The 60,551-nt window shown below is 53.8% G+C and overlaps 1 protein-coding gene and 4 non-coding genes across 5 annotated transcripts; all 5 read left to right on the forward strand.

The window, feature by feature from the left end:
• The first annotated feature begins 21,054 nt into the window (after positions 1 to 21,054).
• Positions 21,055 to 28,439, forward strand: RPL3 (ribosomal protein L3). The gene is made up of 11 exons (XM_014793220.2): positions 21,055 to 21,174; positions 21,511 to 21,699; positions 22,693 to 22,885; positions 23,686 to 23,854; positions 24,436 to 24,571; positions 25,391 to 25,577; positions 26,170 to 26,330; positions 26,869 to 26,970; positions 27,388 to 27,483; positions 27,954 to 28,073; positions 28,339 to 28,439. The coding sequence occupies exons 1-11, from the start codon at positions 21,055 to 21,057 to the stop codon at positions 28,381 to 28,383; spliced, it is 1,518 nt and encodes a 505-aa protein (XP_014648706.2). The 3' UTR covers positions 28,384 to 28,439.
• On the forward strand, positions 22,170 to 22,233 carry LOC147913722 (small nucleolar RNA SNORD43). Its single transcript, XR_015556421.1, has one exon. It is a non-coding gene; the product is annotated as a small nucleolar RNA SNORD43 (small nucleolar RNA).
• LOC147913723 (small nucleolar RNA U82P) lies at positions 24,383 to 24,435 on the forward strand. The gene has a single exon (XR_015556423.1). It is a non-coding gene; the product is annotated as a small nucleolar RNA U82P (small nucleolar RNA).
• Positions 25,641 to 25,734, forward strand: LOC147913724 (small nucleolar RNA U83B). The gene has a single exon (XR_015556425.1). It is a non-coding gene; the product is annotated as a small nucleolar RNA U83B (small nucleolar RNA).
• Positions 27,182 to 27,275, forward strand: LOC147913725 (small nucleolar RNA U83B). The gene has a single exon (XR_015556424.1). It is a non-coding gene; the product is annotated as a small nucleolar RNA U83B (small nucleolar RNA).
• Positions 28,440 to 60,551: the final 32,112 nt, after the last annotated feature.

Consider the following 60,551-nt stretch of genomic DNA (forward strand, 5'->3'; position numbering starts at 1 on the left):
AATAAATAAATAAAATCTTTAAAAAAAAAAAAAGTAAAACTGAAGGGGATCCCTGCCTGGGACTCTGACTTAGAGAAAGCGGTGGGTCCAGGGAGGGAGGACAAATATGTAGCTTGCCCACCGAATGCTGAAGCAAGCCTCTTGCTAGCCCCTCAACTGAGGCTGCAGTATCCCCAATATGTCCATAGGGAGGAGCCCTAAAATATCGCTGTGAGATCTGCTTCTGATACTGAACCTCTTAATGTCAAGATCGTGTGCCCGACGTGCAGTAAGCCAATCACTGAGACACTAGTGCTTGGAGATGGAGGAAGGTTTATTTGAATTGGCCAAAATGAGAAGGATGGAGGATAGGTTCTCTCAAATCTGCCTGAACAGGAGAAGAAAGCAGGGGGTTTTAAGAGCTACGGGTCTGGGGAGGAGGGGTTTTGGAGAAACAAAGGGGAAATCCGTGTTTCTTCACTCCAGATTAGCCCTTGGGCAATCCGATTTCTGGGCATCAAAGGCAGCTGGGGGCTGGTTATCCGGTGATCGTAACTTCCTTAAAGACATTCTTTTTCTTCTGCAAAACAAGATCATAAATCCTTGTGACCCTTGAGTCACCCCTCAGGTTAAACAAGCAAACAGCAAATTAACAAGATTAACTTCTTTTAATCTGTGTCTGTGTTGGGAACAAGGTCGAAGGGTAATCATGTTATTGTTGAATATTTACAGTAACCCTCAGGAACCTGGCTGCACTCCGGGACTGTGGGCCTGGAAGGCCTGGATGCATACAGGGAGAGAAAAAGGACAAGAAAAAGAAAAGCTAAACCTCCTGCTCCAAAAGAGGCTGCAAACCAGAAATCCACAAGCCTTGTTGAAATCCCACAGGCAACAAAGTCACCACTGACAACGACTGGAAAATGAAGTCACTGCTGATGAGATGGATTTTATAGGAAGATAGAAGATTTCCTCTTTAAAATAAGTGTTTGGAATCCTTAGAGAAAGAATCTTTATTAAGGAAAAAAAAAAGAACAAGACTGGAAATATGGAAGTCTAGATAGCCAAAAATTTAAAATGCGAGGGGAAAAAAACCATGAATGGACCACAAAAAGAACAAAAAAGAAGGAAGGCGTGAACCCAGAGAGAGGAGCAGGCCCTGAAATCAGAGCTTCCCTAACACAGCTGCTTCTCCTGGGGCCCTGAAGGGTTAACAGCCTTGAGGCGGAGGCCGGGAGAGGCAGTCTGGGCCCAGCCAAGTGGAGAGTTGATGCGGACCCCACATAAAGCTCTAATGCCCAGAGGGACATACTCGCGGCAGAGGAGTGAATGAGAAGGGCAGAGGGCGGGGAAATCTCGCTGTCTTGGGCTTCACGAAGGCTAGGAATTGGAGCTGGGACCCTGACTTTACCCAGCCAGCCCTCCTGCCCCGATTCACTCTTTCTGCCTTATCTGAAGAATCCCAAATTGAGAATTTAGTTTCAAATAGCGCTGGGTTGGTGGCACCCTCAGGCACCAGGAATATGCACATCTTTTCAATCCAAACCTCAGAGACTTCCTGCAGATAAAATTTCACCAAATAAGAGCTCAAAATAAAAAATCACAAAACACATGAGTAAACAAGATAAAGTCAGCAGAAATAATAAACAGCAGAATCAGACCAACAAAGGATTCAGATATCAGAACATTAAGTGATCATGATATAAAATGAGAATATTTAATGTATTTAAGAACTAAAGATGGGCTGGCCTGGTGGCATAGTGGTTAAGTTCTTGAGCTCCGCTTCCGTGGCCCAGGGTTCATGGGTTCAGATCCTGGGCGTGGACCTACACATTGCACATCAAGCTATGCTGTGGCTGCGTCCCATGTACAAAATAGAGGAAGATGGGCACAGATGTTAGCTCAGGGCCAATCTTCCTCACACACACACATACACACACACAAAAGAACTAAAGAAGGAACCAAAAGTATGAGAAAGGAACTGGAGACTATCAAAAACAATCAGGCAGATATGAAAAGGAACCGAATAGAATTTCTAAAGCCAAAAGGAAGGAAAAAGATACCAGGCAAATATTAGCTAAAAGATGGCTAATGTATCCATAGAATATTAGAAAAAATAGAATTTAAAGGAAAAAGTATTCCTAGTGACAAATAGCATCACTATATAACGTGATATAAAATTCAATTCACCAAGACAATAAGTAAAATCGTGTATAACACTCATATATATAAAGTAAAATAGATGCAAAATATATTCAATTAAACATTGAGGGCCGGCCTGGTGGCTTAGTGGTTAAGTGTGCGCGCTCCGCTACTGGTGACCCGGGTTCTGGTCCCGGTACACACCGACGCACTGCTTCCCTGGCCATGCTGAGGCCATGTCCCACATACAGCAACTAGAAGGATGTGCAACTATGACATACAAATATCTACTGGGGCTTTGGGGGAGGGGGGGAAGGAGGAGGATTGGCAATAGATGTTAGCTCAGAGCCGGTCTTCCTCAGCAAAAAGAGGAGGATTAGCATGGATGTTAGCTCAGGGCTGATCCTCCTCACAAAAAAAAAAAAAAAAAAAATTGAAAGAAACTTTAAGAGATATTACACATTCTGTATCGTAGTGAATGTACAAACCTCTTTCAAATTGGTAGATCAGGGGGCCAGCCCCATGGCCTAGCAGTTAAGTGGGTGCGCTCTGCAGCCGGAGGCCGGGGTTCGGATCCCTGGCTCGCACCGACGCACCGCTTGTCAGGCCGTGCTATGGCGGCGTCCCACATAAAGTGAAGGAAGATAGGCACAGATGTTAGGCCAGGGCCAGTCTTCCTCAGCAAAAAGAGGATGATTGGCATGGATGTTAGCTCAGGGCTGATCTTCCTCACAAAAAAAAAAAAATTGGTAGATCAAGGAGAAAAAAGATATAAACATACAATGAACAAGCTTTATATAATGGACATATATAGAACAGTGTACTAAACAATTGGAGAATAAAAATTATTTTATAGCAAAGTGACCTTCCAGCAGTTCTCATCAAATTTCCAAGAGTTAGTAACATACAGATCATTTTCCTGACCACAGTATAATTAAGATAGAAATAATTAACAACCAAAAAACACTTAAAAGCCCCATACATTAAAAATTTTCAACATACTACTAAATAACCCATAGATCAAAGAAAAAAATCATAGTGAAAATTAGAAAATACTTAAGACTGCAAAATAATTACAATTAAAATTTTTGAGGATGCAGCTAATGTAGTACGAAGAAGGAAATTATTTTTATCTTAAGTGCTTGCATTAGAAGGTTGAAAATTAATGAACTAGGCAACTGACTTCAGAAATCAGATAAAGGGGCTGGCCCGGTGGCATAGTGGTTAAGTTCACATGCTCTGCTTCGGCGGCCCAGGGTTCGTGGGTTCAGATCCTGGGTGTGGACCTACACACCGCTCATCAAGCCATGCTGAGGTGGCGTCCCATATAACAGAACTAGAAGGACCTGCAACTAGCATATACAACTATGTACTGGGGACTTTGGGGAGGAAAAAAGAGGAAGATTGGCAACAGATGTTAGCTCAGGGCCAATCTTCCTCAAAAAAAATAAATAATAATTAGATAGCAAGAGAATATTTTGAACAACTTTATGCCAATAAATCTGAAAATAGATAAAAATGGACAATTTCCTGTAAATTTATAGAAAAGTCTATATAGTCCTATGACCATTAAAGAAACTAAAACAGTGGCTAAAAATCTAGCCACAATAAAATACAAGGCTCAGGTGATTTTACCAGTGAATTTCACCAACCACCCAAAAAGGAGATAATTCCACTTTTACATAAATTCTTTTAGAGTAAAAAAGTAGGAGTACTTATCTTATTCTATGAGGTTAGACTACTTTGACATCAAAATCAGACAAAGATAGTACAAGAAAGGAAAAGTACAAGCCAGTCTTATTCATGAATATCATTGCAAACATTGCTGAGAAAATGTTAGCAAAACTCAATCCTGCAATGCATAAAAAGATAATACATAATGAACAAGTTGTGTTTATCCTAGGAATGCAAATTTGGTTCATTATTAGGAAATCTATAAGTGTAAATTCTCATATTAACAGATTAAAAGGTAAAAACTATGGGGCTGGCCTGGTGGTGTAGCAGGTTAAGTTCGAAGTTTCAGATCCCGGGCATGGACCGATGCGCCACTTGTCAAGCCATACTGTGGCAGCGTCCCATATAAAGTAGAGGAAGACAGGCACAGATGTTAGCCCCGGGCCAATCTTCCTCAGCAAAAAAAAAAAAAAAAAAAAAAGGTAAAAACTACATGATCATCTCAACAGACACAGTAAAATTATTCAGTGAAATTAACACTTATTCAATGTAAAATATTTTACTAAATTAAAAATAAAATGTCCTTAACTTAATAAAGATTATCTACAAAAATCCTACAGGATGAGTATACTTAACAGTTGAAACATTAAAAACATTCCTTTTAAAAATTAGAGAATAAACAAGAATGCCAGCCATCACTACATTCAATACTGCTCTGGAAGTCCTAGCCAGCACAGTGAGACAAGAGAAAAAAGTTATATAAGGTATGAAGATTAGAAGAGAAGAAATAAATATTTGTTACTTTCAGATGATATAATTGCTCTACATAGAAAACGCTAAAGAACGTGCAAATTATTAGAATTGATAAGAGTTTAGTAAATTTGCTTATCGGAATATATCAAAACTGATTGTATTTTTATATTCCCACAGCTAATAGTTAGAAAATGTAAATTTAGAAAGGGAGCTATTTATAATATATTTTTAAAAAACAACTAGGAATAATTTAAAAGGAGGGGAGTGGACAAGATCTTCGGAAAGAAAATTCTAAAACTTAAGGGCAATAAAGAACTCCTAAAAAATGGAGAGATATTGCAAAATAACCAGGTGTGAAGACTCAGTGTTGGGCTGGCGCCATGGCGTAGCAGTTAAGTGTGCGCGCTCCACTGCAGGTTGCCTGGGTTCTGATCCCGGGCGCGCACCGACGCACCGCTTGTCAGGCCATGCTGTGGCGGCGTCCCACATAAAATGGAGGAAGATGGGCACGGATGTTAGCCCAGGGCCAGTCTTCCTCAGCAAAACGAGGAGGATTGGCATGGATGTTAACTCAGGGCTGATCTTCCTCACACACACACAAACAATAATAAATAAATAAATAAATAAATAAATAAATAAATAAATAAATAAATAAATAAATAAAAAAGAAAAACAACTTATCAGTCTTTAAAAAAAAAAAGACTCAATATTGTAAAGATCTCAGTTCTTCCCAAATTGATCTATAGAGTCAATGCAGTTCCAATCCAAATATCAACAAGGTTTTTAGTGGAACGTGGTAAGCTGATTCTAAAATTCTTATGGAAAAACAGAGGACGAAGACTTGCCAATACAATTTTGAGGAAGAAGAACAAGTTCTATCAAATAGATACAGCAGATTTAAAGGTTTATTGTAAAGCTAGAGGAAATAAGATAGACAAAAAGAACAACGGAACAGAATACAGAGCCCAGAAACAGAACGATGAACATTTGGAAATGTGATGTACAGCAGAAGGCGCGCTGCGAACGGAAGGATGGGTCATTTAGTAAGGAAGCAGTGCTGGGAAAATTGGCTGTCCGTGTTGGGAAGGAAACGAGGCTGGGTTCCTGCCTCACACCATTCATGAAAATTAATTCCACGTGCTGGTTGGAAGTACATCAGTGCAAATCAAAAGTCCCCGTGGCGTGAGGAGTTGTTGAAAACCGTTGTGGACTGCTGACCAGCTGCCCTCAGGACTCATTCGCCCACCCCTCCTCCCCGGATCAGCAGGCTCAGGGGCGACAGCCGGGAGACAGCCCCTCCCCAGGCTGCTCCACTCTGAGGGTTTCAGGATGAACCCATGAGTACCTGGAGGGCAGTGTCTGCGAGAGGGAGTGCTCGCAGCCGTCTTGTGGATCCTTGGCTCATCCTCCCCTCTACTTACATTTCCTGGAACTAACACACCTCGGGAACTGGCCCTTTTCCTCTCAATACTCATTGCCAGATTGAATAGCTGAAATCCCTGTGGGCGAGTAGGCGGGGGACCTCAAGGGCTAAAATAACTAGATATCTGAGTAGTACAACTGCCTGAAAATAAAGACAATAAACTGCATGACCTATACCATTTGAAACAGGGGTATTAGGACAAAGAAACCAACAGTTAATTAATTAATTTATTTATTTTGTGAGGAAGATTAGCCCTGGACTAACATCTGTCACCAATCCTCCTCTTTTTGCTGAGGAAGACTGGCCCTGGGCTAACATCCATGCCCATCTTCCTCCGCTTTATATGGGACGCCGTCACAGCACAGCTTGATGAGTGGTGCATCGGTCTGTGCCTGGGATCCAAAGCTGCGAAACTTGGGCCGCTGAAGCGGAGTGCACGTACTTAACCACTCCACCAGGCCAGCCCCCAAGAATTTAAAATAGGCACAATATGGAGATAAGGGAATATATTAGCAATATAAAAGAGAAACAAGAAATAATAAAAGTGAACCAAACAGAAATGTTAGAAATGAAAAATATAAACATTGAAATAAAGAACACAATAGGTGGGGCTGAAGGGTGAATTAGTGAGGTGGATGATCAGAGCGGTTAAAGGCCTTGGTATAGTAATGGCTATGGTGTCCAGTTGTTGGTTCAAACACTAGTCTAGATGTTGCTGTGAAAGTATTTTGTGGCCGGCCCCGTGGCTTAGTGGTTAAGTGCGCGCGCTCCACTGCTGGCGGCCCGGGTTCGGATCCCGGGCGCGCACCGACGCACCACTTCTCCGGCCATGCTGAGGCCGCGTCCCACATACAGCAACTAGAAGGATGTGCAACTATGACATACAACTATCTACTGGGGTTTTGGGGGAAACATAAATAAATAAAATTAAAAAAAAAAAAAGAAAGTATTTTGTGATTAACATCTACAATCATTTGACCAAGTAAAGGAGATTATCCTCCATAATGTCTAATCAGTTGAAGGCATTGAAAGCCAAAACAGAGGCTTCCCAGAGTGGAAAGAATTCAGAGTCCAGACTCCCATGTCACCTCCTTTCTGAGTTTCCAGTCTGTCAGCCTGCCCTGCAGACTCTGGACTCAAAACTGCAACATCAACTGCTGCCTGAAATTCGGGTTTGCTGGCCTGCCCTACAGATTTCAGACCTGCCAGCCCCCACAATCACAGGAACTAATTCCTTAAAATAAATCATATGTACACTGATGATCGGTTCTGTTGGTTCTCTTTCTCTGGAGAGCCTTGACGGATACAAGTGGAATGTAAAAGTCTCACCGCCATGGAAGTGCCTTCACCGTCCCGAGTTATGTGGTAGTTGTCGTACGTGTTATATCTACACACACTGGAAACCCCAGCCGTGGGAGTTGCAATGAATTTAGAGGGGTGGAAAATGTGTGTTGATGAATAGTATTAGCATCAGGTGAGGAGGGACCGGGTGGAAGTGGAGGCCGAGAGGCTGGATTTGTCTGTGTCCTCTCGATCACACGTACGCTAAACATTTGGACATTAGTAGGTCACAGATGATGTCGCGAGCGTCACAGGGCACCCCATCATTGGGGACACGATGCCAGGCTGTCCCACTGTGAGTGGCGCTGCTCGCTTAAAGAGGGGACCCCCAGTCTCCCCACTGGTGAATTGCGCTTTTCTCTGGTAATTAATAAGTAACCTGTAGGCGATACTATAACCTCAGGCCCTCCAGACCAGTTCAACTGACCCCATCTTATCAACAGAGTGATTAAGAATTGTCTTTCAGAAAATTCGCAAAGTCACATAGTCAGAGCACACGAAGAGAAGAAATCGTGGCCTGAAATGACCGCAGAACCAAAGATCCTCCTCCCCGTAGAACCAAAGGAGCGGAACACGACCAGAACTTAAAAGTTGGACTCTTACCAGAAGTGAGGCGTCCATCATTCAGGAAGATCCGGTGTTAAAATCCCTTCCCCACCTCACCATAAATGTTTCAAACCTCATCATAAATGTTTAGAACCTTACCTAAATGCTTGAAGCCCACCAATCAAAACCTGTCTTGCCAGTGTTTCCGCGTGCCAGCGTGTTCTCCTAACCTCTTAAATTTCGCCCCAAATCCTGAATTGGAGAGACAGATCTGAGGGCACACGCCCCCTGCCTCCCTGCAGATTGATCTTGCAGGATAAAGCTGATTTCTCCCCCAAAAGCTGATGCCAGAATGAATTGGCTTGTTTATGTGCATCGGGTAGGAGAACCCCATTTTTAGGCAGTAACAATAGCCTGCACGACTATCATGTTTCCCAACTGCATTTCATCCGATGGTTTTAACATCTCTTGGAAGCCTTGCCTGACTCAATTAAAGATTACCAAGGGATGATTTTCTACTTTTACTCTGTATTTACTAGCAGGGCAGTTGCCTATTTTTGTTTTTTTTATTATAACATGGTAGTAGGTTTGAGTTGGTTGGATTAGAAACACAACCCACCTAGAATCCTAAAAGGTAAGTAGAAGGGACCTGGGACCATCCATTAGAGAGATTCTGGTCCAATCCCCTCATTTTCCAGGAGGGACTCAGACCCAGAGGCAGGGATGTGCTCCAAGGGTCCCAACATAAGCTTTGTGATGACCCAGAGGAGCTTTTTGTGCACAGAAAGGACTTTTACAATTACTTGGGTTTTAAGTTTAAATAATCTGCCCAAACTCTCCCCAGCTGAGAGGTGCTTAGTGGGGTGTGCCTGTCCGAGTTCCCTGGGGTTCTTTACCACATGGCTGTGCCTCTCCTTCCACCAGCTACTGATGCAGCAGGCTCTGGGGTGGTGCCTATATTTCGAAGAAGCCCAGATGATTCTTGTTTTGTTTCTTTTCAGAAGTTAACTTTGATTTTTATTTTTAAAAACTGCGCAAGCAATTAACAAGGAGTACATTCTTGTCGGGAAGAATACAGCAGGGTATTCAGAACCATCTGGGAAAGCCGCCTTCACACCACCCCTCATGCCCACCGTGCTCCTCAAAAGTAGCCAGTTTGATAAGCCAGCTTCCGGTGGGCTGTTTATGAACCTTCTCACTACGTGTGCATGGACACGTATCTAATTATTGAATGAACAGGATCGTAGCATCTGTGTGGTTCTGTGACTTGCTTTTTTTACTTAATGACGTCTTGAAAGTCTTTTCGCATCGCTATATATAGCTCTACCTAATTCTGGTTAACAGTCTGTGAACTATTTCACTGTACAGAAATATCATTGAACAAAACCAGAATATGTCACCCCAAAATATGCCTCTTTGACATAAGGCTTATTTTGAGCTGAAGACAGTTAAGAAGTAGCAAATGCAGGAAAATCTCTCTTTCCCTTCCCTCTTTCTAGGGTGTAAATTTTCCTTTACTGGAGACGATTCTAGACTCTTCTCATCAGCCTAGAGGCAGCACCGGAAGAACCTGAAGATAAACTGTATTCCGTTAGTTTCCTCCCATCTATTTACTTTCCAACGACCTGCCACCCTTGGAAGCCTAAAATCCTTTCCTTTGTCCCGGCATTTCTCTACAAATTTGTTCTGTGTTGAGGATGCTATAGAAGCCCGAGTTTTAGCCACTCCTTTGAGTTACTCATCTCTGGGTTTCTCCCATGTATGTATGAGATGCACACATTAATAAACTTCTGTTTGTTTTTCTCTTGTTAATCTGTCATTCGTTGCAGAGCCCCAGCCGAGAACCTAGAAGAGTAGAAGGAGAACCACTGTTTCCTCTCCTGTAGTCATCACGGCAATGATAGTAACTATTCATCTTTGTGCACCTCAAGAGCAAACGGCTGCATTAATGGGTCTCCTCAGTTCGCAACACGTTACAAACTCCAGACCGGGTCCAACACCCTCTCGTCTCCTTTTTCTTCTTCCCTTCCCCCCAACCCTCACTCCCAGGCCCCTCTTCACAGCAGTTTCTAAATCAGAGGGTCTCACACATTGCATCAGCCCCCCAGAGAGCTCAGAAGGAACACGAGGCCCAGCGTTGTTGACAGGTGGGGCCTGGGCCTTTGTGTCTCTACCTCCGTCTGGTACCCGTTGTCCTAATGTCGTTTACATAGGTCTCTCCGAACGTGCACCCGCTCTTGTAAATTAAGCATGTATGCATTTGTGTTGTGTTAAATAGCATCAACGGCATTGAGCTATAAAATTACTGTTTCTTACCTTTTTCAGCTCAACATTGTGGTTTTCAGGCTTATCCATGTTGCAGTAGGAATGTCTAACTTGTTCACTCCAAACGGTGCCCAGCAGCCCATAGTCTGCATCCCTGCCTCTTACGTACCCATCCCTAGGGGGGTGGACGCTGGGGCGGCCTCCAACTCCTGCTTCGTTTCCACTGTTCTCATTTGCTTCAAGAAACATTGAATTAAAATAAAGGGAAGATAGGGGTTTATATGCTCGCTTAATAAGGGGATAGGGATGAGGGAGAAAGAGCTTCAATGGAGGAACAAATGGAAGGTGTGACAGTTTCAGACCAAGTTTGTTGAAGCAATTATTCAGGTTATGATGGTTAGTCTTCTTTCCGACTGTGAACCTCCCAGACTGGGGTTATGGTGGCTGTCTCTTTCAGGAGGTCCTGCTTAAGGCAGCAAAGAAGTTTACATAAATTTTTCTGCTGTGGCTGCTGTTTGTTCAGATGCTTTATTTTTTTTAAAGATTTTATTTATTTATTTATTTTCCCCCCAAAGCCCCAGTTGATAGTCGTATGTCATAGCTGCACATCCTTCTAGTTGCTGTATGTGGGACGCTGCCTCAGCATGGCCGGAGAAGCGGTGTGTTGGTGCGCGCCCGGGATCCGAACCCTGGCCGCCAGCAGCAGAGTGTGCGCACTTAACCGCTAAGCCACGGGGCCGGCCCCAGATGCTTTTAGCTTAAAATAATCTTAATGCCACTTGACAAGAGATTCTCAGATACCGAGGTATATGGGGTAACTTTTCGGGTTCAAGACTGATTCGGCTTGAACTAAAAAGCCTGACTTATGGCCTATCAAACATACATTGTACATCTGCTTTAACCATTAAAGAATGCACTCTCCTAAGATAAGAGCGCATACTTCCCCTCCTGTTGGTAATGCCTTATTGGTCAAGTCCTATTAGAAATGCCCGGATTAGTCCCTTTCCTGACTTCAGCGTCATGTTGACCTGTTAATTTGCAACTGAACACCTCGTTGAAATTTTGATGAAAATGTATCCTGGATGTGTTTAATGTATGTTCTTTGTTCTGAAGAGATATAAGACTACTGAAAATCATGCTTCTCCAGAATGCTTTCTCAGGCCATGTGGGGTTATAATCCTCACTCTGGCTCAAGTAAACTCATCTTATTTCTCTTATCTATAGAATGGTTATTGGTTATTTTGCGTCTACACACTGAAGTGCATTTTGGATCCCTACAACTGTATGGTCTACAAAGTCAAAAATGTTACCACACAAAGGGCATGATCTGCTCACTATGAGACAAAAGCCAATTGTCAAGAGGCAAGACGGTGGCAGAGAAAGGGCAGTTTATTACAGCTTACTAGCAAGGGGGAAGATGGCCGACTAATGTCTCAAAGAACTGTCTTAAGGGGGCACAAAATCTTACAGCACTTATATAGGCCGGTGGGTTATAGGGGAGTGGGTTAGGAATGTTGACCCTCGGGTGTTACAGACTGGGAGTGCCACATCAGATCTTTCAGTTTCATTGATGATGGCTATCAGCATAGACTCTCTGTTCGGAGGTCATCACATTCCTAAGGAACTCGAAAGAACAAAATTATCGTCTCATTGCAGCTGGGAGGTACGTGCACAGACAGGAGTCGTAAAATCTACAGAGCAGTTAGATCTCCTGGAGGGTGCATATCCAGGTGGGTTAGTTTGTCAGCAGTCATTCAAAGTTACGACAGGGTTTCTGTCTACCATATGGCTTCCCTTATGTCAACCTTGTCTTGAGCCGGTCTCAAAAATATTTACTCCTTGGCCCCTATAGAAAGCAGAAAGCATTTGTGGACCCCTGGCTAAGAGCCTGGACTTTGGACCCAGACTCCTTGGACTTGAATCTGCTCTCATCACCTTCAAGTGTACCCTTCTGTGGCTCTGCTTTCCCACGTATGACATGAGGACACAAACGGGACCAAGCTCAGAGGGCTGTGGGATTACATGGGTTAGCATTTGCAAACACAAAGAACAAGCCAGGCACCTAGTACATACTCTGCAAATGTCAATTAATTATACTTTCCTTCACTGAAAAGCAATCCTCCATGTTGACATAGAATCATGTAATCATTTTCCCCTTATGATTTGTGTTTCTGGGCCCTTATTTAAGAAGTCTTTCAGCATCCATAGCTCACAAAGATTTTCTCCTATATATATATTTTTTATTATCTTTAAGTCTTACCTTTAATCTACCTGGAATCCACCTTCGTATATGGCGTTTGTAGAAGATGCCGTGGCTGTTTTTCCCCAGAGTGTTTCGGTTCTCCCCACACCATACCTGTCACTTATCAATCCACCTGTGCCCCACAGCCTTGTGGCTCCGCGATCGTGGATCAGGTCCTGATGTGCATGGAGATCTGCTTCTCTGCCCTCTCTTGACTTCCTTTGTCTGTACCTGCTCTGGTTTGGTGCTGTTGTGTTTCATTAAGGCCAGAATGGGAGCGCCCAGAGGGCGGGGCACATTGTTGTCTTCACTCGTATATCCCAAATGCCTAGATCAGTGCCTGGCACACAACAGGTGCACAAAAAACATATAGTGAATGAATGAATGACTTTGTGGAAAGTCCTCATGTCAGATAAGGCAAGCCTGATTTATTTCATCACCCCTGGCTGATGCCCACTTTTTATTTTTCTGGAGTTTCTGTGCCCAAGAACCACACCAGGGTCACCCCAGGTCCCTGAGAGACCCACCTCAGCATAAGGAACCTGTAGGGCAGGCCACAGAGACCCTCACCTCAGGGGAGAGCCGCCATCTTCTGGAAGACTCATCTCATCCCCTCCCCCCCCCCACCTCTCTCGCGGTATCTTGAATGAACACCAAATGGATTCATCTCCAAATCCCCAACCCCAGGGGAGAACCTGGCGCACATTATGAACCTAGAAAAGATTGGTCGAATGGATAACGTTGAAACCTACCAACCCAATCCTCCTACTGAATTGTTTAGGCCAGTAGTTCTCAATTTTGGCTTCACTTGGAGTCACCTAGAGAGCTTTTTAAAATGCCTGATGCCTGGGTCTCGCCCCAGAAATTGCAACTTGTTCTGAGATTCAGCCTGGGAATCAGAATTTCTAAAATCTCCCTGGGTGATTCTGATGTACAGCCACCGCTGAAGAACCTCTGCTTTCCTCTGTCCCTGAAACCCCTCTCCACCTTTCAGCTGCAGGACCCTCAACCTCTCTGGGCCTCAGTAATCTGGGCTGTAAAATGGGGATAATTAACAACATGTACTCAGGGCCTTGCTGCCTAAAGTGTGCTCCACCGACCAGCAGCCTTGCACCTCAATCCTTCTGAATCAGAACCTACATTCTAACAAGCTGCCTGGCGATTTGTTTGCGTATTAAAGTCTGAGAAGCACTGATGAAATATATGTAATGAATATAACAGAATCTGGTAACCGGTACTCCTGTATTTGTTGAATGAATGAATGAATGAATAACTTTCTGATTTAGATGGGACTGTGCCCCTTTACACCGGAGGAAACAAAGGCTCAGCGGGCTATTAAGTCAGCTGGTCAACCTGTAAGATGCTTGGGGCACTGGGCTTGATGTTTGGGGGATGGCAAAAAGGGAAGGTTCCCAGAGACTTGAAGGCCGGGACACAAAATTGCACCTTTGGATATTCTGGGAGGAGGAGCTTCTCCTCATCTTCATGTTCCCCCAGGGAGGAGAAACGCATTTTTGTTAGAGAAACCCAGGAGGTCCAAGCCTGAGGCTCCGTCGACAATATTTACACATCCTCAAAGCAAACAGGTGCATCCTTGCCTTCATCCACGAACATGTATGACGCCCGCCTGTGTGCTGGGTGCTGAGCAAAACAGAGATAGCTCCATCTCTGAAGAAGCTGACAATGACAATTTAAAATCTGTAAGGTCTGAGGAGGGGACAGAGACTGGTTTACAAGATCAGGTGACTGGGCAAGGCTCCCAAAGAGGTAATGTATAAGGTAAGATCTGAAGAGTGTAGGAAAATTTAAAGATTTTTGGAATAAGCAAAAGAGATCGCTGGCTATCCTTTCAATGACATGATGGAGCCTCAGGGATTATCTAGTTCTGCGTAGTTTGAAGGTTATTCCTTGCCCATGAACCACAGTATTTTTGCGCAGCTCTGTACATTGTAGGTAAAGGATAGCAATGCCAGTAATCTGTAACCATACACATGCAAATAAATCTTGTCCAGTGGAAGGACACCTTCCCCCACAGTGGAAAAAGCCAGTTTTAGGTCAATTTGTAAATTCATTTCAACATTTCTTTATATAAATATGTGATTCTGCATCTTCTCCTTTGAACCTGTTGTGGCGTCTGTCTGGTTCCCTCAGGAATTAATGAGCTAAATAAAATCTTGGACGTATGTTCATTTTATATCTGTCGGAGAGTTGTGATTTTGTCATCTTTTAGAATTTATGCATTAACAAAAATAAGTAGACGTCAACCCATGTTCCGGGCAGGGAAAGGAGCAGCTGCAGAGGATCCACTGCAGGGAGGGCTGCACGTGATACCGAACCTCTTAATCTCAAGTTCCTGTGCATGATGTGCTTGGAGATGGAGAAAGGTTTAGTTGAATTGGCCAAGATGAGAAGGTGGGAGGATAGGTTCTCTCAAATCCACCTTAATAAAAGAAGAAAACAGGGGGTTTTGTAGAGCTAAGGGGCTTGGCAGGAGGAGTTTCAGAGAAACTCAGGGAAATTCATGTTTCTTTCACTCCAGATAAGCTCTTGGGCAACCAGACTTCTGGGCATCGAGGGCAGCTGGGGGCTGGTTGTCTGGTGATCCTTGAGGGCATTCTTTTTCTTCTGTAAAACCAGCTCATAAATTCTTGTAACCTTTGAGTCACCCCTCAGGTTAAACAAGCAAACAGCAAATTAACGAGATTAACTTCTTTTCATCTGTGTCTGTGTTGGGAACAAGGTCGAAGGGTAATCATGTTCTTATTGAATATTTACAGTAATGCTCAGGTACCCGGCTTCACAGGTGGAATGGGAGAGGTCAGTGTGGGGGTGCCTGTGGGAACAAGGGATGTGCTGGGACCCAGCTCCTAGTCCCTGTAGTCTTCATACTATGGGAAGCCACTAGAGTGTCTTAACCAGTGGAATAACACGGTCTGATTCACAGTGTAAGATCTACTTGGCTGCTGGGCGGAGAACAGATTTCAGGGCAGGAGGGGGACCAAGAGGATGTGTCTGGAGGCTGGTACAGCAATCCAGGTGGGAGGTGACCATGGCTTGGACTTAGTGGGTTGAGGGTTGAGGAGGCAGCGAGCAGTATCTGCTGAGCAGCAAAGGAACAGGGAAAGCACAGGTGAAAGTCTAAAAAGGGACACTGGCCTCTGATTTCATTCACAGGATAAATGCTCTAGGCCTGGGAACACGGCAGCGAACTCAGCAGAGCCATCTTCTGGACACCTCCGTGCTGGTGGCAGGAGTGAAGGAGGTACCAGAGGAACCCTGGGAAGAGCTCCTTCTGAGCAGGGACAGAAAGCTAGCGGTTGAGGGTGTGAGCTCTGCTGCGTGATCTCAGGAAGTTTCTTAATTCTTTTGAGACAGTTTCCTTAGCTATAAAGCTATAAAGACACTAAGAGAATCCTTTCCTCAAAGGGTTGATTAGATGATCGAATTATTCTCCCCTCAATAAACGGCAGCTACTATTATTTCCCAAAGAATAATAAATGCCTTGGGCACATTAAAATAACCTCTGCATTGGGATAGCACTTAAAATGTTTTTGGATCTTAGGTATAGAGTTGAGATACAAGGTGAGGACCTGTATTAGTTTCCTGTGGTTGCTGTAACACATTACCAAAAGCCTGGGGGCTGAAAACAACAGCGATTTACTCTCCCACAGTTCTGGAGGCCAGAAGTCTGAAATCAAGGTGTTGGCAGGGTTGGTTCCTTCTGGAGGCTCTGGGGGAGAAACTGTTCCATGCCTCCCTCCTAGCTTCTGGTGGCTGCCAGCAACCCTTGGTGTTCCTTGGCTAATCTGCATCCCACTTCACATGGCCTTTCTCTCTGTTTCTCTCCTCCCCTAGCTTCTCTTATAAAGACACTTGTCACTGGGTTTAGGGTCCATCCTAATCCAAGATGATCTAATTTCAACATCCTTAGTTCAAAGAATCCTTTGCAAAGACCCTTTCTCTGAATAAGGCCACATTGGCAGGTTCTGGCTGGACATATCTTTTGGGGACTACCACCCGGCCAACTACAAGATCTATATTTATTTATTTTTTTCATGTGGTGAACCAATTTCTCCAACTCTATCTGCTAAATAGTCCCTGCTCTCCCCTTGGTTTGTGATGTCACCTTTTTCATGTACCAAGTTCCCATTTGTCACCAGCCTATGTCTGGGCTCTGCATTCTGTTCCAATTGTCTGCCTGTTTTTTCTGCCACTACCACATTGTTTTCACTACTGTGATTTTGTAATATGTCTTAGTATTTGGCAGAGCAAGTCTTCACTTTGGCTCTGTTTTTTCAAAAATGTCTTAAACTTTTAAGGACCTTGATATTCTAGATACATCTTAGAATCAGGTTATAATCCCCACCAGCCAAAACCCCTTGGGATTTTGGTTGGAATCCTAATGACTTTATAGCTCAATTTGGAGACAATTGAAATTTTTAAGACATTAGGTCAATCCATCTGTGAATTGACTATGTCTCTCCAATTATTCAGGTTTTCTTTTTATGTCCTTTAATAGAATATAAAAGTGTTCTCCAAGGAGGCCTTGTACGCTCTGTGAGAGTAATTAGAGAGGGAAGAGAAATCTACAATTTACAAATGATGCATTTTTATATATCCCCTCTCCCTGGAGCCCTATTTACATCATACAGAAAAGGAAACTGAGGCTGAGAAGGTGAAGGAACCTCCCCAAGGACACACAGCAGTGACAGAGCTGAGACCAGGTCCCCCAGCCCGGCCCCTCGTATGCGTGGGGCTTGCGTGCTGGGTACCACCCACCCTCGTCCCCAGCCCAGTAGAGGCCTCAGTGGACAGATCTGATGCCATTGGATCCGTCACTGACAAAGCAAGCCAGGGACATCCCGGAGGCTGGTTCACACTGGATCATTTATTTTAAGATCTGCACGAAGAGGGATGCGGCATAGATATACAGAAGAATGATGAGAACACAGGTCGCCTTGACTTGCTGTGCGAGGGCCTGCTTGGATGAAGACCTGAAGGCCATCTTGCTCATCCTGTTGCCCTGGAACCTGGTGCTAATGGGCACCTCAGTGGCCCCAAAGCCACAGCCTCTTTCATCCTTGCTGGCATCCTTGTCCCCAACCACTAGACACAGGCTGATGGAGGCTGGTGTGAGCCTGCTCAGGGTGGCTGGGTCAGGTCCAAGGAAGCGCTGGCTAAAGGGGACGGTGGGGGCTGGAAGGACGGCAGTGACTGCATCCAGGTCTTTGGGGGCTGCCTGGCACAGCCTGGCCCACTCCAGGGGTTGTAGGCCACTGCCTCGCATGGCCCGGGCCACCCGCCCCACGGCCACCCACAGCTTGTCCAGGCAGCGGACCAGCAGAGACACAGCCACCTGTTGCAGCACAGCCCGCAGCAGCAGCTCCAAGGCCTTGCTGTTCTCGTGGTGGAAGTTGACCAGGCTGGAGTAGGCCCACGGGGCCACGGAGAGCAGGGCCAGGCTGGCCTCCCACCGGACGTGCCGCAGGAGCCGCGGGACGCAGCGGCGGGCTCTGTGGACCAGGGTGCTGAGCAGCTGGAGGCCCCGGCTCCGCGTGATGGTCAGCAGCTGCCACAAGGCCTGTTGGACGGGCAGCAGCACCTCCACGCACAGCTTCCGGGCCAGGATGAGGGCAAGCCCCCCACCCACCTGCAGGCTGCTGCACCACAGGATGCAGAGGCCCAGCATGCAGACCGAGAGGCAGTGGGAGGCCATGTTGGCCCGGGCGGCCTGCAGCCCCAGCAGAGGGGCGTAGAGTTTCACCAGGCCTGGGCCACACAGGAGCAGGAGCAAGAGCCGCCAGGCGCCCCTGGCCAGCCGGCTCCTGTTCTTGCGGGCATCACCCTGGTAGCCGGCGGTAGAGGAGCAGGGAGGGGGGCCCTTCATGACCCAGAGGCTCTGTGCCCAGGCTCCCGCCCCAGGGGCATGCGGCTGTGCTCATGTCACAAGCTTGTATCAACTGACCCTCTGGCCCAAATGCCCTGTCATCTGGCCCAGGTGGTTTTGCAACAATCAATGACAGCACAAAAGATCAGGATGTGAGCAAAGAGGGGGCATTATTGCTTCAATGGGCAAGGGAGGCAGCCTTGGAAAGTGAAACTGTGATGTTCTGGATTGGGTCCCTTGTGTTCATGCCCTCTTCTAACCAATATGACCCGGAGCCTTCTCTGTGCTAGGGCCTCCACTGAGGGCTGAGCACGCGGGAGGAGGGCACAGTCTCGGCCAACACGAAGATTCCAGAGATGGAAGGGAGATGGACATCAAAACACCCTCATGACAAAACTGCCTCTCTCAGCTCCTCTCTTGGCCTCCTGCTTCCCCATCCTGCTCTTCCCCGGGTCCTCCTAACCTTCCACAGTGGTTAGTCCACACCTTGGATTTTACCTGGCAGCAGAGAAGACCTGCCCTTTGAGTATTTGAGCAAAACCTTGGACCCTTTTCTGTTCCTTACTAGAAGTTCCATCTTGAAAAACAGTATTGTTGGAGGACAATTTGTAAATCAAGTCAAGCCATTTCTTTCCAGACTCTGGATTTTACCTTTGGATTAAATCAGCAGTCCAGGACTGGGTAACCCAACCCCCTTGTTTTGGCCTCTTGTAAACAGCTTGCACAGATCAGATTGGTGTGTTGCCATGAGCTCATTGGTCTGCACTGAGCGTGCACAGCCATTGTGTGTTCACTGTGGGATGATGATGTCAGGGTGTCATCAGCTGCATTCTATTTTGGCCCCTTTAGGAGAACCCCGTCTCCCCAGAGAAATTTCTTTCAAGCCTTATTTCAGGCACAGTGGAGTCCTGCTGGCCACTGGTTTGTTTTGATCATGTGGATATTGTGAATCATGTTACTAATCATATTTATCTTTTTTATTTGGCCACACGGAGGCTCGGAACCAAACGGGAGGACTACTCTGGCGTAAACAGAGTCCTGTACTGTGTGTTTTGGGTGTTATCTCTCTCTGGCTTCAGCTTATTTCCCTTCCCTCACTTCCTCACTTTATTTTGTTGAGCTGCATACATCTTGGTATGTAGCCTTAGACGTGTCCTTGGAAGGAGAAAACATACAGTTAACTCCATAAATGAATCCAAACCTACATATGTAAATTAGTCATGTTGTTAGTGCCGGGGAGCCGATTCTGACTCCTGGTGACCCAGTGTATAGCAGAGCAGAACCCTGCCTGGTCTTTTTGTGACGTCCTCTCATCTTCCAGCACTATATCAGATAACTCCACTGCTATTCATAGGGTTTTCTTTTTCTTTTTTTGTGAGGAAGATCAGCCCTGAGCTAACATCCATGCTAATCCTCCTCTTTTTGCTGAGGAAGACTGGCCCTGGGCTAACATCCGTGCCCATCTTCCTCCTCTTTGTTTCTTTCTTCTTTTTTTTTTTTGTGAGAAAGATCAGGCCCCAGCTAACATCCATGCCAATCCTCCCCTTTTTGCTGAGGAAGACTGGCCCTGGGCTAACATCCGTGCCCATCTTCCTCCACCTTATGTGGAATGCCGCCACAGCATGGCCTGACAAATGCAGCATCGGTGTGAGCCCGGGACCCGAACCTGGACCGCCAGCAGTGGAGCATGCGAACCTTAACCACTACGCCACGGGGCTGGCCCCTCATCGCGGTTTTAAACGGTCTTATGTGGCCTGCAATGATGGCCACCTTGTTCCCCTCTGTATTTCCACAGCCTGGTGCAGTGCCGGGCACAGAGGAGGCCTTCTGTAAGAATTTCAGGATGTGACTCAGGATCCCAGAGCTCCTTTTCTGGCCAGGGGGTTACTGAACCCCACGTCTAATGTGGTGAAAACCCAACCTGAAGCCAGTCAGACTTGAGCTCTGTCCTTCATTGTGTGACTTTTGTCAAATTATTTCCTCTTGGCCTAAAACTTTTTTCTCTGTAAGAGGGGACAGCACAGGTCATAGTCCCTTGTCTATGAAATCAAAAAACTTAAGTCATTTGGTGGCAAAATGCCAAATGACGAGTTTTTTACGCAGCGGTCAGCCCTGAATTGATGTGAGACTATTTATATTTATCCTACTCTGTGTGAATATTCATGTTTCTTTACAGAATTAATGTGTTTTATTAACGGATTTTGGGAGGATTACATAATATACAGTATGTGCACCATATTGCACGGTATTATCTAAAACACGAAAAATACTGAATTTGGAAACACATCTGGCCCCAAATATTTCTAATAAGGGACTGAGGACCTATCAGCGCTGCTCCTCAGGGACGGCGTGAGGATTAAATGGGAGAATGGTGTGAGCACCAGCCAGGCCCAGAATCAAGAACAGGACGCGGTGGGATGGAGGTGGAAGGTGAGGTCTGGGAGCGTGTGTGCGCTCATCTGCAAAGAGGCTGGCGTCGCCAGTCAGGGCAGCGCCTTGGGTGGCAGCCTCAGGAGTTAATGCTTAATCCCGAGGAAATAACAGGGGCTGGGGCGGAGTGACAAAATGAGATTATATTCTTGGAAAGACTGGAGGGGCAAGCCTGGAGGCAGGGAGAGCAGTTAGGAGCCTCCTGGGTCACCGGGAGCCCATGCAGAGATCAGCGAGGGCCCTTCATGCAGAAAGTCTGGGAGACAGGGAGGACCAGGCTCAGTGAGGCTGGGCAGCTGGACCCATGACCCCAGGTCAGAGAAGCTCAGAACCAAGCATGGGCCACCGCAGCTGGATTCTGGGAGCGATGGCCGGATGGGGCTTGAGGGAGGCCCGAAATCAGGACGCATTACAGGCAAGCTGGTGTCTGGAAGCGGCTCTGGGGTGGGAGCCAGGAAACCAGGGTTTCAGTCGTTCCTCTCCAACGTACAGCAGGTGAGAGCGGTGGAACTCTGTCCAACTCACGTGCCTGCAAAATGGCAACAACGCTCATCTGCTGTGTGGGACGGAAATGGGATACCACGTGTGAAAGCCCTTTGGAACTGAAGCCCACAGAACGGTTATTCAGTTCCAGAAGTGACTGCATTTCACATGAAAAGAAGCGACGCAGCCATCTTCCTGCAGCGTAACGACGTGTTTCATGCAATTTGGCTGCTGCCCATCGCCGTAGGTTTGTGCCTCCCAGTCCTCTGCCCGCGTTTCCGTGGGTTTTCATGAAGTTTGAACCCAGCCGCTCGCCGTAGAGTCTCTTACTCCCGCCTCCGAAACTGACTTCCGGCTCCGAACGAACGCTGGGCGGGGGCGAGCGTGCGTAGAAGTAGCGCCCGGCACCCGCCCCCTGACCCGGCGTCCGCCGCGGGCGCGCGCTCGCACGCCGGAAGGGGCGGAGCCACATTGGTCTTTATAAACCGAGCGCCAAGTGTCGGAGGGCCTCTACCGGCAGCGTTCGAAGGCGAAATGGTATGTGAGGCGATGATGGGTTAGTCTTTGCAGCGGCGGCGTGGCTGAATCCGTGGCGCATCCTCGCCATCAAGCCTCGCCCGGCGCCGGGGGCCTGCTCTGGGAGTCGGGGGGAGTCAGCGGGATCGGCAGTCAGGCCTATTTTCTGGAAACATTGGAGGCTTGGTGGCCTTGGGCCTGCCGGTCGGCCGGCGAGAGGCCTCGGGGCGGGAGCTGGGTCGGGAGCTGGGGCGGGAGGCCGGGGCCCGACAATGGGTGTGGATCTCTCCAGTTAGTGATAATCGAGGTTGGAGTCTGTGAGTATTTGGGCCAGGAGGACGTTGAGTGGGGGCGCCGGCACTGTTGCTGAGCCGGGAGGTGTAGAAAGCAGCGGCAGGCGGGAGGAGGGACTTGGGGCCGGTGGGCGAGCGTCCTTCTGCGGTGTCTGGACCGGTTGGTACAACTCCGTAGGCCTCTGGAGCTCCAGACACTACAGGTGATGAACTTATTGACGGGCGGACAGAGGCTCTGTGCTGATTGTCACGTTCTGATGTGGCTCTGTCGAGTTCTAGGGGCCTGCGCTCCGCAGTCGAGCTCCGGTCGGGAGCGGGGGAGCGTTTAGTACCCCGATCGCTACCCAGCCATTTGTCCAGAAGTCGCTTTTGTGGTCAGTGTTGCTGACTTGCCCATGAAGCCACCTGCTAAGCGACTTTGAATGCCAGCTTTTGGTGTATTCTTGTCCTGTTTAGAGGAAAAAGCGGGTGTTTCATTTTCTTAAATTGTAAACTGTCGGCTTGAGATAAAGGGTCAGTTCAAATTCAGTTGACTACTACTTTCTGGATGTGTGATCCTGCAAAAGGTGAACCTAATCTAGCCTGTAAGTGTATTACCTGGGTTGTGCTGGGTCTCTGGATTTAGCATCGCTGAGAGTCTTCAGAACCTAGGCAGCTGGGAGTCAGGAGAAGTGCGAGTTCATTACAAGTTTGGGTGCTAACGTTGGTCATGTTCTCCTAGTCTCACAGGAAGTTCTCCGCTCCCAGGCATGGCTCCCTGGGCTTCTTGCCTCGGAAACGCAGCAGCCGGCACCGCGGGAAGGTGAAGAGCTTCCCTAAGGATGACCCTTCCAAGCCCGTCCACCTCACAGCCTTCCTAGGCTACAAGGCTGGCATGACCCACATCGTGCGGGAGGTGGACAGGCCAGGATCCAGTACGTACAAGCTGCCTCCTGCAGCCTGGGGAGGGTAGGAGTTGAGGGTGGGGACTGATGAGAAGGGGCCAAGCTGTCAGAGGAGGGCAGACTTATAAGAGATGGACAGAACCTTTCAGGAGGATGGAAATAATAGGTTTTAGGACTAATATTCCCAAGGTTCGGATGGCTGGCACTACTTGCCTTAGGCAGAGGGACGTAATGAAGTCAGAGCACGGTGTGAGTAAGTTTGTCAGCTACAGCATAGAGAAGTCGGCTGACTTGGGAGATTGCACCTGCTGAGGGTCAAATGGAAACTCCAGTGACATTTTGGTGGCAGCACTGAGCTGTAAGCCTCACCTAAAAGCTTGACTACTACCCACATTTCTGGGTTGTGAAGGTAGAGGTATTGAACCATGGTAGATAATGTTACGTGGTTAATATTTTCTACCCTAGGCTTGGAGCTATTACTCCACTGTGCTTTATTAGTACTCTTGTGTTGTCTAGGTCATAAGGAATTTGTATGCTTCTGGAGATTTCCATGATAGAACTGAAGCCAGAATGTTACGTGGCTGACTAGGGTCCAGGTACTTTTGATTGAGTGAAGAGTAGAAATGCGCTCAGTCTGAAAAGTGTGCAGTAAGGACAGTCCTGGGAGTCCAGATTGCTGATAAGGGCCTCCACAAACTTCTCTGGTATCTGAAGCAAATTGCCTTGCTGGCGGGAAAGGGCACTTCACATTTTTCTACAAACACTGTAACCCCTTCTTACTGGGGCCTCTGGTCAGCCTGCTCAGTCTGATTACCTGCTTTTTTTTGTAGAGGTGAACAAGAAGGAAGTTGTGGAGGCTGTGACCATTGTCGAGACGCCACCCATGGTGGTTGTGGGCATTGTGGGCTACGTGGAAACCCCTCGGGGCCTCCGTACCTTCAAGACCATCTTTGCTGAGCATATCAGTGATGAATGCAAAAGGCGCTTCTACAAGAACTGGTAAGTTGGGGGAGGCCAGGCACGCCCTAGGTTAGGGGCTGGAGAGACGGGGACACTGCAGGGCCTCAGCTCTGAAGCAGGAGCACTGCTCTGCTGTCAGGTATAGTCGCCTTTTGAGCGGAGCACAAGACAGACTTGAGCAGCTGTTGGTGTCTTGAGTTGGGAGCAGCACCTTGAGACCGTGCTTCGGTGTTCAGCTTAGTGGGTATTGTCTGAGGACTCGGTATTTGGCGTTCTCTTGGCTGCTGGGAAGTGTTGAGAGTCCAGTTAGAAGCTGAGAGCAGCATAACTCCCCAGTCCTCCTCCCCGGTGTGTGGTCTGATTAATGGCTCAACTGGAGGAAGAAGTAGCATGTGGATTTGAATGCTGGTGACTTGCATTAACCTTGTGGATCTCTGCTCAGCTCCGCTCGGCTCTGCCCGATGAGCTCCATCCAGGCTCCGCTTGCCGGTGGAAAAGGCTGCTTAGAAGCCGGCAATGAGCCCCGTCCCCATTTGGTGGCAGCCTGCCTTCCGCTCACCCCTCAGAGGGTTGATGAAGGCCTGCACCCGGCCCCCTCCCACTCTGCTCTGCTCCTGAAGGCATAAGTCGAAGAAGAAGGCCTTCACCAAATACTGCAAGAAGTGGCAGGACGATGATGGCAAGAAGCAGCTGGAGAAGGACTTCAGCAGCATGAAGAAGTACTGCCAGGTCATCCGTGTCATCGCCCACACCCAGGTGAGCCCTTGCCAGTGCGCAGTGGGAGGGTAACTGCCTGCTCGTTCCCTTCTGGAGGTGACTGCCTACACGATCATGTGTGGCTTTGACGATCAGGTGCCACCTTTTTGGGGGCCTCAGTGGTCTTCTGAGTTGGTCCTCAGTTTACACTGATTTTGTGCCAAGCCTCAGGATTTTAGGGCGTGGTGAGACTGATTGAGGTTTCTGAAACTTGGTGGAGGGCTAGGCCAGCGGGCAGCCTGGGGCTTGTTGAAGTTGCACGGCCACACAGTCCAGCCACTGCCCTGGGCTTGCGGCCTGGCTTCCTGAGGCCAGGTTAAGGACGGTTGGGGCAGTGGCCTGAGAATCAGTCTGGTGCCTCCATGTGGGTGGGTTGGTTTTCCTGTTGCCAGCAGAGGGCACTGTTCTCTTGGCTCTTAATGAGGGAAACAGAGTATACCCCATTTTAGGAAAACTGGTGCTCGTGATGAGTGAAGGTAGATGGCCAGGGTGAGCTAGGGCAGTGCCCAGAGGAACTGGCCAAGAGGACAATGATGGCAAACACTGGGCTAGTTGGTCGCAGGATCTGGTGAAGTCAGCCTGTCCTGATGTGGGCCCTGTGAGTCTGTTGAGGATCGGCTCAACCTGATGGTGAGTCAGGCATCAGAATTGAAAGGTGACTTGTACCCAACGGGGAGTCACAGCACAGGAAAGTCCTTCACTGTGCTGGTAGGGAAACACGAGTTTCAAAGTTGCCTGACCGTTACGCCCCAGTGTGCATCCCTCCACCAAGGGAGGAGGGCTGAACCTCAGGAGCTAAGCTGTGTCCGTGTCTCCTAGATGCGCCTGCTTCCTCTGCGCCAGAAGAAGGCCCACCTCATGGAGATCCAGGTGAACGGAGGCACTGTGGCCGAGAAGCTGGACTGGGCCCGCGAGAGGCTGGAGCAGCAGGTCCCTGTGAACCAAGTGTTTGGGCAGGACGAGATGATTGACGTCATCGGGGTGACCAAGGGCAAGGGCTACAAAGGTGAGCTTTGTGGTGGCCCGAGTGGCTGTGGCTGACCTATGGGAGGAGAGGGTCTTGGGCCCAGCTGTTCAGTGATGAGACTCTGGAATGAGTGCTGGGCACGGCGCCCGAGTCAGGCTGTGGAAACATTGCTTGCTGCCTTGCTTTTGAGAGCAGCCCTGTGGTCAAGTGGCTGGGGTGGTGTGGGAACTGGGGAGGCCCTTGCTGTCCATTGGACCCAGCAGGGTTGGCAGGCCATTGTAAAATGCCAGGGGGACCTTGGGGATGAGGCCTGCTCCTGACGGTGGGGAGCCACGTGAAGGCGTTCAGTGCACGTGTTCATGTTCTAGTTCAGGGCTGATTGTGGCCGGTTCTTGTTCCCAGAATTCTAACTCAGCATTGATATCTGGGTGGACGTACGAGAAGGTGAGGACATGGTTTGAGGGAAACATGCACATCAAACGCCTCTTTCTCAAACTCACCCGGTCGTTGGGTGTTGGATGTTCTGTGTACAGGCACCACAAATGAGTGTACTCGGGTTGGGCCTTCGCAGCAGGAGGGGGCCAGTGGCGTGTGTGCCAGACACCCCAGTAACAGCACGTGTCTCTTCCAGGGGTCACCAGCCGCTGGCACACCAAGAAGCTGCCCCGCAAGACCCACCGAGGGCTGCGCAAGGTTGCCTGTATTGGGGCATGGCATCCCGCCCGAGTGGCCTTCTCTGTGGCTCGGGCTGGGCAGAAAGGCTACCATCACCGCACCGAGATCAACAAGAAGGTGAGGTGCTGAGGGGTGTGTCCTATGGAGGTGTCATCACAGGGGAAGGACAATCCTGGTGTGGGGGGCGGTCCCTGTTGCCACTGCTCCATTGATGGAGCTCCTGGGCTTCACGCAGACTTAGTTGCCCATGTCTTGCGGGCACAGTTCTGGCTCGCGGGTGTTAGGACTCATAAGATACCATCCTTGAAGCTGGTTCCGGTGCGGCAGACCCTTGGGCGTGATTGGGCCAAGAGCCTAGTCTAGCGGGAGGTTTTGGAGTGGCTTCCATTCATTGTCTGCCGTGGGTAGAAGATCTTTAGTTTGGGCCTAGCCAGCTTTTCTTTGCTCTGAGCCTGGGATACCCCCTCACTAGGACTGAGATTATAGCTGCCTTCTCAGAGTCCTTTGCAGGCCAGCCCACGGCCGAGTGGGGGCGTTACTTGTCCCTAATGGCTGTCCTTCCAGCCTGCTCGGTCTAGGGACACCTGAGGCTCTTGGCCTGCTCTGTGCCGTTTCCTCCTTCCTGAGTTTTTACTCTCCTGTCATTCTTGTTCAGATCTACAAGATTGGCCAGGGCTACCTCATCAAGGACGGCAAGCTGATCAAGAACAACGCCTCTACTGACTATGACTTGTCTGACAAGAGCATCAATCCTCTGGTGAGTGATGGGAGCTGTCTCAGAGCAGAGCCTCTGATGTCCTGGGTCTGGCGGGGGCATCCGCCCTCCTTTGTGCGTCTGCCCCAGGTCTCGCATGTGGGGTGGGGTGCCTGGTACTGTTGGGGCCTGGCTGATGCATGGGGCCTTGTAAGTGGCATGCCTTCAGTCCACTGGTGGGGGCTGGCTGGTGAGAAGTGGGCTCTCGGGCCCAGCTGTTCAGTGATGAGACTCTGGAATGAGCGCTGGGCGCAGCGCCCGAGTCAGACTGCGGAAACATTCCTTGCTGCCTTCCTTCTGAGAACAGCTGTGTCAGGTGGCTGGGGACCGCCTGAACCTGGAGGTCGTGAGTGTTGTCTGACCTGTTTCAAGCCCCATGCTTGATCTCTCTGCTGGCCTGATGGCCTTGCTTCTTCCCAGGGTGGCTTTGTCCACTACGGTGAAGTGACTAACGACTTTGTAATGCTGAAAGGCTGTGTGGTGGGAACCAAGAAGCGAGTGCTCACCCTTCGCAAGGTGAGGTTGGGGGCCTTCCTGATGGTGGAGGGCCCTGTTCCGGGATCCTGCAGCCAGGCGCTCTCCCCTCCTGTGGAGGAGGGGAGAGACGTTGAACAGCTCACGGAACACGGAGCTGGAGACAGGGCTGAGCTTTGTTAGGGAGAAAGGGGGAGTTCAAAGGAAAAGGGGGGACTTGCCGCTCCTTTAGTGCCGGCTTTGAAGTCCCTGGAGGAGGAAGTTCCCAGGCTGGCCGGGCCCACTATTTGCTTCTGTTTTTACATGCGTCCTTGTCGGCCTGGCGGCGGAGGGAGCCTCTTGGGTAAACCCGGCTGGACAGTGAAGGTGTGAGGCGGGCGGGGGCTCTTGGCTCCAGGGTGGCTGACTCAGGTTGAGTTGCTTCTCTGCCCTCCCCGGAGGGGCCTGTGGGCTAAGATGGGGTGGAGAAAGGCCTGGCTCTTCTTCGCTAACCTTCCCCCCTTGGCCCACAGTCATTGCTGGTGCAGACCAAACGGCGGGCGCTGGAGAAGATTGACCTCAAGTTCATCGACACCACGTCCAAGTTTGGGCACGGCCGCTTCCAGACTGTGGAGGAGAAGAAGGCTTTCATGGTGGGCGCCTCTGTCTTGCCCTCGGCCTGGGGTTGGGGTGGCGCAGCTGCCGTCACCTGTCATCCTGCCGACTGCCTTTTGCGTGCGGGTGCAGAGGGAAGCAGCTGTGTGGCTGCTGGCGTCCTGAGAAGGGGGCTGCTTTGTGCCTGTGCTGAGGCTGGGGATCCTGGCCCAGGATCTCTGATCCCACTGGGGTGTGGCTTATTGCAGCTGTCCGGCTGCCTTCCTCTACGTCTGTCCTTATCTGCTGCACTTCTCTCTGCAGGGACCACTTAAGAAAGACCGGATTGCAAAGGAAGAAGGAGCTTAACGTCAGGAGCAGATTGTGCAGCTGGTGGGATCCCAGTAAACATGATTTTCCAGTGACACCTGCCTCTGACTTGGTCTTTCAGTTCTGGCTGCTTCCACAGGGGCCTCGTGCTCCCTGGGGCATGCCGCCCTCGGAGTCTTAGGTTGGCTGGTCTCCTTTTTACCCAGCCGCTTGCCTGGTCCCTTTTCCTGGAGCAGACTAGGTGTAGGGAGGTGAAAGCCGGGCCTGAGTCTGCTGCTGAAGTGCTGAAGGCCGCCTGTTCGAGCGTGTGCAAGATGGGTTGGCCCCCCGGGTGAGGCAGCTGGGGCTCTGTTGGTGAAGTTGTGTTTGCACAGCTTGGGCGGCAGCACGGTGGAGGTGGAAGGAGGCAGTGAGGACTAGATGTTCCCTGGTGCCTTTGGGGTTGCTGATGGGCAGGGCAGGGCAGACCCTGGATCTGTTGAGCGTACAAGGGAGCAGGTTCCAGTTCAGGCTTGTTAGGTTCTCTTGTCATGTGCAGCCGAGTTCTGGAGGGGAGGGGGCTGTCATGCAGAAGCCGGGCGCAGCACCTGGAGCTCAGGGAAAGGGAGCGTTTACTCTGCGGAGGGCCCTGGTTCTTTAGTTGACTGACCCAGCTCCGTCGTACATGTGAGAACCTCGGCCTGCGGAGGTAAAATTACTTGTCCTGGCTCACCCAGCTATCAGCTGTCGGACCCTATTCAGGGCTGGGTCTGCCTTTGGGGGCATGGCTCAGCCCCCCTGCCCCTGCAGGAGGTGGCCGCGCTGTGCCATGTTGAGCAGCGTGTTGAGCACTTGTCTGCTCCAGGCTTGGCTCCGGAATGCTGGTGAGGGGCTCGGCTGCACTGTGCTCAAAATAGCCCAGTCTCTGCCATCTGACTGGCTTTTGGCGAAGTGGCTCGGCCTCAGCAAACCCCAGCACAGTACCTGGCGAGATGCCCTGGCTTGGAGCTTGCTGACTCCCGTTTATCTTGTCACTGGCCAGAGCTGCTTTCCCTGTAGCACCTGGCCGTGCGGCATGTTCTGTCTCAGCAGCCCAGGCGGAGGGCAGAGACCACAGCTGGAGCCTCTTGGACTGCCCTGCCCAGTAGTGGTCTGGTAGCTGGCAGGACCTCTGCCAGTCACCTGGGGTCTGGTGCTGTCAGCCTTAGTTCCCTCATCTGAAAAGGGGCAGTGATAGTTGGGGATGAACGGAGATCCCATGTATGTGGTGCTATTAATCTCGAAGTGTCCTGGAGGTGGCCAAAGTCCCTCTGGTTCCCCATGAGCACGGTACCCCAGCCCCCCGCCCCTGTGAGTGGGTGAGGCCCAGAGTAGGTTGCTGGGTTACCCATGGGCCCTGAGGCAGAGGCCGGGTGAGGTCTGGAGTGCACTGAGCAGGAGTCCGTAGCTTGGGACTCCATCCCAGGGTTTTCCTGCCCAGGATTTCTGGAGCCCCTTCTGAGTTGTGTGTGGGGCAGTGGGCCCCAAATGTTCACTTTCAGGCCAATGCCAGGTGTCCTTCCACCCCTGCAGTGCCTCCCATCGCCTCATCTGCCGGCAGCAGCTGGAGCTGCACTTCTGGCAGGAGCCACCAGAGGGTGTCAGTGGGCAGCGCCTGGGCTGGGCCTGCCCTTGCAAGCCCTGCAGGAAGGCCTGGTGCTGGACCAGGGTCTTGGGTGCCCCACAGTCCTGAGAGTCAAGCCCACAGCCAGAGGGGGTTGGGACCTGGCCCAAGGCCACCAGGCCCCTCTGGCAGAGCCAGGCATGGGACTTGGGCTCCTGTGCCCCAGTCTGGCTCTGTCCAGTCAGGTCCTGGGGAGGATGCTGAGCTGGGCAGGGGGCCTCACCTCGTTCCCTCACCTATCCCAGTTGCCCTTGGTCTCTTAGCCTGTGGGCCTCTGCGTCTCCTTAGGGCAGCCCTGGAGCCCGCTGCCTACCCAGCCCAGGTAGGAAAGACATCCTGGCGGGCCTTGCTCCCTGTCCAGGGCTCTGTCCAGTTGTGGGTATGGCCAAGATGACCCTGGGGATGTGGGGGCCAGAGGACAAAGGCCTCTAGGGCAGAAAAGAGTAGTCTGTGTGCTCCCAGGCTGAGGACACGTGCGCACACACGCATGTGCAGGACCACAGATACACCTCCAGATGACAGGCTGTCACCACACTCTTATATGTCCCCACACACGTGACACATGCACAGAAAGCCCTTGTCAGGGGCAGTCTTGCTTGATGGCCTGAGCCCTTGGCTGTTGACCATCCCCACACCCCCATCCTTGTTTCTGCTCTGCCCCAGGCCAGTGAGTGATGTCGGGCACATCCCGGAACAGTTCCGAGACCCCCCTCGTCTGGTGCCTCGCAGGTGGTCCTGGGACCAGGTGAGGGAGATGCCCCAGCGGGGGCACAGGAGGCTGAGTTCCCGCGGTCAGCACGAATCACAGGGCTCCCCGGGGGGCAGTGTGAAGTTCAACCACAGGGTGTGTGGGGCTGGCTTCACTCACTCAGGAAACCCTGGTCCCTCCTGCGGGCACAGCTCAAAGGCCGCCTCTCAAGGAGCCTATTGCCTAGTTGGGGACGGCAGACAACACGCAGGTGAAAAGAGTTTTAGAAATGAATACTGTGAAGAAGTAAAACAGGTTCCCAGGGGAGAGAGTGATATGGAGTGGGGGGGGGTCCTCTGAGACAGGGTGTGAAGGCTCCAGCCTGGTGGAGCTCTACCGGGAGAACACCCCAAGCAAGGGAACAGCAGGTGCAAAGGCCCTGAGGCCAAGATCCCCGGATGGAGGCAGCTCCCCAGGGGAAGGTCTGTGCGTGAGCTCCGTGGAGGCGGGACCGGATCCCTCTGCCTCCCCAGCCAGGGCCTGGCAGACATTAGGTGCTCAATAAGTGTCATTCCCCCTTCTGGGACTCGCCCGTGCTTGTGGATGTGTCGGGGTGTCCCAGACAGGGGTCCCCAGGCACTTCTGTGGGCCTGTGGTGGGTGGGGCCGCCGTCTCTGTCTCCTGCGCTCTGTGCCTGTGCGTGTCACTGAGGGGGCCTCTCCGAGTGCCTGTCGGCGTGTGCTTCCTGTCACCAGCACCCCTGGACAGGCCTCGCTGGAATCCTGTGGTGACAGAACAAGGAGTCTCATTCCATTTCTCTCGAAAAAAAGAGAAACGAGCATACCTGGCGGGAATTCTGAGCAAGTGGGAACAGGGAGGTGGCAGAGCCACCATGGCCTTAAAAGGCATGACAGAGCCGGTGACTGCTGAGCTCACCTGGGATGGCCTTGGGGGGTGGAGGACTGAGTGAGCTGGGCTCACCCCAAAGTGCTCTGCCCCGGATCCTTGCTGACAGCCTTGCCCTGGGCCTGTGCCGTCAGCCTCCTGTCCTCCTCCCGCCACGACCCTCCCCGCCGCGGGTGCCCGGCCTCCCGCCCCGCCTCACCCTCTTCCGTCGGCCCTCAGTGTGCAGCTACTGGTCTGAAGCTCCCATGGGTCCCTTGCCCTCCATGCGACGTCCCACCGCTCAGGCTGGCACTCAGGCCTGCCGACCTCTCCAGCATCATGTCCCCTCCGGGGTCCAGACGCCTGGCCTGCTCCCAGGAGCCCAAATACTTTCTGTGCCTTGCCGGTAGCAGGCTCAGAAGGCGGGCTAGACCACAGAGAGAAGGGCGCCTGCCCCGACCTCGCTGGAGGCCGCCGAGTACCGTCCAGGGGCCCGGGGCGGGGGTCAGCCAGGACCCCTCCAGGGCCTATTAACACCCCAGCGCTTTTAAAATATCAGATTGTTACCAGGTCCTCCTCACCCATTAGCCCCCTGGACCCACCCGTGCAGCGCTGGCCAGGCCCAACCCCACCAGCCCCTGGCCCACAGTGCATCGCACGCACACTGACTTTGCCCCCAGAGGGCAGTGCCTGGGCCGGCAGGTGGTAACGACAGTGAAGACCTTACTCCTACCAGCCACTGTCTTAAGTAGTTTATATAAACTCCATCTTCTGGTCACCCATCCCTTAAGGCTGGGTCTCCTATTACCCCATTGTACAGATGAGAAACTGAGGCTCAGAGAGGCTGAGTAACTTGCCCAAGGGCACACAGTGTCCAGCCGGTAGGGCTGGGATTTGCACGCAGGCATCTCTTCATCCTGACCCTCTGCTCCCAGGCGTTTCTAAAGCATATTTTGGCTCAAGGGAGAAGGAGTAGGGTGCTCATCTGCTGAGCACCTACTATGTGCCAAGCCTTGTGCTAGAGCCTTTCAGAGTTATTTTAATCCTTATAACCACTATTCCCATTTCGCACATGGGGCCCAGAGGATTCAGAGAACCCTCCAAGGTCACAGAGCTGGAATATGCTCTGCCAGGCATCTTAGGTGCTGGGTCTCCCTGAGTCGAGTGGGTGCGCCTGTTATCACTCCTGCTTTCAGTGAGGAAATCGAGGCACACAGAGGGTCAGCACTGACCCTCAGGTCCGACTCAGGAGTGAAGCAGGGGCTCAGATCCAGGCTCCAGAAGCTCAACGCTAACCACTGCACCACACTGCCCCCACTGAGCAGGGGCCTGGAGGCTCCTGTGAGGAATGGGAGGGACACCATTTCCCAGCAGCCTCTGCGGCACCGATGTTCCTTTGCATGGCACCCCCTCCCCACCACATAGGCTCACACTCTGGTCCCCTGCTTGCTTGATGGATGGGGGGCCAGCGATGCTGCCCTTGGTGCTGCCAGCAGACAGGTGGGGATGGGGGAGCCGGTCACAACCAGCCCCGCCCTCCCCGGGCAGCTGGTCCCAGGTCACCGGCTTCATGTGACTTTGGAGAAGTGGTACCTCCCCACCCGAGCTGTATGCAGCCAGGCGGAGGAAAAGGGCTGTGAGAGAAGGCACTAAAGATAGCAACTCGCCCACTTCCCCATCCTCACTGGCCACCACCTCGTCCCCCCGGCTCCCCCAGCAGGCCCCGCCCCAGCTCGGGCCACTCCTCAGGGCCTGGTCGCCCACCCTGGGGCACAACATGGGGACCCAGGACATGGTCACCATGCAAAGACTCACCACCCTCCGGGCACCGGCCAGGTGGGGCTGTGCCTCATCTCGCTCATGCTGTCCTCTGAACAGGGGGCGGGAGAGTCATTATTACCCCCACTTTGCAGGCAGGGAGCCCGAGCAGAGGAGGCACCAGCTCATTCACACACCAGTGCCCGTGGACACACCTGACGCTGACACAACCACACCGTTTCCATCACGGCCGGGGCCTGTGAACACTCGCATGGCTACACCAAGGCCCATGAAGACGCCATTACCGCGCCGTCAGCCATTCACCTGCGAGTCCGTCTCCAACCACGTGGAAGCATCTACACCAGGGAAATCGGTCAGTATACGAGTCAGGGCCTTCCTTCCAGAGAGCTGGTGGTGAGCTATTTACCAGCACACCACGGGCCCCAACCTTCGCGTCTCCTGCCGGTGGAAGCCACGGGAAGCTGGCGAAGGCGTTGGGTTGATGCAGCCCCTGGAGGTCAGCGTCCTGGGGCACAGGGCCGGGTGGAAGGGTGGGCGCGAATCTGGAGGGAGAGCCCAGCACAGCACCCAGCCCTTCGCTCTGCCTTCTCGGGGCTAGGCACTATCCTGAGCACTTTATACACATATGCCATCAAAGACGGGCCCTCCCCTGCTCAGAAGCTTTCCGTGGCTCCGCGTTTCACCTTTGTTTATTCATATATCCAAAACATTTCTTAAGCACTTACTATGCATCAGGCACTTGGTGCGGCATTCAAGGCTCCTCGCAATTTCACCCCAGTCTACCTACCAGCTTGCCATGGGCTGCTGTGCCTTGGCCATGGGGACCACCAGAGTGGTCCTGCCAGGCCTCCTGGCTGTGCCTCGGTGGCCCCCTGTGGCGCGTGGGAAAGAGCCAACTATGGCTGGAGGCTGGCGCCCTCTCTTCCCAGCACCTCGACAGCCCTCTGAGGGCCGTCGTGAGGATTCCACAGGATCTCGCACTGGGTGGGTCCTGGCACGGAGTCATCACTTGTCATCCCACACTGAGTGTGTGCACAGCCCTATGAGAAGGTGATAGTACTTCAATTTCACGGATGGCAAAACCAGGGCTCAGAGAGGGCAACCGACTCGCCCAGGCTCACACAGCCAGCACGTGGCCCTGCCCGGCCTGGCACCCAGGGCCCCCTAAGCCAGGGGTGGCAATAGCTCTGTTTGGTTTGGCCCTCAGAGTTGCAGAAATAAATAAATAAGTTGAGCCGACATTTAAAACTCGGGAGCTTTCGCGGCGAACTCAGATTCCACCTTCCATCTGGCAGCCACAGCCTGGAGCCGCCCCTTCACACCGTCTGCACCCGCCCGGCCTGAGTCCCACAGGGGCGAGGCCCCCTCCGCCACCCCGTAGCTGTGCTGCCTCCGAGTCCCCTGGTGGCCCCAGAGCCCAGCAGGGCAGGCACACAGTAGGTGCTCGGGGAGGGTCTGGGAGGGGTGAGGGACGGGGATGGAGGACAAAGGAAGCGCCTTTGCGTTTGGAGAGTTTGCAGCTATATCTTTAAAAACCTGATCCATAGCACAAATCTGGAAACATCCAAAGGTCCAGGGACCCGGGAGTCGCTGGAGGAAAGTGGGGTCTCCTCAGCCGGGGGGGTCCATTCAGGAGGCCGACGGAGGAGCCCCAGCCGCACGTGAACCTCCCAGGAGCGAGCGGAGGAGCCGGTCCCAGGGGGCTCCTGCGACCCGGAGCGCCCTCCACGTGTCCTATGGTACGTGCGACGTATTTGATAACTCATTTCACAGCGCCAATGGTGACTCCCATCCGCGCTGGCTGCGGGCGTACTGGGCAGGACCAGGCTGGACATCGGCTGCCCTGAGGACTCAGCGCGTGGCCTCAGTGTCCTCGCCTGAAGCGCGGGGGCTCGGGGAGGGCTGCGCTGGACGATTTGTCAGGGCCCTTTGAGCTCTGAGGCTGAGACTGTGAAGGCCAAAGGCCAGTGCAGAGTGAGGAGGAAGAGAGAGGGAGGGAGACTCCGTGGGCTGCGGCAACCTGGGAAGGCTTCCTAGAAGAGGGAAGCGTGAGCTGAGCTGTGAAGGCTGAGCAATGCCCAGGGCTAACCTGAAGAGGAATGGGTGATTCTGGAAGGGCAGGTGGGAAAGCACAATTCAAAGGGACGAGTTTGTAATGGAGAGATTTCAGCAGCAAGCAAGTTGGGGAGAGGTCTGGGGTGGGCTGTGGAAGTTTCCCGAGACCCTCCGTCGCACCTCATCGCAGGGGCCCCCCTTCTCCAGACCAGGATGGAGGGGTGGGGCGGGGCAGTAGCTGTGTGTTGGGGACCAGGTCTGGTGCCTGCCTTGCATTGGCTCATTCACTCCTCACATCTAGGGGAGGCACTAAGAGGACCCCATTGCACAGAAGAGGAATCTGGGCCTGACCCCCACACCCCTCTGGGCCCCTTTACCTGGAGGAGGGAAAGGAGAGGAAGCCTTTCGTAGAAGCGGGAGGCCAGTGCCTCAGAGCTTCTGCATAGCCTGTTCCGCCTGCCCGGGATGCTTCTCCCTCTTTTCTGCAGTGGGTAACCCCAACTCACCCTTCTGGGCTTGGCTCTAACGTGACCTCCTCCTGGAAGCTTCCCCTGACCCCCACCACATCAGGGTGCCCTGAGGTTGGCTCTTTCTGCTTCTGCCTCACCACTGACACTGTGACTGTCACCGCATTATCGTTTTTGCTGCTTTTGCTTTCGTGTCCATCTTTCCGGCCAGATGGCAACCTCCCTGAGTCAGGGGCTATGTCTGTTCCGCTATTCTCATGCCCTCTGTACCCAGCATTGAGCACACAGTAGGTGTTCTATAAACATTTGTTGAAGGACCAGTTCACCAAAGGCGCGAATAAACGCATCCATTTAAGAATAAATGAGGTGATTTGCCAGGGTCATCCGGATGCTCAGGGCAGCGTGGCCGTGGGGACACTGGGGTCCTGCCTCGGGCACCACCCCACCCTCCTGCCTTCTGTCTGGTTCCCCTGCTTTCCTTCTGGGTGCGCAGGCCTGTTGCCCACCTAGCAGCCGGAGCATCCTGTTAAATCCAAGTCTAATGGCGCCCTCCACACAGAGTTTCAGTTTTACAAGATGAAGAGAGTTCCGGGGATGGATGGTGGGGATGGTGGCACAACCATGTGAATGTGCTTAATACCACTGAACCATACACTTAAAAATGGCTAAGGTGGTAAATTTTATGTTACATGTATCTTACCACAATAAAAAAAGATTGCCTCCCTCCTCTGCTCCAAACCCTGCGCAGCTCCCATCGGATGCTGAGTGAAACCCCAAGTCACCACAGAGGCCAGGCCTCGCGACCTCCCTGACCTCACTCCCTCACTCTCCTCCTCACCCGTGCCCACATCGCCTCCTTGCTGATCCTTTAACGTGGGAGGCTCGCTCCTGCCTCAGGGCCTTTGCACTGGCTCCCCCTCTTCTTGGAAGGCTCTCCCTCTAGAAATGTGCAGAAATGGCACTCTCTCAGGGAGGCCCTCCTGACTGTCCAGTTGACAGCTGCCACCTGCTCCCCCAGAGCTCCTGACGCCCCGCTGAGCCCACCCTCTCCTCACACAGCACTAACTCCTGCTCCCGTCTGCAGAATGGACTTATGCATTACGTCTGCTGGCTGTCTTCCCCACTCCCTTTATTTTGGTCGCTTTCTCCGGGCTTCCAGAGGAGTCGGGGTGGACGGGATGTGGTCTGGAGCGCGTGAGAGAGAGGAGAGATCTCCGAGGCCGCAGCAACTTCCCCAAAGCAAATTTAGGAAAAGCTGAAGTGAAAACGGCCTGGGCAGCTGAGTGCTTCCTGGGGCCGGTCCCAGGGACCGAGGGCGTGCATCCCTGTCTGCGTGTGTCTCTGTGTCCAGTGTGTGGGGGGGTTCCTGAAACAAGGGATGAGCCCTCTCGGGGCCGCAGGCGGTTGAGCCCGGTGGTCTCCGGCTCATGGTGCCCCAGACTCCCCACAGCTGTGCGGTTCGGTGCTTCTGTCCTTCCCCTCCTGGACTGTGTGACCCAACGGGACAGCCTGTGGGCTCTGGAGCCACACTTTCAGGGTCCCCATCCCAGCTCTGCCACTCACTCTGTCACCTAGAGGAAGCGATTTAGCCACACTGTGCCTCAGTCTCATAATCTGACAAATGGGGCTGATCAGACAAGACCCCGCTTCCTGTCCTCGTGGCCAGGGTTTGATGAGTGAAGGCACGTGAGGGGCTGAGCCCGGCAGCGGGTGCTCAGAAAATGTTCACAGTGGATGTCGGCCTAAGATCCAGCCTGCGAGAGACCCAGCCCAGCCTCAGGGATGGGCGCCCCGGCCGAGGCCACCCCCTGCCATGGGGTGGGGGCTGCACAGGGGAGGCCCCAAGCGGGCGGTCTCACCTGAGGCCTCAGGGGTGAGGATGCTCTGGCCCGGGAAGGAGGGAGGAGGGAAAGGACTGCAGGGAGTGGAGCCATAAGGGAGAGACGGCAGGTGGGGGCTGCGAGGAACTCAGGGAGACTCACGCCTAGTGGGCCCAAGGGATAAGCCTGCCAGCGTAGCCACAGGGCCCTCCTCACCTGAGTGCCAGACTGCCCTGGACTTTGTCTCCAGGCACTGGGGAGCCTTGGGAGGTGTCTGAGCAGGGGCATGGAGGCGTCAGCCCAAGGCTTCTGGTTCTAGTCGATGGGGAGACACCATCATAGCATAGACTAGGAAGATGAGACATTTTTACACAAAACACTTAGAAAACAAGGCCCAAATAGTTAGAGCACTGCTTGGCAGAGTGGTAAAGTCTTAAGGGCCTAAGGGGCCCAAGAGAGTGAGATCCCTGAAGGCTTCTTGGAGGAAGAGGCCCTGGAAGTGAGCCTTAGTGGAGGCAATAAGAGACTCTGCCTCAGCGTGCTGGGTGACTTTGGGTAAACCGCTGCCCTTTCTGGTCTCTGCTCCCAGGGCTGACCCAGCCCCCTCCCCTCTGGCTGTCTCAGCACTGACATTCCGCGGTCAGGGATGGGGACGCCTGGAATCTGCCCGGGGCAGATTCAGGATCTGGGTTTAGACAGAGACCTCGCCTGCCTCTGTTTCCCCTCTGCGCTGGGCTGGGGGTGAGGCGGGGAGGACAATAATGCTTGATTGTCAAAGACCTTGCACGCCTCAGGGGCCAGATGCCAAGGATTGTTTTCCATTCCTAGGAGGGCGGGCCCTTCCTGCCAGGAGAAAATTCCAAGTTCCTGCAGCCGGGGAGGGGGACAGATCCCGCCACCCCTGTGACCACATACCCGCTGCCCAGACCTGTGGATCAGCGGCTTTCTTTTTCTTCCCCTTCTTTCTTTTGGCAAAGGTAGCCGCCCGGGGCCTGGAGGAGAGGCCCTCAGCTCCTTCGGTTTGCTCAGAAGCACCCCCTCCCTTCCCGCCTTTGCTGTTCCAGGCGCAGGGGCCACGTGGAGCGACCCCCACCAGGGCCTGGCTTGTTCTGTTCCTGGATGTCTGATAGTCTGGTGGGAAGAACGCGGGGCTCGTGTCCTCTGGGACGATGGGATATTTGCTTGGGAATTTTCTGCTTCTAAGAGCCCTTGCTCCCAGAATTCCCTAAATCTGAGTTTCCTGGTTCTGATCTTTGGTTGCAAGATGCTGCATTTCTGAAATGATTTGGTTCTAAGAGTCTTGGGCCTGGAATGGAAAATGTTCCGATATTTGATGGTGCTGGAATTTTCTGGATGGAAGAACCCGTGGTTCTAGAATTTTCTAGTTCAAATGTGCTATGGTTCTGGAAGTCCAGAGCCAGTTGCCTGTAGTTCTGACGCTGCCCTGGGAATTGAGGGTGCCCCAGGAGCTGGGGGGCTGGAAGAGGAGCTGGGGAGGGGGTGGTAGCAGGTGGCCCCGTGGCAGGCCAGGTGCGCTGGTATGGGCGTTGGCGGCAGCTCCGGTGCTGACAGCTGGGCAGGGGCTGCTGCCTGAGCCCATCGCACCTGGCCCTGACCCAGGACCGGGAGGGGATAGGACAGGATGGGGACCTGGAAGAGGCCAGGCCGAGGGCCTTCCACAGCTCTGCCACCTCCCTCCCTCCCTGGTTGTCGCCCACTGAACTCGTGGTGGCTTAGAGTGCTGGGCCCACCAAGGTCCACTCCCCCATTGAGGTGGGGACTCTAGGCCCAGCCAGGGAGGGAGAGGCTTTCCTGGTCCACTGAGGGCCTGGGCAGCCCAAGACCCCCCGCTGCCAGTCCAGGGCTCTGTCCGGGGGGTCTCATTTAACCAGCCCTCAGGCACCCCTCTCCTTCCCCAGATGTTTGGTGTCTGGTCACAGACTGCCCCACCCCTCGCCCCCACAGCACCTGGCCACCCCAGGTCTCTGGCCTGGGAAGAGTCAGGAGCTCAGAGTATGACACCAGGGGCCTCAGTCTTCCCATCTGGGCACTGGAGGTGGTGAGCTCTCCGCCTGCGGGCCCTGACTGTGTCCACTCTGACCGTTGGCTTCTTTGGCCCCCGGCCCTCCCCCAGGCTCCCCTGTGCCCTCCTGGCTTCTGGGAGGAGGGGCTCCCCGCCCCCCGCCGGCCTGGCCTGGCGCGCTCCCAGCGGGCTCGTGGGAGCTGGAATTCGGAGCGGTCCCTGGCGTGTGTGCGCCGCCTCCCGCCTGCCGGGGCACCTCCCCTGACTCGGGGCCAGGAATGCTTCCCGCTTGCTCCCAACCAGCCCCCCGGGGAAGCTGTGGGAAGGGGCAGGGAACATGCTGGAAGTCAGGACTGAGTGGGGGTTGGGAGGGAGCCACGGCCAGGGGACACCCAAGGTAGGACAGGCTGGTGGGGGGAGAGGAGGGATGGGGGTGGGTTCTGACCACGTCCCCAGCCCTTGTCCTCAGGCCCTTCATGTGCGCGGCGATGACAGTTTGAGTCTTTCAGTGCCCTTCTGTGGAGTCACTCACGGACTCAGGTATTCAGTGAGCACCTACGACGGGGCAGCCATTGCACCAGGTGTCGGGGGCACAGCCGGGAGTGGACAGACAGAAGACCGGCCCATGTGGAGCTTCCTGCGTTGTGAGGACGGAAGATAAACATACATGGTGCCAGCTGTGCTCCCCCCGGACTCTGAGGTCCTGGGGGCATGGACTCCCCCCACCTGCAACCTCTGCGCCCCTCTCTGGAACACAGCCCTCTTCCACAGCCTGTGCCTCCCTCTCACCCTGACCTGACACGGTGCCGAGGACTGTGGCCCTTGGCTGGGCACCGTTCCCCAGAAAACACGCTCGGAGGACTGGGAGACAGGAGGGCTGGGTTCCTCCCAGGATCTGCCCCTCACTTGCTATGTAACCTTGGGAGATGCGCTGCCTTCTCCGGGCCTCAGTTTCCCTCTCTGTAAATTGAGGCGCTTGGACCAGGCGTGCTGGACCCCTCCCTTGCCCCCCGGGCCTCTCACTCAGATTTCCGAGGCGCATGGGAGCCAGGCATCTTCCAGGGGCTTGGGCTGCTGATGCGGGTTGGCCCCAGGGCTGGTGATGTTTTTCCAGTGCCTACCTGGCCCTGCCTTGGCTTGCCTGGTCCTCCAGCTGTGAGGCCCGGAGCGGTGATGTCACTGCTGGGGAGATGGTGATCTCAGGTGGGGTTTACCCTGCCCCAGGCTCGTCTGGCCCAGCATCAGGCCTACTTCCTACCGGGAGCCTTCATGGGTTACTCTGCTACTCTGAACACCTCCCAGCTAGCCTGGACCCTCACTGTGGGCTAGACCCTCATTTGGGCACGAGTTGGGCCTCTCCAAGCAGATCTGGCACACCCAGAGGGCAGGGCAGTGGTCTCCGGGGCAAAGCAAGAAGTCCTGGCTCAACCCTAACCAGCTGTGTGACCTTGGGCAAGTTACTCTCCCTCACAGGGCCTCAACTCTTCTCCTGAAATAGGAGTCAGTTTCCAAACGGGGTCCTTTAGGTGCCTCCCAGTGGAGAGCAGGTGGGAGGCCCGATCCAGAGCAGGTGGCCCTGAATCTCTGGCAGCAAGAGACGTTGGATAACGCCAGCATTCCTCTACTTTCCCGGCTTTAACGTCATCCATGAGCCCGTGTTGCCTGACTTTCATCTCCAGCCCCAGTCCCGCACCCAGCTGCCTCTCCACACCCACAGCCCGAAACGGAACTCTGGATCCCCCCAAGCCTGCTCCTTCCTGGCCAGCCCAGCTCAGGAAATGGCACCACTGCTTACCTAGTTGCTTAAGCTAAAAACCCACAGGTCCCCTCGGCTGCACGAAGCCACATGGTCGAATCTTACAGCGGGAGCAAAAAGCCAGGGCATGGAAGGAGCAGGCGCTGTGGCTCAGGTACGCCAAGGTCAAGAGCAGGGCAACGGGAGGATGGTCCCCTGGAGAAGGGGTTGGGTACCGCTAGAAGGAGCACGAGGGAGCTCCTGGGGCCGGAAATGATCTGTGTCTTCATCTTGGAGCCAGTTTTGCAGGTATGTTGAGTTAAAAATCTCATCATCTGTCTCGATTCTTCTCTTTCCTTCTAGACAGCAGGAGATAAAAATCCTAACTGTCATACACCCTCATCCTAGCAGGGGCAGGGGCTGGTGGGCAGCTGTTAAACAAGAAAAACAGGTAAACATGTCGTCAATCAGCGAGTGGGAAGAGCTAGGAGGCACAGGATGTGGGGTCAGGGAGATGGGCCCAGAGGGCAGCGAGGGAAGGAGCCAGGAGGCTCCTGTGAGCTGTCGGGGAGGGAACGCCCTGGCGAAGGCTCTTAGCAGGGAAATGAGGAGACATTACAGGTGTGGACTATGGGGGGTTGGAATAGGTCACTGTCAGTGCTGAGGAGACACAGAAGAGGGGAGGGGGGCATTGGACCTTGTCATTTTAGGGGCTGATATTGGAAGCTGATGTATTTAGCGGTTGGTATTTTAGATGTGGCAGCCCCTGGTTCCATTGCTGTAGAGAACTTACTATCTGATCCCCTTCCCTTGAAGGGGCTCCCATCTCCCCGAGGGCAGTGCTGCCCTGAGTCCTCGCCCTGCAGCCCAGGTCCTGGCTGTGACCACCTGGGACATGGGCTCTGTACCTGTGTGATGGACGGTGACCCAGCTCAGCAGACCGGCCCGCCTCTGTGTGTCAGGCACCCGTCCTCACCGCCAGTTGTGTTTGGACACCGTTTTCCCTCGGGATGCTCTCTCAGGGCCCCCGCTGGGCCTGCTCTGCTCTGAGCTGTTCCTGCAGGAAGGGGAGGGCGTGGGCTGGGACTCCTGGCCTGCGCTGGATCTCCTCTCAGTTGCTCCTCACTGGGTGGCCTTGGCAAGCTCCTTCCCTCCCCGAGTCGGCGTCCTGGACCATGAGGTGGGGACATCCACACGCGGGCAGGGTGATGTGGGGCAGGGGTCTCTTGTAAAGGGGCAGCACAGGCCTGGCCTGCGGGAGGGACTGTGAGCTGCGGTGCCCAGCGGCCCACCGTGTGCAGGAGTTGGGAAGAGGAGGAATTCTTCGGAAGGAGTGATTAATTGAGGGGGCAAGGATTTGGATTTTGGCCTGTGTGACTTGGGGCAAGTCACCTCCCCTCTCTGATCCTTACTGGGTTCCAAGATAAATGACATGGCTGCCCTTTGGGCCCGGGGACCAGGACAGGGGTGCTTCGGCTCGTGGAGCTCCATCTGGGCCGGGAGGGCGTGGCGGTGTTGGAGGCGGGGGCAGCGGCAGATCAAAGTGTCTGGGGCAGACAATGGGCACTGTGTGGGGGAGCAGGGCGGGGCGGCGTGGGTGGCACGGTGGCACCCCAGCAGGAATGTGCGGGCCTGTCTGGGAATGCGAGCTCATCGCTCCCCTCGTGCCCGCTCCCTGATGGTGGGCTCCGTCCCCGGCCGTGCCCACCCTGCCACACAGGGCCGAGAGCCTGGAATGGCCAGGGGAGCAGAAAGCCAAGGAGGGCGCTGGCAGGTGGGCAGTTCCTGGGCCCCCACCCCCTGCAAGCCTGAGCAACCTCTCTGGGCCTTGGAGCGATGATGGGGCGTGGAGCCCGGAGCTCCCCTATGCCACTGACCTGCTGGGTGACCTGGGGCAAGTACCTGCCCCCCTCCAGGCCTCAGTTTCCCCATCTGTGTAAATCGTCTGATTGCCCTATAGGGAATTCCTTGGGTTAAAACATCTCACACGGCCCAATAACCTCCCTCATTCTCCTCTCCTTGGAGTGGGGACTTAGTCTGTCTTGGTCACCACTCTGTCCCCCAGCCCAGAACAAAGCCTGGCCGTGGCTGTGCTCAGTAGATAGGTGCTGAATGAAGGCATTGGCATTATTATTCGGATTATTTCCTGCTTGCTACCCCAGGACCTTTCTCTGCCTTCTCACCCTGCCCTGTGGCTGCCCCATTCAATGGGTTCTCGGGACAGTGGGTCCTTCTGGGCAGTTTCTGGTGGGATTCAGCCAGTGGGAGGCACCGGCAGAGGGGAGGGTGGGAGGAGGGGGGTGTTCTCCCTGTCCCCTTCTTGTCCCAGCTGCGGCCCACCTCAGCTCCAGCTCCTCCGTGTGGACTTCCTCCTTCTCATGGGCCTTCAGAACCCTCGGCCACTCGCTGCTCCTCAGCTCTCGGGAAGGTCGCAGGGCCCCTGCTGCCTCTCCAGGCGCTTCACGTCTCATCTGCCCATGGCTCAGAGTGGTCCCATCCCTAGGATTTCTTCTTCTAAAGCCCCTGATATCTGTTTCCTGCTGGGACGCTGACACGTGCCTCCAGACCGGGTAGCTTTCACGACTCCCATTTTACAGATGAGAAGGCTGAGGCCCAGAGAGGGGCCGTGAGGGGCTCCCAGCCCTGCAGCTGGGGAGTGCCAGGATTTGAACCCATGTCTCTGTTACTTCAGTGTCTGGGACCTTTGTGGTCCTGGGCAACCCTTGATTTTTAGCTTTTCTGATGATCACAGTACTAAAAGCTGCGAATGCTCAGGTGGAATGCCCAGCAAGTAATAAAAACAACCGCAGTCATGTTCCGTGACTTTCACTCGGCAGAGACCTGGGCCCTGTGCCAACGGCTCGGGTCGTTGGAGCCGTCTCCTCCACTCTCCTCCCTGGCGGGGCTGTGAGGAAAGGAGGCTGGGTGGGCGAGGGGACCGCGCATCCAGGGCCTGTGTCAGGCAGGCGGAGTCGAGGGCTGGGGGCCTCTGAGGCCAGGCTCCATCCATCCGCGGGCGTCTCCATCCTGCAGCCAGGGGGGCAGACAGCCCCTTCCCGGGGAACTTCCCGCCGGTGACTCCAGGGGCCAGACAGCTCCTGAACTCCCGAGGTGGCCAGGGCTGCTGGGTGATTTCATGGGCCTTTCCCACTCCTGAGTCACCCAGGCCTCGCTCCCTGACCCCCTGGGCACCTCTGGAGGGAGGGGAGGCTGGCGGGCAGGGCGGGGCTGTTACCTAACGGTGCAGAGGTGCGGAGGGAGATGGGAAGGGAGGCCCGTGGTGTGGCCTCTGGTGTGCTGTGTGAGGGGGCGTCCTTGCCCCTCTCTGGGCCCCAGGGACCACATCAGCCCTCTGGGGGGTTCATCTAGAATCCCCTCACTCCACCTTGGGCCTGCTGGACTTGGCCAGCTAGGGACTGTGGATGTGGCCGCACCAAGTGAAGGAAAGAATATGTCCCTGTCTGTCTGTCTGTCTGTCTCCTCCCAGCCCCGCCCTCAGCACAGGTGTGAATCAGCCCAGGTGAGGCAGCTGACTCACTTGCCCACCTGGCCCTGGAGAAAGGGCCACTTTCCCTTCCCTGGGGGTTGGAATCAAACTTGAACTTGACTGTTAATCTCAGAGAGAGTGACTCTGCCATGCAGGGCACACAGTACAAGGACTTAGGGTGTCAGGTCTCTAGGAGGAAGTCACTGAGCACCTGCTAAGTGCCAGGCTCATGGCATCCACTCGGCAGACACAGTCTCAGAGGATCCTCAAACAGACGTGCTGTTGGTGCCCTCATTTTGCAGATGGGGAAATTGAGGCTGGGGGGGTGACTCACCTAAGGTCACACTGCCCAGGTAAGTGCCTGTGTTCGGAGGTCTGACCCAAGCCCAGGATTCTTGTCCTTGGAGGATCTTTCTTGCCCCATCTTACACCCTCCAGACCCCCAGCCCTGCATTCTGAGTTTAGCGCCCCCTTCCTTAGGCATCAGGGGCAGATGGGAGGGGCAGAGGCAGGGAGGGATGGGGGGTGCAGAGCCAGCTGTCACACCCCCATCTATGTCACAGGGTCCAGGGGTCACCAGGGGAGGGGTGAGCTCCTCCTCCACGCCGCCATCACGGGTGAAGGCTTTCCCCCACGGTTCTGCTGTCGTTAATCTTTAAATAGCCTGATGATTAATTCATTACCAAGACCCACGGAGGCTCGGTCGAATGCACCTGGTGCCTGTGACCTGGGTGCCCTTTCCTTGGCCCCCGTTGCCCCAGCCCCCAGTATGAGCAGGGAGACACATGGACACAGCCTGCCAGACTCCCAGACACAGAGCAGGGCGTCATTGTCACTGCTCTGGGCAAACTCTGCTCTGTCCTGGGCCCTGGCCACAGCACAGCCTTCAGCGGATAGGGGACAGGGCCGTCAGCGGAAGGGAGAAAGAACCCCAGAGGCCCAGCAGGGCGGGGAGGGCTGCTGGGGCCTCCTCCCAGCCTTGGTTACAGGGGGTCTCTTTGAACTCTGCAGGGAGACCCGGGGGCTTTGTGTCCTCAGAGGCCAGCATCGTGCTGGCTCCAAGGGTGACCTGAGTCCAGCCAGTGTCTGCTGACTGGGCAGGATGGGCCCAGTCTGGGTTCTGACCCCCTCCACCCCTGCACAGCCTGAGCCTCAGTTTCCTCATCTACCTCACTGTCCTGCTCGCCTCACGGGGTAAACGGGGAAGAATGACTCTCTAGTGGAAACATCGGGGGCTGCAGCTGGTGGGTGTGAGGAGATTTGGGGCAAGGTTCTTGCCATGAAGCAGTAGGGCAGGACACGTGCCTCCTAATTCAGGAGGTGACCTTGGCCAGATCCTTTCTTCTCTGTTTCCCCATCTGTAAAACGGGGGGTTGGGATCAGTGAACGTCCAGGACCCCGGGGGGACCTCTAATGGGTGAGTGGGTCAGTGGTGCCACGCAGAGGCCCCCGGCCCACTGCTCCCCTCCCCATCCCCACACACCCCAGGGTGCTCAGCTCATGCTCTCGGAGAGGGGCTGGGCTGTGACTGCCAGCCAGGCGTCTCTCCAGAAGCACGGGGAGGCTCCTTATCTGGAGGTCTGGGGACCCCGGGCAGCTTCCGGCGTGGTCAGCCAGGGCAGGAGGGGAGAACCGGCAGCTCTGCCCATGCTGCCCATTTTTGCCTCATCCCTGAGGGGACGGGGCCTCCCAGAAACCTGAGACTCTGGCCCTGGGAGGCAAGGGATCTTTGAAGACGTCTGGGCTTCTGGGATTTTAGAATTTTTAAAAATTGCAATGAAATAACACCAGTAATACCTAAATCCATCAACATACTTTCATTATAGGAAGACATATTTGCCTTCCCACCATGTAGGGTGACTAGTGTCCCCCCAGATTCATGTTCACCTGGAACCTCAGAATGTGACCTTGTTTGGAATAAGTGTTATTGCAGATGTAATCAGAATAAGGATCTCAAAATAAGATCATACTGGAATTGGGTGGATCCTAAATCCAACAAGAGCGTCCTTATAAGGAGAGGGAGATTTGAAAACAGAGACACAGGAGAGAAGCCACGTGAGACAGAGGCAGAGATGGGAGTGATGTAGCCGCAAGCCGAGGATCGCCGGGAGCCACCAGGAGCTGCAAGGGGCAAGGAAGGATTCTCACCTAGAGCCTTTGGAGGGTGCATGGCTCTGATTTGATTTTGGACTTCTGGCCTCCAGAACTGTAAGAATAAATGTCTGCTGTTTTAAGCCACCCAGTTTGTGGTAATTTGTTATAGCAGCCACAGGAAACCAATACACACCCATCCCACCAGCGCAATCTGCCATCTGGCCCTCCAGGGCGTCTCTGCTCTCCACACATAACTATACTGTATCTGCTGAGGCTGTGCTTTTAAACCTGAAATAGGCACACATCCGAGGTGATGTTCTGTCAGTGGCTCTCACCCCCCACCCACGTGTATCTGGGAGAAGGTTCCAGGCTTACGCCTACAGCCAACGTCATCCTTTCTAATAGCTGCGGATGGTCCATTGTGGGACTCCACCATCTCTGATTTGATGAGCCCTCATTGACGGACATGCAGGTAGTTCTCACCTTTTCTCCTTGATACTCATGGTGCCACAATGAGCATCTTTGCCTTGTCTCTTCTGCACACGCTTGATGATTTCTGGAGCATAGAATATTCCTTAGAATTGCTGTGTCAAAGGCTAAGCTCCTTTACAATCCCATTGGTTTTGTCAAATTGAGTCAAAACATATCGAAAACTTCGACTCGTGGGAAAGAGAGAAGCATGGAAGTAGACTTTTGGATTTCATAGTGTTGGATACTTCTAACCCTTGAATCATGAAAATTTAGGGCATGGGAGAAGGGCCTTAGAAAGGACATCTATGCTGGGGTCTTGGGGAGACCCAGGAGCGGCCGTTCCCAAATGCTGTTTGGGTCTCTGTCCCCTTTGGGTGGGCAAGGAGGAGGCAGAGGAGATAGACTGGGGGCCCTGGGAGCTCTGGCAGGGGGCGACGCACCTCCCCAGCCTGGGCACGCAGCGCCTCTGCCCCACTGAGGCTGCCCCTTTCCAGCCGAGGTGCCAGGACAGTTAGGCCTCTGTAGCCACACACAGGGCCCTCTGTGTGTGCCACGAAAGAAGATGTGAATGGAAAGGGCGGGGTGGGGGCGGAGGAAGGGGGCCACCTGCTCCAGGACTGATCCGCCAGCCCCAGCTGGAGGTCTGGGGTCTGGGGCAGGGCAGGGGGCTCTGGGCTGGACGGTACTTGCCTGCCTTGGGGCCACCTCCATCCTCACTCTGGTGGTTTTAGAACATGCCTGCCCACCCCTACGCCCCCCACAATTATTCGACACTCCTCATACTGAGAGGTGTCTACGCCCCCTTCCCTTGAGTGTGGGCTCTGTGGATGCTCGAGCAATGTGGCGGAAGTGATGGCTGTGTCAGAGCCCAGACCCAGGCTGTAAGAAACTGCAGCTTCCATGACCCATCCCTGGGACGCTTGCTCTTGGAACTCAGCCACCATGCTGTGGGGAAGCCCAACAGCCCCATGGAAAGGCCAGGTGGGGAGGAACAGAGGCCCCCAGCTTTCACTTTAGAGGAGCCAATCGGTCATCCAGGCCCCGAGATCCCCAGCTGACGCCACCTAGAGCAAGGATGTGCCTTCCTCCTCAGCCTGCTTCACTTGCAGATCTGTGAGTGAAACAAATGATTGCTCTTGTTTTAAGACGCTAAGTGATGGGGTCATTTGTTACATGGCAATAGATAACTGCAACACCCCCCTGGTCACAAAAGCCACCACCATTGCATGAGCATGGGCTTTGGGGTCAGACCCACCAGCATGTGCCAAGACCTCACTCGGCCTCAGTGTCTTCATCGGTAAATAGTGATGGTAACAGTCTTGCCTGTAAGGTGCTGAGAGGATGAAATGAGACGATGCAGGGAGGGGGCCTGGCACAGTGAGTGCGTGGTGACTGTAGCTGTTACGACTGTTGACTGTTATTGTTGTTATTTTCATAGGCACTAGAAAATAACTCACTGCAGGCTTCATTAAAACAGGCAGATCCTTTACTGCTCATTCCTTTGGGGCCCTCATCCTCCAGGAAGCCTTCCCTGACCACCCCAGGCTGAGCTGCCACCTCCTCTGTGCACCTGCAGCCCCTTATTCACCCTCTGCCGCATCGTGGGTCCCACTGTGTGGTCATCGTGGCCTGTTTCTAGCCTCCAGGCTGGGAGCTGCTTGAGGGCATTGTTAGAAGGACCAGCAAGGGGCTGAAGAGAGGACAAGGTGTGTGTGCACACAGGTGGGGGCCCTTGGGATGCTTACGTAGCTGAGTGACCCTCAGCCAGCCTGTGCACCCCGAGTGTACACTTGGTTGGGCCTTGGGTGCAGGCCTGTGTGTTCTGGTGGGCCGGTACGAGGTGTGTGTGTGTGTGCATGTCTGTGCACACGTGAGCGCCTGTACGCATGTCTGTAGGTATTTGTGGGCGTGTCTCTGTGCACGTGTGTGGGTGCATATCCATGCACACGCTTCTGTGCATAGCAATGTTCACATGCATGTGCTTATGTATTTGCACAAGTGCCGTGTGCCTGGGTGTGTCAGTGTGTGCGCGTGCATGCTCCCAGTCTGCGGCAATGAGAAGCCTCCGGGCAGCAGCTGCTACAGCTGGGTCCCACCATTCCTAATTTGGGAGCTAAAAATAGTCTGTGCCCAGCCCTGTCCCAACGGGCAGGGGGCCGATGGGCAGCCCCACAGGGCAGCCTAGCCAGGCTGTTGCCCTCCTCCCTTCTTGGGCCGCAGCCTTGCCTGCTCGTCCCTGCCTCGGGCTCCCATGAGCTCATGCGGGCCCTGCTCTGCCGGGGCAGGGGGTGGGGAGGTGCCGAGGCCCTGCCCACGTCCAGGCGGCTGGACACAAGCAAGGCCTGATAAGGTCAAGCATGGAGTGGGGTTCGCCCCCTCCCTCCAGCCAGGGCCAGCCGGGCGGACATGAGTCAGCACAGGGGGCATTGGGCGGCCTGGGCTTGACCACTGGCTGGCGGCAGGGAAGGCCCGCGGGTGGCCCGCCTCCCCGGACAGGGCAGGAACTGGCCAGGAGGAATCACCTGCTGGCGGCGGCCAGGCCCTGACCTCATTCTCCACCTTGAGGAGCCCCGCCTCCACTTCCGCCCAGAAGGCCCCTCTTGGAGGCTCCCGCGGGCTTCCGGCCCTGGTCTGGGCATACCCTTGGCCCCAGGAGGGCTGACGCCCACTGCCAGAAGGGCGCTGCCCAACTGAGCTGTGCCGCCAGGGTTTCCATACGTCCCTTCCTCAGGAAGTCCTCTCTGACCCCCAGGGGTGTTTTCTGAGCTCCCAGCTCCCCCTCTCGGAGCCCCTCGCCCTCGAAGTCAAGCCTGTGTACTGGTCTCCAGAGCCTGAGGTTCTAAGGGCAGGAAAGCGTGTCTTTTCCATCTCCGTGTTCACACTGTGGTCCCTCACTCCATCCCCGTCACAGCCCAGGAGTGTCGTTCTGTCCTCCTCTACAGGGAGGAAGCCAAGGCCTGGCTGGGAAGTGATTGGCCCCAAATCCCCGTTTGCTGTGACTTTAGGCTAAAGGCCTAACCTCTCTGGTCTCCTTATCAGAGGAGTCAATGGGGTGCTAATCTCCTCCTGGCGATGCTGTGTGTTATCTAAGGGGACATGATGAACTCTTGAGGTGTCCTGCCTGCAAATCCCTCCTTGGGCAGGATGTACTGGTGGATTCCGGGCATGAGCTCCATCGGGGGCTCTGTGGCCCCAGCTGGACCCGAGGTTCATGGGTGGAAATGCTTCTGGCTGGAACCCAGAGGGGCTGTGGACCTGGGGTTGAGCCATTCTCGGAAGGAATCCAGCTGCTCTGAGCCAAGCTGGAGGGGCAGGAGCGTGAGGGTGTGGTTGGGGGCTGGGAACTGCCCCACTAGCTCTCAGGAAGGGGCCTGGGGCCTGGGCTGGGCCATGACAAACCCCAGGCTGTGAACCCTCAGCCGAGAAAGGGGAGGACCTAGGGGAGGAGCAGGGACACTCTGAGAGCCTGGCCCCTGACCTCTGAGCCAGCTTCCATACCTTCTGCTGGTGCGACTCAGTTTCCTCATCTGCAAACTGGGGTTATAGCTGCCTCACCTCACAGAGCTGTCGTGAGGACTGAAGGGCCCCCGGCACACAGTGGGCCTCATCCAGGGCAGCTCCGCCCCCCATCCTCTCTAGCTCCCAGGGAGCTAGCCCCAGACCCCAGGATGCCTGCAAATCCCTCTTCACATCCCAGGCTCAGAGAAGGACACGGGGTGGGGTGGGGAGAAGACGGGACAACGGAAAAAAAACAAAAAAATAATGTACGTGCTGAAGAGCTAACACGCTAACATGTCCAACAATCCAATACATCGAGCGGTGTGGAGGGAGCAGTCCCCTCCCACCCCTGTCCCCCATCCCTTTCTTGAGTATTCTAGAGATGGCCTATGCGGATACACGCAAAGATATATTTCTATTCTCTTCTCCACCTTAAACACACACCACAAACGGCAGAGTCCTCCCCTGCACCTTTGAGAACGGCCTGTATCAGTACACGCAGAGCTCCCTCATTCTTTTCCGTGCGGGTGTCCCATCGTTTACTTAACCAGACTGTGGACGGAAGGGCTATTTCTTTATTTGTTGAAGCCAGGGAGCAGCTTCACGGAAGCGTCCTTCCTCGAGTCTGGAGTAGGGGACCCAGCTCTGAGTCTGGGCTCTGCGACATACTGCATGGGGACCTTGCACGTCCTGCGTCTCCTCCTTTAGCCGCAGTTTCTCACCTGTAAGATGGTGGTTGCATCTATCAATGAGGTAATGTTTCTACCTGGTGGCCCACAGGCTGTATCCTGTTTATGGATGTGTTTTGCTCCCCAAATTTTTCCACAATCTGGAGATTTCATATTAAAATCCAGATTTCTGACTTCTCTTGAAAGATTAAAAGTCTGGCAACAGCTGGCTAGAGCCAGTTGGCAGCTGCCCCCTTTGGATGAGGCAAGGGTGCTCCACTTGGCCGCAGGCCCCACCATTCCTCATTGCTCACTCAGATTTCTATCTGATCTGGTTGGCCTCCTCCACAGGAGCGTCTTTGGTGCTGGGGTTAGAGTTATGCAAACATAACTGGGGCTCTGTGAACAACCCAAGAGCAGGGTCCCCAGCACCCAGCACAGGCCCAGGTTCACCCTCTTGTTGGATCCTCAAGAAGTCTGGGACTCGGTATCCAGGGCCAAGGCTAATCAAGGCCTGGGGACCCAGGACCCGAGCAAGAGGCTCCAGAGTGTCTCCCCACCAGGACGGAAGCGGAAGTGCCATGTCCGGACCGGGCTCTGGGCTCCAAGCCAGGCGGCTGTGTCCTGGGAGGCAGCATCCGAGGCTTCTTCCCTCGGCTGGAGCCGGAAGCTGGGCTACAGGCACCTGGAGTTCTCATCTCCTGGTCCCCAGGATGCGGACTCCTTCGCACGACCCCCACGCCTTCCTCTTCCCCACCTACATTTGGCAGCCACATCCTGTGGGGGTGGGTCAGGCCTGAAGGGGAGGCAGGGATGTGGGTGGAGGCCCTGGGGGACCTCAGGGGCATCCTTTCCCAGGAGCTGTTGAAATCTCTTCTTGGCCCCAGGGTGCCTTGGAGCACAGTTTGAAAACCACTGATGGAGCCCTTTTGACAGATGGGAAAACAGAGGCCTGAAGTGGGGGAGGGGAGGAGAGTCAGATCCTGGGCGTCCTTGCAGTGCCTCCTCCCCCAAATCCACTACAGAGCCTGGCAGGTGAAAATGCAGCTCACAGTGCCCCCAGCCCACCTCCCCTGACAGCCCCCACCCTGCTCTCATTGTCCAGAAGGCCAGGGAGGTATTGGGGCTCCATTAGTTCCTGCGTCGGACACCTCACTTCTGGAAGCCTCACTTTGCTGCATCTGCCAAATGCTCACCTCACAGGGCTGTGAGGAGCAAGATAGATGATAATGCAAATAATGAGAACACCAGTCCTAGCCGTTCCCACCCCCTGCGCCCCAACCGGATGCTGGACAGGCGGACGTGGAGCGTCTCATTTGTTAAAACAGATTTATCGAGATATAATTTACCCACCATAAAGTTCGCCCACTTCAAATATGTGGTTCAATGGTTTTTAGTTATGTATAGCGTTGTATAACCATCATCATAATCTAATTCTAGATTGTCCCAAAAAGAAACCTAATACCCATCAGCAGTCATTCCCATTCCTCTTCCCCCAGCCCCTGGAACCATCAATATACTCTCCATGGATTTGCCCATTCTGGACATTTCATATAAATGAAATCATACAATACGTGGTCTTTTGTGACTGGCTTCTTTCACTCAGCATAATGTTGTAGCAAGCATCAGTACTTCATTCTTTTTTATGGCTGAATAATATTCCATTGCATAGATATTTCATTTTGTTTATCTGTTCCTCCATCGATGGACATTTGGGTTGTTTCCACTTTTTGGCTATTATGAAGAATGCTGCTGTGGACATTCCTGTACAAGTCTTTGTGTGGACATGTGTTTTCTTTTTTCTTTTTTTTGTGAGGAAGATCAGCCCTGAGCTAACATCATGCCAATCTTCCTCTTTTTTTTCTTTTTTTGCTGAGGAAGACTGGCCCTGGGCTAACATCTGTACCTATCTTCCTCCACTTTATATGGGACGCTGCCACAGCATGGCCTGACAAGCGGTGCGTCGGTGTGCGCCCAGGAACCAAACCCGGGCCGCCAGCAGCAGAGCTCGCACACTTAACCGCTGCACCACCGGGCCAACCCCTGGACATGTGTTTTCATTTCTTTTGGGTATATACCTAAAAGAATATACCCAAATATATTTCCCAATGTGGCTGAGTCATTTTGCATTCCCACAAGCAATGTTATGAGGGCTTCAATTTCTCCACATCCTTGCCAACACCTGTCACTGGCTGTCTTTTTTTGTTTTTTTGCTGGGAAAGATTCGCTCTGAGCTAACATCTATTGCCAATCTTCCCCTCTCTTTTTTCCCCTCCCCAAAGCCCCAGTACATAGTTGTATATTCTAGTTGCAGGTCCTTCTAGTACTTCCATGTGAGCCGCTGCCACAGCATGGCTTCTGACAGACGAGTGGTGTGGTTCCGTGACCGGGAAGCGAACCCGGGCTGCTGAAGCGGTAAGAGTGCCAAACTTTAACCAGTAGGCCATCAGGACCGGCTCAGCTGTCTTTTTGATTATAGCCATCCTAGTGGGTGTGAAGTGGCATCTCACCGTGGTTTTGATTTTTATTTTCCTAAAGACTAATCATGTTGATCATCTTTTCATGTGCTTATTAGTCATTCATATATATTTTCTGGAGAAATGTCTATTCAAATGGCAGCATCTCATTTAATCCTCACAACATCATGAGGTCTGTACTATTATCAGCTCCACTGATGATGACGAGAACATTGAGGTTCAGAGGAGCTCATGAGAGGTGGTGGGGAAGGGCTGGCAAGTCTGGGCCACCACACTGGGGTACGAAACCTGGGGAGGGGGGACTTCATGCATCACAAAGTCGTGGGAGTGGAGGGCTTGGGTGATGGGGGGACAGGTGGGATGCGGACCCCCCTGGGGCTGCAGGCTGGAAGAACTGAGCCTGAGTCCTATTTCGGTCTGCCTGTCTCACCCTGTGACCTTGGACAAGTCACTTCCTGCCCTGGCCCTCAGTTTCCCCTTCTAACAATGCCTGTATTCTGCTGTAAGAGCCAAATTTGGTGCTCCAGGTGAATTCACTGAAGGCAAGATGGGGGGCTTGGTGGTTCAGACCCCCAGCTGGCCCCTCCTCCAGTCACTGGCCTGCCAGGCTGGCTGCGGGCAGGGGCCTCTGCTCTGGGTCTCGGGCCAGCCTGCACTCATGGGCACGCCATGCTGGGAGGTGGCGGGCCTGCAGGGAATGCTTGCTCAGGCTGGTGGCGGGTAGAGAGCAGGTGGGCAGCGCCTGGGCTGCTGGTCTGCGGGAAGCAGCATATCAGTCCCTGGGTGAGCGCCTCCTGCCCACTGCCCACCTGCCCCTTCCCCCTGGGGCTGGGGGAGGCAGGAAGCTAAAAAGGGGGCCGGTGTGGGGTCAGGTGGGGGAGGAAGCTAGGCTGAGAGCCCCTCCTCTGGTGAGAAACTGAGCAGATTGAGTCATTCATTCATTCGCCCACTCATTCATTCATTCATCAGTCCTTCATCCAGCCCTGGTGCTGCCCTCCCATGGCTGTGTCTTCCCGATGGAAGTGCTGACCGTGCTGCGGTCATTGCCTCAGGAAACTCGCTGAAGGAGTGGACACCACCAGCCCGGGCCCCGTGCTGCAAGCTGAATACCCCCAGCCCTGACTTCACGGAGCTCCCGGCGGAGCAGGGAGACAGGAAGAACCACGGGAGCAACCACAGCAACTCCTCAGAGTGTTTACGAGGGCTGGGCACTGTCCTAAGGCCCTCGAACAGGCTAATCCACTATGCAACACTCTTATGGTAAAACCATTATTATCTCCGTTTATAGATAGGGAAACTGAGGCTCAGAGAGGAGCAGGGACTGGGTCAAGGTGCCCCAGTGAGTTAGTTGCAGAGTCGGGGCAGAAACTTGATGTCCTGCTCCCGGCTCCGGGTTCCCTCCCCACACCATGTGGCCCCTTCCTCTCTGTTCTGCACCCCACCCTCTAGAATTCAGCCCTGGGGCTCTGCAACCCCTGCCCCCCATCTCGCGATATTTGACCAGTATTTGAGGATGGATGTCTGGTGTGCGGAAAGGGAACTTGCAGCAGCGGTGGGATCTGAGATCAAGGTCTCACTGTGCTGTCAAGATGCTGTGTGACTTGGGCAACCTCTCTGGTTTCAGCTTCACTGGTCAGCCAGAGGGCTGGACCAGGTGTTTTTGAAAGGCCTTTGGCAGGGGCTGTGTCTTAGGGCAGCTCTGGAGAGTGTGTGGTGGGTCAGGGTGGGCTCCCCAGGGGAGGTGCAGGTGAACTAGGCCTGGGGAAGGGCAGCTGCAGCCTACGAATCACCTTCCAGGGGACGCTGGAGATTTGTCCCCTCCCCACCAGCTCTGGCTGGCTTATCACCCACCTGTCTTGGGCGGCTCTTCCGAGCGGCTCATCAGGTTTCAGCCCGGAGTCTGTGATAGTGGGACCGTGGGAGCCCCGGGGGACAGGTGGGTGGCCCACTGCTACCGGGATCGGGGCACCCTGTCTCTCCCGGGGTTATCTCTGGTCTGGGGCAGCCTGGGAAAGTGAGAAGCTGCGTTATCTCCTCCGCTTCCCTCCAGAGATAGGGCTGCCTCAAAGCCCTCTTGTTCTGCGCCCCTCACACCCACTGGCTCCCCAAGAAGAGGGGGAAACCACCGCAGCACCGTGGCCAGGAGGGTGGGGGGCAAGAAGTGAGGCTGAGTGGGCCCAGCACCAGGCAGGGCGCAAGGGCGCCACGAGGGTTTCAAGCCCTCCCTTCACCCCCTCACCACACACTCATTGAGCACCTACTGTGTGCCAGAGTACCCAGTGTGGTCCAGGTCCTGGCCGATCGGATGGCCAGGGGGAGCAGGTCCAGGGACCCCCTGCTGGGACAGGCCGTTCATGAGGAGGTCTGGGGCCCTGGGGGAGGGTCCGGGCAGCGTGGGGGGTATCTGGAGGCCTGGAGCGGAGGCTAGTTACATGCTGGTTTGGGTGTATTTCAGGACTTTGACGACCTGCAAGGCTTCCCAGTGCCTCCCAGCCTGCAGTGTCACAGGGAGCCCGGGGGCAGAGACACTGGGTGCAAATGTGCCCCCCGTGTGGGTGTGGCCTCGCTTTCCTGTCTGTCAGTGGGTCTGGGTGTGGCTTGTTTTGCATGGGCAGCAGAGGTGGGAGCTCAGTCCTCCGGGTCCGTGGCTGCACGCTGAGCCAGTGCAAATTAGGGGGACCAGATGAAATTGCTGCTATCTGACCATTTTTGACACAAATGGCCATTACCCAAGCTCCGGCTAGAGTGAGTGCTGACGAATGTGGGAATTCAGGTTTCCCAGGCCACCTTCTCGGCACTGGGTCTCAGCACTGGGGAGCCCGAGTCCAGCGGGCAGACAGGTCATCACAGGCATGAGGTGACCGGTGGCTCTGAGGAAGGCGTGGCAGACAGAATAACAGCCCCCAAAGATGGCCACGTCCCAATCCCTGGAACTTGTGACCGAGCAGGTCACCTTACAGGGCAAAAGAGACTTTGCAAATGTGATTAAGTTAGGGATCTTGAGATGGGAGACCAGCCTGGATTGTCCAGGTGGGCCCAGTGTCATCACAGGGTCTTCATTAGAGACACACACACTGAGCTATATACTTAAAAATGGGTAAAATGACAAACGTTATGTTAGATATATTTTACTGCGATTTCAGAAAGTTAATAAAAACCCAAATCATTGCATTCATAAATGGGTGAATTGGGTGGTATGCGAATTATATCAGAATAAAGCTGTTCAAAAAAACAAATGGAGGGACAGTCTACAGAATACCCCAGCTGTGCTCCTCGAAAGTGTCCAGGTCGGGAAAGACACCACAGATGGGAGGGACTAAGGTGACACGAAGACCAAACACATGTGGGATCGTGGACAGATTCTGGAAGAGGGAAAGAACACCGGTGACAAAGCTGGTGACATCTGAATAAAGTCTATAGCTTACAGAGTTGCATCAACACTAACGTCTTCCCTGTGATAAGTGCAGCCCAGTTACGTGAGGTGTGAACGGTAGGGGAACCTGGGTGAAGAGGGTCTGGAACTCTCTGAATTATCTTTAGAACTTCTCCAAAGCTCAAATGAGTTCTACATAAAAAGTTAAAAAAATAGAGGGAGGGAAGAGGCTCAAAGTCAGAGAGGAGACCACAGAGGCACAGATCAAAACGAGAGATGGGAAGATGCTACATTGCTGGCTTTGAAGATGGAGTGAGCGGCTCCAAGCCAAGGCACGCGGGCGGCCTCCAGAAGCCGGAAAAGGCGACGAAATGGATTCTCCCCTGGAGCCTCCGGAAGGAGCACAGCCCTCCAACACCTGGATCTCCAAAACTGTATGATAAAAAATTTGTGTTATGTCACCACGTTTGTGGTCATCAGTCACAGCAGCCACAGGATACTCACACAGAAGGTCAGGCGGAAATAATGATAATGGTACCAACGAGAGCGGCTGGAAGGGGCCCGGCTGTGGTCTTGACGTGCTTTACCTGCGTTAACTCAGTGACTCTTCACACACCCCTCTGCAGAGGCACTGTTACTGCTCCCGTTTTACAAAGGAGGAAACTAAGGCACAGGGAGGTTCAGGAACTTGCCCAAGGCCACACAGGTGGAAGCCGCAGATGGGGATTCTCACCCGGGTGGCGGAGTGTGTGTATAGCTGCTGCCCTCGCGGCCCAGCTTCACCCTGTGTGTGAATTCTGACCCCACCTGGTGGGTGTCAGGCCCTTTACACAAAGGATTTGGTTAGTTTCGCACTACTCTATGGGGTCCATGTTCTTGTCATTCTCCATTTTACAGATGGGGAAACTGAGGCCCAGTGAGACAGCGCCCCTTGCCCAAGGTCACAAGGACAAGGCTGGGGAGTGTTCCCCAACGATGCTGCCACCTCCAGCCGGGGCCCAAGGCCCCCTCCTGCCCCCATCTCCACATTCCCTGGGCTCCCTGAATGGGAATGGCATCCTCATCGGCTGTCCCCACACCCCTGCATGCCAGAGGGTGAGGGACATCCCGGCTCCATTGTTCAGGCCAGGAAGCCACCCCCTCCCTCCATGGCCAGGGGAGGCGGTCTCTGGGGGGGAAGTTCCTTCCCAGAGAGGTGGATGCCCAGGGAGCAGGCCCTGGCTGGGGCCAGGACAGAAGACACGTGCTGGCCCTTTAAGGGCAGGGACCTGGGTGGGGGCTGGTCCCCCATGGGCCACTGAGTCTCTTCTTATCAGAAACTCTCTCTGGGGGGGCGGCGTGGACCCAGGACCAAGGGCAGCTGGGGACAGCAACCGAGGTGGGGGGGTAAGGGGCCCTTGTTTAAGGCACGGCCTCCTCCCTCTCTGGGCTGTTTCCTCAGCTGTGGAATGGGAGAGCAGGGCTGGGGCCATCTACACCCCAGGTTCTGTGGGCCTATGACTCGTGGGTGGGCGCTCGCCTGTTCGTTCATAACGACAGAGCAAACGCGTACTGGGGTGTCCATGCCGTCTGCTCCAGTTAACTCTCACAGTGACCGGGAGGGGAGCCCTCCATTACAGTCTGTCTCAGAGGGGAGGAAACAGGCACAGAGAGGTTATGGAATGCCTAAGGTCACCCAGCCAGTGAGCATATACTTACGCCTGGGATTCAGACTCCCTGGGCCGCTCAAGGCCACCAGCCACACCCACTGTCCTGCCCTACCTGCTCTCTCTCCTAACCCACACAGAGCGGAGGGGCAAGAGCAGGATCAGGGACCTCGGATTGGGGATCCAGGATGTCCTGGTGTGTGTGGGAGGCTGTGGGAACTTGAGAACACGGATGTGCTCTAGTCTCTCCCACCTGGCCAGGCCCTGTGCCCGCTCTGGGCTGGACCAGGGCTCAGGAGCCAGCTGCAAATCCTCCCCTGGGTCAGAGAGGGCTTCCTGGAGGAGGTGGTATCTTAGCAAGAGTAAGCATTAAGCAGGTAAGGAAGGGGAAGAGAGCATTCTGGGCAGAGGGAACCCCAGTTCAAAGAGATAGGAAATCCCCCACCTGACCTTTCACCTCCAGCTCCCAGGCACATGTTCTCAGAGCTGCTTCTTGCACCTGTGCTGTGCTGGGCCCCTCTGAGCTGCCTCTGGCTGAGGCAGGGCCGTCTGTCCACCTGCGGGGTCTTCCAGTACCTGACGGCTTCCCCACTGGATTGTCAGCCAGGTGCGGTTAAGAGCCTGGACTCCGGGGCCAGCCTGCCCCATTCAAACCCTGCTCTGCCGCCCGCGGCTCCGTCACCCGGCTCGAGTGACTGCACCTTCTGTTACTTGTCTCACTCTTACTGTTGTTACTCTTCCTAGGACTCAGCCCCTCCGGCCTGACTCACATCACGAAAGCCCGTGGACTGCATGTGTGCGGGAAGGACGGCCAAGGAGCTGAGCACAGTGTGGGGCTAGGTGGTGGGGCAGGGTCTGGGCAGCGGGGACGCCTCGCCAGAGCAGCGGTTCCCAGGGACCACCTGAGCTCAGCACGGCCAGGTCTGCATAGAGTTCAGGAGATGCCAGAAATCCAGGCTCTTGTGAAGTCTCCTGATTTGTAAGGGAAGGCCAAATTGTAGAAAACAATTTGGGGTCAAGGCAAACCAGGCTAGACTCTGCCCTCGGGGCTGTCACATGTCACCCTCTGCCTTCTCACTTCTACCAAGGACTCTGATATGCAAATAAGCACCTTAATTTGCACATAGCCAAATGCAATGGTGGGGACGAGTGACTGGTGTCACCTCCTGGGGCCTCTCTTTCCTCATCTGTAGAATGGGTGTGGCTCGGGTCTTTCGGAAAGCAATTTGACCGAGTGTGCCAGAAACCTGCATGACTCACTGACCCACTAATTCCATTCCAGCCAAGGAGATATCCCTAAATATGGAAAAAGGAAAGCTTTCTGTACATAAATCCACCAAAATATATTATTTATAATGTTGAAAAACTGGAAATAATGGAGGTGTCCAACAATAAGGGA

Source organism: Ceratotherium simum, chromosome 25 (genome assembly GCF_057802395.1).
Source record: "Ceratotherium simum simum isolate JZ-2026a chromosome 25, ASM5780239v1, whole genome shotgun sequence".
Lineage (NCBI taxonomy): Eukaryota > Metazoa > Chordata > Mammalia > Perissodactyla > Rhinocerotidae > Ceratotherium > Ceratotherium simum.

Bases quoted from the DNA above. Each gene is read 5' to 3' on its own strand.
- RPL3 (XM_014793220.2), top strand. From the start codon at position 21,055: ATGGGGCTTGAGGGAGGCCCGAAATCAGGACGCATTACAGGCAAGCTG. The intron at 21,175-21,510 runs GTGAGAGCGGTG...CTCCGAAACTGA, and splicing joins TCCTCTCCAACGTACAGCAG to CTTCCGGCTCCGAACGAACG. The intron at 26,971-27,387 runs GTGAGTGATGGG...GCTTCTTCCCAG, and splicing joins ACAAGAGCATCAATCCTCTG to GGTGGCTTTGTCCACTACGG.